The following is a 72,089-nucleotide window of genomic DNA, read 5'->3' as shown; positions in this document are numbered from 1 at the left end:
TCTGTAATGATTCTGTGTTGGGAGTGCTGTTGATATCATAGCTTCCTTTAGTTTAAAAAAAAAAAAAATCCTTGGCCAACTTATGCCATTCAACATAAATTTCCTTTAAAGTTCTGGAAAAAAAAAAAACCCTAAGGTTTGTCAATTATCGTGATAGAACAGTACAATAATTTATTGACTATATTGCAAATTAAAATGATGGTTTATATCTAGGATCAGAGAACACATTATATTCCATCCAGCCACATTTTGTTGTTAACGTCAGTGATGGTAACTAAAAACCCATCTTTTGAGCTGGTGAACATCATGGGGAAACTATCTTACCCAGAAGATCAGTTCTACTAGACAGAAATGAGTACCAAAAATATTTTGTCATCTCTAGTGAGTTTCAACTTAAAAATATTCCCTGTCTGAATTATCTAAAAGCTACTATGATATTTCTGTCAAATACAGAAACTGAGTCATTGCTGCTACCATGTACCCTTCTAACAAATGAGGTTGAGCTAAAAATTGGTCTTTGTTCCTTAGCAAGGAGACTTCTGGTGAATTTTTTTTTTTTTTTTTCCCTGAGAGAGAGCATGTGTGCATGAGTGGGAGGAGAGGGGCAGAGGGAGAGAGAATCCCAACCAGGCTCCACCCTCAGTGTGGAGTCCAGGCTTGGTCTCACGACTCAGAGACCACAACCTGAGCCGAAGTCAAGGGTCAGACACCCAACCAACTGAGCCACCCAGGTGCCCCAAGAAATTACTGAGGGGGAAAAAGTCACGATGGATACTTTGAAAATACTGTTTATTAAGAAAAATAAAGATGTAACTAATCTATTTCATATTACAGTGAAATTTCTGTTGCTCACAAGCCAGTTACATTTTTGTTCCACCAGAGAGTAAATACTTGTTCAAACAAGGGAGCTTAGGAAGGGAGGGGCACTACATTCTCCATGTCCCCCATATCAACCAAAACTGCCCCCCAGCAACAGCCACTGTTAATACTGTGGTGTGTGTCTTTCTAGTCTCTTTTCTGTACAAATGCATCTATGTTAACATGAAGAATCATACTATATAGTTTTTTTTTCTTTTGGCAATATATTGTTAAAGTTTTTCCTTAACAAATAGTCTTCTATAAAATTTTTCATTATTTTAAAGGTTTCCATCATATAAATGTACATTGTCCTTATGTTATATGTAACTGATGAATCACTAAATTACCTCTGAAACTAATAATACAATATACGTTAATTAAATTGAATTTAAATAAAAATAAGTAGTAAGGGATGCCTTGTATATTTCTACTTAGGCTTTTCAACAAGCACCTAATTCTAAGGATATCAATAAAAAGTTCTACCTCAGTTAAAACCCTTTGGAAGACAAGTAGTGATGGATGTTAGGTTGAAGCAGAAAAAGGAGAGACTTCATATGGAGATTGTAGTGAGTCATCTCAGTCGAGAAGACAGCAGGGTAGACTCGTCCATGTAAAATGATACAAGCAGGTGTGGTGGTGTCTGTGATGCTGGCTCCTGGAAGGAGGGAGCTGTGTTCTGACACAGGTCACTACCTCACATGTCACTTGCAGAAAGCATGTCTAGAGTCATTTGTTACTTGCCTTAAAAGATAATCAGGTACTTGGCCTGGTGGACTGTATTCTTGCATTTATAATAAAAAGCCTCAAGGCAGACTTACCATTATGAATGGATTTTGCCTTACCAGAGGTTGTTCCAGAAGAAACATAGTTGCATTCCTGAGTCTTAAAGAATGATGAACAAGATGGCGTTTTTCTAACAAGGGAAGACTGAAATTATTTGGGGAATGGGTATATTGAATTAGATGGGTGATAAGACAGCCTCGCTTATCTTTTATTTAGAGTGTTATGCAAAGTATCCTTGAAACTCCTACAAGCAGTCCAATATAAGGGAACACATGCTGAACATCAGGAGGTGAATTTACCAGACCATTTACTAGGTGACCTAAATTAGGAATGAGACTGATACTGGGGGCAGGGGGGGAAGAGAGTAAATGAACTGTAAAAAAAGATGCGCATACATTTCATTGATTTACCATTCACTTTGTTAAAACTATATAATTCCAGTTTTACCTTAAATCTCATGAATACCCTAATGGAACTCAAAGCTCTTGTGACCTCTGTCTTCTCAAGTACACACACACACACACACACACACACATATTTAAAGCATGGAAGTCTATTACCAGTTTATTAGATTTCGCTATGATATCAACTTCTACATTCAATTCAGTGAACATTTACATCTGACCCACTACGTGCCAAGTACCGTGCTTGGTTCCAGATGGGGAAACTGCTCCATCTGATTGCACTCGAAGACCACTTTATAGTTAGTATTTTTTTTTTTAGCAATAAAGCATTTTTTCATTCAGTTATATGCATTGTATTTCTTTTTTTTTTATTACCTTATGTTAGTCACCATACAGTACATCCCTGGTTTCCGATGTAAAGTTCGATGATTCATTAGTTGCGTATAACACCCAGTGCACCATGCAATACGTGCCCTCCTTACTACCCATCACCGGTCTATCCCATTCCCCCACCCCCCTCCCCTCTGAGGCCCTCAGTTTGTTTCTCAGAGTCCATAGTCTCTCATGCTTCATTCCCCCTTCTGATTACCCCCCCCTTTCTTTATCCCTTTCTTCCCCTACCGATCTTCCTAGTTCTTATGTTCCACAGATGAGAGAAATCATATGATAGTTGTCTTTCTCTGCTTGACTTATTTCACTCAGCATTATCTCCTCCAGCACATTGTATTTCTAGACCTAATGCTATTACAGTTAGCGGTCAACGGTATAGGTAAACAATTTTTTTATGCGCTGAGAAGCTGCGGTCACTTCAGCGCATTCACGGAAATAGTATGCCCAGAGAAGCCAAAAGCTTTGACTTACTTTAGTGTGATATTTTTTTAATTGTGGTGGTCTGGAACCAAATCCATGATACCTCCGAGGTATGCATGTACTCTTATTTTCTCTGCATTGCGTGCATAGGACCCTTAGGCTTTTTCACTTTTTTTTTTTTCCTACTCTTACTGAATAATTAGAAACGCTTTATTCTCCAGGGCACTGAAGCTTTCTTTTGGATGGTCAAATATGCTTCTAAAACTCTAGGGAATTATTCAATTCACTTATAAAATTTTTCAACTCTTGGATTTCTAGTTTTCTTTTTAGTGGTTGCTGTATTTTGGTCAAACTTGTTTCGGTCATGTCTTGTTTTTCTAACTTCGTGTAGTGGTCCATGTGTTTTTCTAGTTGGCTAAACTTTCTTCAGAGGATTATCTTGAATACTTTGTCTGACAGTTCATACCTCTTCATGTCTTTAGAGACAGTTATTGGAGATTTCGTTTGGTGGTGCCATATTTACCTGACTTTCTGTTTTCCTTGCTTCCTCATATTGATATCTGTGCTTTCGATGAATGGGCCTCCTCTTCCAGACTTGACAAGCTTGCTTTGGCTGAGATAGATCTTCACAAGTCCGTTCATTTGGGTGGCTGGGCACGTACGCTGATAATGTCCTGGACAGGTGGGTCTGCTCATGTGGTCTCTTTTTGGATGAGGCACCTGAGCTCTGATGTTGGGGGTGGGAGGGTATGCCACTGGCTGAGAACAGTAGGATGGTACTACTGGTTTGTTCCCCTACCCAAGTGAGGCTGTAGGATGGGGTCTGTGGTTGTCTGAATTCTCTGGTCACCCCTACTAGATGGTCAGGACTGGGTACTACATTGAATTTGCTTCCCCATCCTGACAAGGCAGCAGGACTGGACCCAGGGCTTGTACAGCTCCTTCTTTGAAGGTTCAGATAGGTTGAGTGGGTACTGACTTACCCAGTCTGGAGGCCCCTGGTTTTGCACTGCAGCTAGGGAAAGCCAGGGGCCGTGCTCTCTCGTCAAGTGCCACAGTAAGTAGGGGTGGTGGCTGACTACGCAGCTTCTGTGCACCCTGCCTGGGTTCCCTGGTTGTGTGGGTGGAAGGCTGTGTTCGTCGGTGGGAGGGGCCACAAATTAGTTTCCCTGTCTGGAAGCAGCAGGAGCACCTGTAGAGTCAATAAAGCTATTTGTTGCTTTAATCCATCCTGCACCCCAAACTCTCTAGATAAATAGGGCTTTGCTCTATAGACTATAGGATCTGCCTGCCAGGTTTATGCAGTCTCCTGATGTGCTTGCCAACGCAACCCTCATAAGGAGATGGGAGACTTTCTCCAGAGAGGGTAAAGCTTTGTCTCCATTCTCATGCCTGGAGGGGATGGGGAGGGGCGCTCCAGGTATCTTGCAGTTTTTGCTGAACAGGCTGTTCCATCAGGAGGGGCCAGAACTCCCTCAGCCTTGGCTATGGATTAAGGGCATAGCAGGGGAGCCCTCCCAGCCCTGTACTAGCTTTGCTCTAGGGGCAGTCATCTCATAGTGTCTCCGAAGTGACTTCTCCAGGTGGTGCTGCACGGCCTGGGGGAGGCGCAGGGCTATCAGCATGTAGCCACTTCTCTTAACCTAATGCAGTTGGCCTTGGTCTCTCTGGTACAAGGGCCCGCTTCAGCTTCATCTCCGGTGTTCTAGAATTCTCTCAGTGATGTCTTGTTCTTAAAGAGATGACACTTGTTCTTGTGACTGGGGGTAAAGTCAGGAATGACCTCAGTTGTCATCTTGGTGATGTCATTTAACCTGGATCATATTAACCCAGTCTTTCTTTGATAAGCTCAAAATTGGTGAGAATAATCCAAACACTAGAAGATATCGAGTGATTAAAATGGGGAAAAGGGATAGAGATTAGATTTCATTTAAAGTGACACACATTTCTATGATATGAGTATTAATCTCTACAGTGCTTTTGCTAATTTTATATAATTGTACTGTATTGATCCTTGTACGGTGTACTTCAACTTACAAACCAAGAGGACCATAGAGAACCTAGCCAATGTATGGGAATAGCAGCTTAGCATTCTCCATTTCACTGGGAATTAAATAGCATTTAATAAATGTGGTGTGCTGGTTATAGCTTAATTCTTAAAATGGCTAGATGTCTCATTTATCAGTCAATATTTTTTAAGAATCTACATATCCGACATGGGGTAAAGTTTTGGGGATATTGTGGTGACCAAGATAAAATTCCTCCTTGAATACCTTCATTTTCAAAAGGAGCATAGATAAGTAAACAAACAGGCTATGATTGAAGGTAAAATGTGAGTAGGTACTTGGTACAGAAAAGGATGTTTAATCTTTGTTGCAATCAAGTATTACTTAAAATAAGTTTGAGGGGTGCCTGAGTGGCTCAGTTGGATTACTTAAAATAAGTTTGAGGGGTGCCTGAGTGGCTCAGTTGGGTAAGCGTCTGACTCTTGATTTCAAAATTAGGTCCTGATCTCAGGCTCCTGAGATCGAGTCCTTTGTCGGGCTCCACGCTCAGCACGGAGTCTGTTCGTCCCCCTCCCTTGTTCTCTCTCTCTCTCTCACATACAAATAAAATCTTTTTTAAAAAATGAGGTTGAGGGGTGCCTGGGTGGCACAGCGGTTAAGCGTCTGCCTTCGGCTCAGGGCGTGATCCCGGCGTTATGGGATCGAGCCCCACATCAGGCTCTTCCACTATGAGCCTGCTTCTTCCTCTCCCACTCCCCCTGCTTGTGTTCCCTCTCTTGCTGGCTGTCTCTCTCTGTCGAATAAATAAATAAAATCTTAAAAAAAAAAAAAGAGGTTGAAAGAAAAGTCAAAGGTAGGAAAGAAAGATCAGATGCCTGTAGCTTTTTGTGTAGCTGGAGTGTAACAGCAGAAGATGGGAAGCTGTGTGGGATAGTAAAGAGGCAAAGCTGGGCTGTGTTGAAAGGGTACACGTACGTTACGAGTTACTCAGAAGATATTGGTGGACAAGCTGTCAAGTTACTAAGCAGTGTCCCTCCTCTTTGAAGCCCTATCCAGCTTTTGACCCTATTTTCATCAAAGCCCAAGGCGTAACGCTTCCTGGCTACTGATCATCAAGGTTATCTTTTTCTCACTAAAACTGTTACTCCTTTTCACCTACATAGTTGTGCAAGCTTCCTAACTCTTAGGCCCTCCTACCGTAACTTAGAATATTTTACAATTAAGAAACTTGAAGATTTATGTATTTTAGCAGGAGAGAGAGCATATGCGTGAATGGGGGGAGGGGCAGAGGAAGAGGGCGAGAGAGAATCTCAAGCAGACTCCCCACAGAGCAGAGCCCCAGCTCCCCTTGATCTCTGGATCCTGAGATCAGGACCTGAGCCCAAATCAGGAGCTGGCCACTTAACAGACCGAGCCACCCAGGTGCCCCTTACAATAAAGAAACTTCTGTCATGTCACTGATTAACTGCATCCTGAGTCTTGAGGATTCCTTTTCCTTGTAGCTCCTCAAAGCCATGTCTTTCTTTTTCATTACATACCGTGTCTTTCATTACCAAGAAAAGAAAATCTCATTCTTTTTTTCTTTCCATTGTAACTTCCTACCAGTTAACCTCTTCATTGTGAAAAAAAACCAAAAGAGCCACAAATATCAGGATGCTCTGAGATTCATCCCTTTAGCTGTTGCTCTGTCACATTGATCTTAGCCACGATTGCCTGTCTCTTCCATCACAACCCTATACTGAATTTGTTCTCTTGGTCCTGGTATGAGCAGAACCTACAGGAAAAAGTTGCTAGCTAATGGACAGTCCTGTCTTATTTTTTACTGTAATGCAAGAAATTTTTTAATTTGCTTTAATTATTGATACTTTTGTCCTGGATGTGGGAGTTACCCTCTATTCATGAAGAGTTTGCTCATAAATAAGACTGAATTATACCAAATATTTTCTCCAAATCAATTAAAAAGAACATTCTGATTTTTGTAATCCTAGTATTTTTATTTGCATATTTCCTTTTTCTCAATCTCGTCTTTGTAAAATATAATATGAATCCCTCAGTGTATCCTTCAGTAGTCAACTGCTGAATTCATTCTGAATATGTATTTATAAAATGTCATAGTTGTGTGGATATGGTTTTCACTCTCCTTATTTTACCTAGAATCCATGCTTCATCACTCCAGAAAGATTTTGCCCATACTCTTAAGCTGTACTGCTCTTACCTCTTTTCAATTCATTCAGCTTACCAAATTCTAACCTAAATAGGGTCTTCCATTCACTTTCTCTCACTTAAAAACAGTAGGACAAAGTCCTGCGCAAAAAGTTTAACAGATAGATTGTTATTACCATGAGTAATCTTCAAACTCAACAGAACTCGAAGGGACCATGCCTATCATCATACAAAATAGTACTAGGCAACTCATACTCCCACACATGGCCATGTTTGCTTGAAACTTTCTCTTTTTTGTGTGAGAATAAAACTGTACCAGACACTTGTTAAAATGGCAAGAGAATTTATTCAAGACTATTGCAGTAGGAGTAAGAGACTGAACTCAACTCTGCTGAAACACAAAAGGCATCTATGTTTCCTTTAAATATATATAAGATATATGAGAATATATAATTATATATAAATTATATGAGTATAATTATAAAATATAAATATACAATTATAAATATATTTTATATATGGATATAGTTTTATAATTTATAATTTATATTTTTATGTTTTATAATATATGTTATATGATGTAATATATATTTTTCCACATACATACACACACATACCCCTCCTGTTGGTTTTGTTCCTCTAGAGAATGCACTGATTAATCAATGTTGGTTATGTGAACATATGTATACATGCAAATATAGAAACACAGACACACATTTATCTAGTATACTCATTGCGGCCATTGACATGAATGAGCTTTACGGCCCACAGTTAGAATTAAAAGCAGCCTGCTGACCAAGTGAACAGAACAGTCTTTCAGGAAGATGCCAACAACAGCCCAGTTGTCTCTAGGTTTGAAGTTCAGGATGGGAAGAGCGAAGGCAATCACGTCAGTTAAACTTTGAGATTTTCTTCTTCTCTGTGCTGGACACGAATGGGGAGGGACTCAGTTTGCCTTTGCATGTTCTCTAGGAGACCGTTTACATTTGCCCAAAATACGTGGAGCGTGATGCTTTCAGATGTGTTCTTCTTTCTTGAGATTGCTTTGGACTTTAGTTCATCGAAATTTTGATAGGGATTGTTTTGCATCGGTAGACTTCTTTGTGTGCTATGGACATTTCAACTATATTAATTCTTCTAATCTCTTTCCATTTATTTGTGCTGTATTCAATGTCATCAGTGTCTTACAGCTTTCACTGCACAGGTCTTTCACATCCTTGGTTAAACTTATTCCTATGTATTTTACTGTCTTGGTGATTCTAGCTCAAGTTTTGTCAATTTTGTTATCTTTTTGAAGAACCAGCTTCGTCTCAGTGACCTTTTTGTCTTTTTAGTCATCAGGCGCCAAGTGTCTATTTTATTTATCTCCACTCCGGCCTTTGTTATTTCCTTGTATCTACTAAACTTGGGCTTTGTTTGTTCTTTCTATAGTTCCTTGATGTATAAAGTTAGGTTGTTGGAGGTTTTTCTTGTTCATGGATGTGGGCATTCATTACTGTGCACTTTGCCATTAGAACTGCATTTGCCCAGATCTGTAATTTCTCTTTTGATTTCTTCATTGAGCCACTGGTTGTAGCAGCATGCTGTTGAATGTTCACATGCTTGTCAGTCTTCCAGTTACCTCTTCAAATTAATTTCTAATTTAATACCACTGAGAGCAGAAAAGATGCTTGAGATGATTTCATTCCATTTAAAATTTTTAAGACTTGTTTTGTTGCCTAACATACGATCTATCCTGGAGAGTATTTTGTGTACCGTTAGGAATGTGCACCTGTTGCTTTTGGACGGACTGTTCTCTGTATAACTGTAAAGTCCATCTGGTCTCACATGTCCTTTTAAGGCCAATGATTTCTTACTGATTTTCTGTCTGGATGATCTATCCATTGATGTAAGAGGGGTATTAAAGTCCCCTCCTATTAATTATTATACTGCTGTCCATTTCTCCTCTTCAGTCTGTAAATATTTGCTTTATATATTTCAGTGCTCCTATGTGAGGCACAAAAATACTTAAAACTGTGTGTGGTATATTTAGGAGGAAGCTGGGGAGAGCCTGTCACTCATTACCATCAGGTGCCAAGTATTTCTTGGCATGGAAATTTTATCTTTGGGGGTTGTCCATTCACCTTGGAAAAGGGATATCAACTTCATCAAACTGCCCAAGCCCCGAGCTCAGGCTAGAGCATATTACACATCCGCAAAAAGACTAGATTCTCTGTCTCCAAAACAGAAGTCAAGGAACTCCATCTGATGACCTCAGAGGCTCAGATCAAAATTTATAGGCAAGAAAGTTCATTTTTGGCCTCAAAGGAGGACTCCTAAATTGGGCAGGAAGAGAGTGAGCTGTGGCTTTAGACTCTAGAAAGTAGACTGTGAGTCTAGTTTTCTTGCGGCTCAATATGTGAATGAATCTTCCAAGGTGTTTGGACTTGGACACCCTGATACAGACCCTGGCTTAATACAGAATGGCTGAGCATGTGAGTATAAGCTAAGGAAGTGGGGTGGATCATATTACCTATTCAAGAGCCAAACCAGGAGAGCATCCCTACAACAATTGCCCATCAGGCCTCAGAAAATGTTACAGCTACAGGAGGTGGCAGTGGAGCCTGCACCACGGTAATGAACAGCTGTCTTTTTTGATGTTTGATGTGTTTGAAGTAGGATTCCAAAAGTGACTAAAAGCGCCTTGTGTTTTAGATCATTTTTGAAGCTTCTCCTCAAAGCAGAGTCACTAGATCACATGTCAGTTAGGGACAACTGCAATTAATTACGAGTTTAGTATAAATGAAAAAACTGTATTTTTATTCCCAAGCTTATGAAATTCATCTTCGTGAATATCTATTCTGAATATAGTGGGTCTTTTCTACAGGTCTTGCCCTGTATTAATTTTCATTCCTCTGTATATCAACATAGTTTTGGTTCTGACTTTTGATTATTTGTCCTTCTACAGAATCTGATACCATGTTTTAACTTCTATACATTTTAAAATTAGTCAATTATTTTTTATTTTAGAGAGCACGAGTGGGAGGGGCAGAGGGAGAAAGAATCTCAAGGAGATTCCATGCTGAACATGGAGCTCCACATCGGTCTTGAGCTCAACCCTGAGATCCCAACCGGAGTCAAAAATCAGCAGTCGGATGCTTAACTGTGCCCCGCCCTGTCAAATCTGGTTTTTTTTTAATAATCTTTGTTCTCTTAACATGACCTTGCAGTGGAATCACACAGTGTTTAGCTTCTTCGATCTCACTGGAAATACCGATGAGAATGTTATTAAATGTTCATCCTGATTCTTACTACCACTATGTCAAAGAAGGAAAAATTGTTATTCCTCCAATTCTATTCACTCTATTGTGGATGTTCTGTTTGTGCCCCACCCTTGTAAAATTAATCAGGGGTTTCTCTGTAATTGTGGTTTTAGATGGGTTCTCAAAGACGGTGGTGTCCCTACATAAGTCTTTGAGATACAAACAAATGGAGAACTGTTTAATTTTACTTTTTTTTTGTCTCAGGTGTCAGTAAAGGGGGGGGGGAATTAAAGGGTGAAGGTAGACAGAGCAAGAACCTTTTCTCTGCTGTCAAGAGGCTTCTTTCCTGTAGCAGCTTGAGCGGGTTTCAGTCGGTACCCACTCTGTACCCCGCTTATCTGCCCAGATTTAAAATGAGCTTGGCCGGGACCCACATCCACCGTGAACCGGGGTTTGATAGCTGCGTCCGGGCCTCACCTTCGGACTGTCCACCGTCGGAAATATATCCCAGATGGATGAAGGAGACGGTAACTCCCACATACTCACGAACCCTGGCCTGTGGTCATCCTCCTGCCACAACCGCTCAGTGGAGAACATGTCTGCTGACAGTTTGTATCTTCCACTTTCTAGAAAGGCAGGCTTTTCCTTCATGTGAGGGGAGGCCCATTTCCCATGCCCTCATTTATGCTCCTCACGTACGCCCTCTTACTTAATCTTCTGACAGCATCTTTGAAGTGTCTTAAAAGTAACCTTTCTCCTTCTCAGAAGTGATTCACATTTTCCACTATGTTGATAATTCTTAGGTTATTTCTATAGACAAACTGTGAGATAGCCACCGTGAAATACATATGCTTAAGAAAGTAACTCGATCAATCAACAGAATACCAATAAAAATGAAAAAAACCTGGTTCCTTAATCGGTCTAAGGGTAATATAAACATTTTGGACTTGGGGGAGGGGGATGTTAAAGGATAGTCGCAGCAAAGATACGAAAAGATGTTAAAAAACAAAATATGTACAAACCCCAGATCCATGAATGATGAAAAATTAAAATGTTATGGTCTGTTCTTTAGTAGAATGGGCATACCTTTTCCACTGAGGGCATCTAAACACCGTCTTGTGTGGTACGTAAATATTTACAGCAGGGTTATTATTACTTTGTGGCATTTTTATTAAGAATTTTGTGTTTATGTTTTACATCAGCTATAAATATAAGAAAAAAATCAGTTCAGACAAAGGCCTTTTCCGCCCTCATTTATGTCTCTCCTGGTAGTTGAGCAGCATGGACATAATTGATCAGTTGCCGGGCATATTGAATTAGCCCTCTCACTCACTTATCCTTCCCATTCTCTAGTTATTACTTTTTTTTTTCTTAAAATTTCCAACTCTCTGCTTACATTATGCATCTGTTACTGCATACTGATTTTTCCCTTAGAGTCCGTAGCATATTAATAACAGTGGTTTTAAACTCACACACTGGGGCGCCTGGCTGGCTCAGTTAAGCATCCGACTCTTGGTTTCGGCTCAGGTCATGCTCTCAGGGTCCTGGGATCGAGCCCTGCTTTGGGCTCTGCTCTCAGTGGGGACTGTTGTTTATCTCATGGGCTCATCACCCAGTAAGCCTCGAGAAATCTGTCAGAGTTCAGGTTTTCCTACCCTCTCTACCGGTTGCCACATACATTTATGCTAATGGGTTTATACTTACGTAGGTTGTGATGGTCTGTATTCCTCTTCCTGTCCCACTAATTTTGGCAGAAATGTGCTTGCTTACTCCTTTGACAGAATTAAGAGGAGCTGTTGCTTTTTGAGTTCAAATTTTTACTTGTAAGGACAGTGGAAACCCACTGTCCCTTCTTTGTTTATTACCATAACTACATCCAATTTGTCAAAGTCTCCCCTGATACATCAGTGCTACAGTGAATTGATATGTGAATGTTAGGAAAAGCCTGCCTGGAAATGCTAACTTGAGAGTAAGTAAAAATTTGTAATGTGAATGAAGATATAGACCATGAATTTGGAACACTACATCAAAAACTAATGAAGTACTGAATGGTGAGTAACATAAAAAAAGAACAGGAATTTGGTTAATTATACATGCGAATGACAGTTAAAAAATAGGAACTCCAGCCTGAATAAGGTGTTTATAGAACAGTGTATTTATCTAAATAACTGGAACCAGGGAAACAACGAATGATTTTTTTAGAGTGATTTTCAGGAAAAAATCGATTTGTATATAATTTTCTCACATGTCCTTATTTTTATAATGCAGAGATTAATGCTTTTCTAGATGCTTATGTCAATGTGAGAACTGTTTTAAATCTGACACCTTACCGTAGATAGCTTTCAAAACTGTCTTTAACTTCCATAGAAACCTAAAGCTCATATGATTGAATATTTGTACATACAGAGGAATGACCATAATAATTCTAGTTGACCTGATTCACCGTATAGTTAAAATGCTTTTTCTTCTGATGAAAACTTTTAACATAACTCTCTTAGGAACTTTCAACTATCCAATGTGGTGTTAACTATAATCGCCCTGAGGTACATTACATCTCCATCATTATTTGATAACTCCAAGTCTGTGTATTTTACCCCTTTCATTCCATTTCCCGCACCCCCACCTCTGGCAACTACCCGTCTGTTTTCTGTATGCTTTAGCTTGGGTGTTTTGTTTGAATCTACAAATACGTGACATTATTCAGTATTTGTCTGTCTTTGTCTGACTTACCCTCATTTAGCAAGATGCCCTCAAAGGTGTATATATGTATATACACACACGAAGATACAAAGAAAATGTGAAATATATTTATACCTATTTGTCCAGTGATGGAAATTCAGGCTGTTTCTATATCATGGTTATTATATAGAGTGCTGTGGTGAACATGGCGGTGCATATATGTTTTCTACAGTAATGGGGTGTGTCTACCACCCACTTACCCTTTATTGACCAATTCCTATCTATCAGGCCTATAACTGTAAGACACTGATCCTGCTCACAAAAGCTCTGGGACACATAAACCACCGAATGGGGTGGGCTGTTTTCTGTAGCTGCCAGGGAGAAGAACCAAGGGGTACGGGGGGCAAACCAGGCAATGCCTAAACCAGCTGCAGACATCAAAGGGTAGCAAGAAGACAGGGCGGGCAGACATCTTCGGCAGGGAGGCCCCTGCGGCAGAGGCCCTAATCTGGGGCCAGCACGTGCCCAGGGCACAGAGGGCATGACTGCAAAGCAGGGTGGCCCTGACGCCCGCACTCTGGGCCTCCCCCCCCCAGGCACGCCTCCTGTTTTGCAAGCCTGACATCTCAGCCCGGATGCCTGTGCTCCCACCTAAGGCCACAAGGAGCTGCTGCGAGAGAATCCTCAGCTGTTTCCATTTTCTTAAGGCAAGTACCTGGAAGTGGAATTCCTGGATCATAGCATAGGTTGCGTTTCTAATAGTTTGAGGAACCTCCATGCTCTTTTCCACACTGGCTGCCCCAGTTTGCGTTCCCACCAACAGTGCGCTAGACTTTCCTTTTCTGCCTCGCCTCGGTATTTCTTGTCTTTCTGATAATAGATTTCTCAGCCGGGTGGGGTGATAGCACTGGGATTATGATTTGCAGTCGTTCCCTCGTGAGTAGTGGTGTGGCTCACCCTTTACGTACTGCTGAGCAGCTCTGTCTGCTTGGAAAAAAGGCCAGTTCATATCCTTTGCTCATTTTTCAGTCCATGGCTTCTTGTTGGCTACGGCGTCGTATTGGTTCTTTAAAGAGTTTGGATAGTAACCTCTTACCAGGTACCTATTTCACAGGTATTTTCCCCAGGTAGTAGGCTGCTTTTGTGGTGGTGACTATTCGCTGTGGCGTACAGAGCTTCTTAGTGTGATGTAGTCCTACTTACTTGTCTCCGCCGTCGTTGCCTTGGCTTTTGGTGTCCCAGCCAGACCCTCTGTGCTGACAGCTCTGGGAAGCACTGACCATCAGTGTGTGGGGTTATTTGTAAGCTCTCCGTTCTGGTTCTTTGCTCTGTGTGTCTCTCTTTATGCCAATACCGTACTGATTCGATGAGCGCAGCTTTGCAGTGTAGTTTGGAATCAAGGCATGTGATGCCTCCAGCTTTGTTCTTTTTCAATACTGCCACTTTGATACCTTCGGCAATTCCTTACAATGCGTAGGATTGTTTATTTCTGTGAGAGATGCCACTGGACTTTTGGTAGGGACTTCATTGAGTCTCTGCATTGCCTTGGGTGATACAGACACTTTAAGCATATTACTTCTTCTCATCAATGAGCACAAAACATCTTTCCATTCATTTGTGTCACCTTCAGTTTCTTTTACCAGTGTCTCAAAGCTTTCATTGTATAGGTCTTTTACCTCCTTGATTAAATGTGTTCCTAGATATGTTATTCTTTTGGAGAGAGTAGTAACTGGGATTGTTGATTTCTTTTTCCGATAGTACTTTGTGCACAAATGCGACAGATTTCGTCTGTTATTTCTAACAGTTTTGGGGAGAGAGCTTCAAGCAGACTCCCCACTGAGAGCACAGCCAACATGAGGCTGGATCCCATGACCTGTGCAGAAACCAAGAGTCAGATGCTTAACCCGCTGAGTGGATTATATACCCACTGAGTTTTATGCAAACTTCTTTTATTTAAGTTTGTGTGGAAATGTCTTTATTCCTCCGTTATTTGAGAAAGACAACTTCACTGGGTAGAGATTTCTTGCTTCACGTAGGTTTTCTTTCAATACTTGAATTTGTTGTTCCATTTTCTCCTGGCCTGAAAACTGGAAAGATCCACCGATTCTTATGGGTTGTTACCTTGTTTGTTACTTCTCTCTTTTGGTGCTTTATAAGTCATTTCTTGTTCTTTGATTTTTTTGGCAATGTAATGAAATGGATCTCAGTATGGCCCTGTTGATGGATTGCGACCTTTCAACTACTTCAGACCTCACCGATCTGTGTGTTTATTTCTCCCCCTAAGTATGGAAAGTTTCAGCCATTATTCTTTGTAATGTACCGTCGATCCTTTCCCCTTCTGGATTTTCTTTTCATTGTGCTTCATAGTTCCCTCAGGCTGGCTTCATCTTATTGTTCCTCTGGGTTGGATAATTTCAAATGTCCTGTCTTCTAGTCACTGCTTCTTCTGCATGATTAGGTCTACCTTACAAGGTCTATAATGAACTCTAAGATTTTCTAGTGGTTGTTTACGGTTTCTGTTATCTTCATGGGATCTTCCTAATTTCTAGTTGTCTCTGTGCTCTTGTAGCTAGTCAAGCCCTTTGTATGTCACCCTGACTCAAGCCGACCCACAGCCCAAGTTCTGTGGCAGAACAGGGCCCCTGACTTTGCACTGCAGACTGTCAGCGCTGCCTGCTCAGGCCTGGGCTTGAGTGTCGCTGGGTTCTACAGCTTCCAGCGACACTCAGATGGGGCCATGTTTTAATTCCCTATTTGGACAAGACAGGGAGGGGGAACTCCCACGTTTTCTAAGCAGGCTTACATCAGGAGGACCAGTTGCTACTCTCAGCCTCAAATTAGGCTATGGATTAATCCCCTTTCCTCGACCTAGCATGGAAACACTCCTCTACAGGTAGTGGGAATGATCAGCTCTGCTTGCCCAGCTCTCAACTGCCAGTGCTACAGTGTGCACCCTCCTTGTGTTCTTGCCAATCCTTCTGGACACATGAGGCCGGGAGCTACTTTCCCTAGGAGTAGGGGCTATGATTCACCTCTTGCCTGGGCAAAGTTTGAAAGCCCAAATCAGGTCAACCTACACCTCATCCAGTTCCCTGGTCAGAGTACGCCACCAATTGGTTCTGCAGGTGAACGAAACTGCTGGTGAGGACTGCTACTTTGGTTCTGCAGATAGATGGAAACGCAGTAGGCCGGTGGTGGTGGTTGCGAGCCCTTCTCCTACCGCTGTCACAGTCATATTCCAAGCAGTTGAGCTCTATGAATTCCCTTCTTGCACCTATGAAGTGACCCACAACACTAGGGGAGGGTGCTGGTTGGTTGCCCCCCTCCCCCATGCTTGCTTTCCCCCTGAAAGAAATAGAAGCTCAGGGGAGACCACTAGGTGGGGCTCTACACCAGCCTTGTGGAGGGTCAGTGGTGTCAGTGTCTAGTTGCTTCTCAGACCCTTCTAGTGCACGCTGGCCTTACGACAATGTTGACGAGACAACTTTAAGCTCAAAGGAAAAGGTACTAACGAGGAACAGGAAAGCTTTTGACAGCCTAAGTGTCACTGGAAAAGGTAAGTATATAGTAAAAATCAGAATAATTTAATATAGAGGAGGTGGATCAATCACTGGTGAAAGTTAAAAACCAAAGTTCTCAAAGTGATTGTAACTACAATACTTAGGATAGAAAGATGCAAAATGCGACATAAATCATGCTGGGGGAAGAAGGGTAGGAATGCATTCAGACTTCAGCTGTTACCAATTTATATGTAAGCCTCATGTTAGAGCAAAACATCCACATCCATAGCAGGTGAACAGCAGATAAGGGAAGCATACACCATAGAAAATCACGAAGTACTGAAAGCAAGAGAAGGAAATAGAGAAAAACTACAAACATAACCAGAGCAAACAAATGGCATCAAGAACATCCTTATCAATAGACTACATTGTTCAATCAGATCCATAGGTCAGCTGAAGAGCCATCTGAATGGTGTTCATAAGACATTGACCTCAGATCTAGACAGACACAGACTCAGAGTAAAGGGATGGAAACCAATGTGCCATCCACATGAAAGCCCAAACAAACGTGGGGTAGTTGTGCCAGACCAAATAAACTTTGAGGCAGAGACAAAGAAGGGCCTTACATAAGGATAGAATCTAAGAAGTTGCACCCAAAATAAGAGCAAATGACTACATATTAACAGATCTCAAGGGAAAACCAGAATGAAATACTCCATTTTCATCATTGGAGTGACCATTCAGAAAGAAAATCGGTAATGAAACATCAGTCTTACGGGACACGTTAGACCAGAACGACTTAAGAGATACATACAGCGTTCCACCCAAAAGCAACAGAATACACATCCTTCTCCAGTACCTAGGGACCATTGTCCAGATAGATCATGTTAAGTGCTGATTAAAATCATCAAACATATTTTTCAAGAACAAAAGTCAGAAAACTTTCAAATATATAAAAAGATGAAAAGACATGCTACTATGCCACAAATAAGTCCAAAAGAGAAATTTAAAAAAATACCTTGAAACAAATAGGATCTCAAAAACTACTTCGAAGAGGGAAATGTATAGTGATAAACACCTACCTCAAGACATAATGAAGATCTCACACGACCTAATTTTATGCCTCAGGGAACTACAAAAAGAACAAATGAACCTTAAAGTTAGTTGAAGGAAAGAAAGAACAGAGAGAAAATAAAGAGACAAAAGCTCAGACGAGCTAAGATCCTAAATTGGCAAACATTGAGCTAGACTCCTCAAGACCAAAAGAGGGAAGACTCAAAATGAGGCATGAAAGAGAAAATCTTAGAATCCTTTTATTTCTCTGCTATCATTTTTAATAGCCTACTAGAAACAATTCTATGACAACAAATGGACAGCAAGAAGAAATGAGTAGAAACTAGCGATCTACATAAAGTAAATCATGAAGAGAGAAAATCTGGACAGATTTTGAGTAAGGAGATTCAATCAGTAATCAGAAACCTAGCAATAAAGCAAAGTCCGATGGCTTCACTGGTGAATTTTACAAAATGCTGAAGAAGAATCACGATCCCTCTCAAAGTTTCCCTAAATGCCAAATTCTTTTTATAATGCCAGCATTAGCCCGATACATAACCCAGAGAGAGATGCCACCAGAAAAGAAAATTTCGGTCCAAATTCCTGATTAACATAGATGCAAAAATCACGAATAACAGCAAACCAAGCTCAGGAACACATTAAAAGGCTTATAAACGTGGTCAAAGGGGATTTATTATAGGGACACAAGGATTATTCAACATGTGCTGCTCAATCATCGTGATATACCACATTAACACAATGAAGGATAAAATCATGTGGTTATTCCAAGAGAGGAAGGAAAACGCATTTCACAAAATTCAACAGAAATTTATAATGAAAGCCCTAAACAAAATGGGTATAGAGGAACTATACCTCAACACAATAAAGGCAATGTAGGATGAGCCAATAGCTTAACATGATCCTCGGTGGTGAAAAGCTAAAAACAAGTATGTATATTCTTTTTATTCAACATAGTATTAGAAGTCCTACCCAGAGCCATTAGGCAAGATAAATAAAAGGTATGCAAATTGCAAAAAAAAGTTGGTCACTATTTGCAGATGACATATATTACCCTAAAGAGCTATTAGAATAAACAAATTCAGTGAGGTTGTAGTTATAAAATCAATTCACAAAAACCTGTTACCTTTCTATACATTAATGATATCAGAACATTAATAAAACCACCTCAGTTATAAATGCATCATAAAGGACACAAGGCCTAGGAATAAATCAATGAAAGCTTCAAGATGGAAGAAACTGAGGAAACAAATAATTAGATATTCCATGTTCACGGATAAGAAGATTTAATGTTGTTTAAATGTCCCTACTCCTTGCAGCTTCAACGATCTGCAATCCCCCTCAAAAGATTAATGGCTCCCTCACAGAAATAAAAGAAAAACCCTAAAATTTGTACAGAACCACAAAAGACCCTGATTAGCCAAAGAAATCTTGAGACGGAAGAACCAAGTCGGAGGTAACACACACTCCAATTTTCAACTATACTGGAAAACTACAATAATCAAAACAGACACAACAATGGAACAGAATAGAGAGTCCAGAAATAAAACCCATGAACTTATAGTCCATTTATGACAAAGGAGGTAAGACTATACAGTGGGAAAAAGACCGTCTCAAACTTGACAGGCACATGCAAAAGAATGACACTGGAACGCTGTCTTGGACCCTACAGAAAAATCAACTCAACATGGACCCAAGACTTGAAGCAATCATACTCCTAAAGGACCGTATCTGCAGTCTGCTCTTCGACAGAGGTCTTGGCAATGCTTTGTTGGTCCAACACGAAGTAAATGACTACGATCACATCCAACGACAACAGTTCTGCCACAGGAGTAAACATAGATTAATCTCAAAAAAAGCAGCAGAGGGAGACAGCCAATATATCTATAGAAAAGGTTTTCAAAAAATACATGTAACTCCACCACGTGCTCTTTAGGGGTAAATGCATAAACGTGAAATGTGCTAGGTACAAAAAGCACAGTCATTGGAATATTAGAGTTGTAGGCAAGCCTAGAGGTCAGATTAAGTAGGAGAGAGACTCAGATTTCTAATACCATTGAGGAAGTGACAATTTTCTGATGTTTTCATTTTTAGATCCTACACATATGTTAAAGATCGTCAAGTCTTGTTTTCACTAAATATTTATGTGCCTACTTTAACGTATTCAGAACCTAAGAAACCCATTCAAACTTCCAGGATTCACTGTTTACTTCCTGCTTTCCTAACCCATGTCCATTCTGTGTCCCACTCCATTCCCACCCCACACACATTATTTCACACCTAGGCTGACTTTCTACTTGTTTCAGGAGCACACCATAATTTCTTTTTCATTTGGATTGTTGGAAATGAAATTTCCATCCTGAAAACTCTTTCCAATTCCCAGGTTACCCTCCAGTCTTCTGTTGCTCCCCTTCCTCACGTACCTTCACGAAATGCTGGTAGGTGTGTATTCTTCCCAAGTACTCTGACAGCCTGCTGGACTCATATCATCGCACAATTCACTACTTCCTCACTGCTAGACACACTTGAGTAGCTAAACGAGACAAAAACACTAAGGAAAGAAAACTGCAGGGCACTATCCCTCATGAACACAGCTGCAAATATCCATAACAAACTCTGAGCCAACGACCTTCCACAATACATTAGGCTCATTCACGAAGATCAAGGAGGGTTTTTTTTCCCTAGGGATGCAAAATATCTCATTGTTTGCAAATCAGTAAATGTGAGGCATCACAGTAACAAAAAACAAATTTGAGGACCAAGGCTGTACTGTGCTGTTACTACTTGTGGACAGTGTGCAAGGTTTTTGTATGTATGTGGTTCGCGTAGGTTGTGTAATTAATGTATAGATTATTTTTTCTCAGCTCTTGAAATTTCAATTTTTTCTCCTTTTTTAGTTTGATAGTTTAATTCATCCTTTTGGGGTGTTTTACAAATTCCATTATCTTTCAAGTAGGCGTTTCTCCAGAAATACGTGCAGCTTTGGAAGCTGTATTTTTCGTTTTTAGGTATTACAATTACCAAATGACAAAATTACTCTGAAGCGCCAGCAAATGAATGTAAAAATATCAACTACTATAAGCCTTATATAGTAACAGAGTTTTCATTGATGATTTCTCTGGATTTCTGCTTTTCTAACGAGTCAGGTACTATGGGAATAACACTTCTGCTTGATGGAATCCATAGCCATCTATCATTTCTATCATTTTTCACTCCATCGTTTAGCATTTTAAGCCCCTTTGTGTTCTTTGTGCCTCAGATTCGTGTGGGAAAGCAGTTATCTTGTTCCTCCTTTCGTCCTTAGACAGACTGTACATAATGAACACTTTCATTTAGCCACATAAATCAATTTTCAAGGTTCTTTAATCATTTCTGTCTACAGTCTTCTTTCAACTCTCTCCACTTAGCTCATGAATTTTTGATTACACAGTGTTCAAGTGCAGAATTGAAAACATCACTTTACTAGTTTCTTGGCATGGGTGCACGTGGAGCATTTTCAAAGTTTCCCTAACATATGAGGACCTAGGGAAGACAAATTAACGAAGAAAATGTCCTCTCTAATTTCTCTTTTTATTGGTATAAAATTCATTTTCATTTTTTCCCCAAACGAAATTTCAAGGCATGCTGTGTCACAGAAGTTTTATCTTCAAAAAATGAAACACACGGACAAAGGAATAAAGGAAGACTATCAACCTATCATCAACTCACCACTAAATTATAGTGAATGAGGTACGGTATCTAGAAAGCCCTGCTTAAAAATTCGAGGAAGTATTAAAAAGTAATGCCATAGAGAGCTCCAGGGTCACACACTGCAAGGAATACAGAATTATTCCAGGAAGTATGGTAAACAAAGAGCTAGGCAGCAATTGAAAAAGCAAAACCCACCATAACCGACTTGGGAGTGGACAGATGTAATACCAACTTGTTACAATATCTGAGATTTCCGGTTTTACCCCTCACCAAAAAATACCTGCAAAACAAAACAATGCTAAGTATGCCATACCACACACAGCAAAAGGAATCCTGTATAGATGTTGACGGGAACTAGATTTTGTATTTAGTGAAGTATTAGTAAGTCAGCTATTTTCAAAGAACTACAGAACAAAGTTTACAGTGATGTCTCAAATAGAGACTATTAATAGTGAAATTGCAATTCTTAAAAAAAATTCCGCATATGATACATTAAGCCATTGGAATTCCAAAGTCACTAGAGAGATTCAAATAAATAGATTTGGGCTTGCCAAAGAAACAATCTGTGAATGTGAAAACAAGTCCGTAAAATTAGCCTGTCTGAAAAAACAAAGCAAAAAACATAAACAGGGCTTCAAGGACTAATGGAATACCGTGAGATTTACCAACTAATGTGCAATGGAAGTCCCAGAAGAAGGCAGGAAGGGCAAAAAAAAAAAAAAAAAAAAACCAAAAGCAAACATTTTAGTAGATAATGGCATAAATGTCCCTAGTTTCATGAAAAATATTAGTCTATATGCAAGATCTTAAAGAGATTCCATAGAGTAAGTTGAAGAGCAAGTAAAAAAGATTATATACAAGTGGTCCTTCATCAGATTCACAGCTGACTTCATCAAAAACCAGAAGCCAGATGACAGAGAGAAGACAGCCCTAATGAGTAGATAAAGAAGGCTGTCAACGAAGAACTTTCTATCAACTAAACTGTCCCTTAAGATAATTCTAATAAAAAATATCACTAGCAGAGTTGCCTTATAAAAATACCAAAGGAAATTCTTAAAACTGAAAGAAAAGGATACTGGATTGCAGCGTGAATCCACGTGAAGAAAAAAGGGCACCAATAAACCTAAGTACATAAATAGAGTATAATTATGTTTGTAACACTTCCCCTTCGTATATTTTACAAGGCAACGGCATAGAGCAGTAATTACAAAACGCCGTTGTGTGGCTGTAACAGAGAGAGGTGTAACTCCCGGAGCAGTACTACTACAGAGGACGGGTCAGACAGCGGTGGCATCCTCTCAAGCAATGTTTTTATATAATATTGGCATAAATTAGAGTTAATTTGAATTTAGATTGTTTTAAGATGCTAATTGTCATTTCCAGGAACACCAATAAGAAAACAAGCCAAGCGTGCAGTAGCATTGACATCAGCATGGCGGCAGTGTCAGTCATTCTTTTTTCTCCCTGTTTATTTACGACTAAGTAGCCATTTGTAACCAAACCAAGGTGCCTCTGCACCGTCCCCTGGAGGAGATTTCCTACCTACCTGCGCTATAGATAGTAGGGGGATAGGACCTTGCTGGCACCGCAGATTCAAGGGAGTCACTAAGCCTGCCCCACTCCCCATTACCGCAGTTGGGGAAAAAAAGCCAAACCGTCAAGTGCGAAACAGGGTGAGCATGCAAGTCAAAGGAAGTGGTGGCTGTCCATCTGGCCCGATGGGAGAACCGCGTGTCGCTGGAATGCAATAAAAAGAAAGATCTCAAGGAGTCTGTCCTCCTCCCAAGGCGGCACCGCAACGTGCTGGACGTGCTGGGGATGAGCAAGGTAACCTCTCTCCCGCAGGAGGTAGAAAGCCTCCTGGAGAAGGACTGATTTGAGGGTGGCACAAGCAGCAGCAGGATTTCTAGGGAGGGACCTCGTGGCTGAGAGGGGGAGGAGAGAGAAAGGAAAGGAAAAGACACAGGAGTAACAAAGGGCTGAGAAGGGACATGTTCCCTGCTGCCTGCAGGAGTTCTGCCTGTGGAAATCTGCGAGTACTCCCACTTCAGGGTTCTCATTCCATGCACGGGGCATCCACAAAACTTTACATATTAGATCCATACCTTCCCTGCCGATAACCTTTTTTTTTTTTATTATGTTCACTTAGCCAACATATAGTACATCGTTAGTGTTTGATGCAGTGTTCGACAATCCATTAGTGGTGTATAACACCCACACATGCCCTCCTTAATGCCCATCCCCTCCCATCTGCAACCCTCAGTTTGTTTCCCAGAGTCCAGAATCTCTGATGCTTTGCCTTCCTCTCTGACTCTTCCCATTCTGTTTTCCCTCCCTTCCCCTGTGGTCCTCCGCGCTACTCCTCATGTTCCACCTATGAGTGAAACCATATGATGATAACTGTCTTTCTCTGCTTGTTTCACTAAGCATAATCCCCTCCAGTTCCATCCATGTCAATACAAATGGTGGGTATTCATCCTTTCTGATGGCTGAGTAATACTCCATTGTATATATGGACCACATCTTCTTTATCCATGTAGCTGTTGAAGGGCAGCTGGGCTCCTTCCACAGTTGGGTTACTGTGGACATTGCTGCTATGAACATCGGGGTGCATGTGCCCCTTCATTTCACTACATCTGTCTTTGGGGTAAATACCCATTAGTGCAATTCCTGGGTCATAGGGTAGCTCTATTTTTAACGTTTTGAGGAACATAGACAATTCAGTGGATCCAGTACTTTAATGAACAGAAGTTCTCTACCAAACAGTTTAAAAAGGGAACCAGACAAAAGCTGGAGCTTATGGATTTAATGAATTAGATGAAGAATGCATTACAGAGCTTAAGAAATTGGGCAGATCAGATCAAAGAATCAGCAATCTGGAAGGTAAGAATTCAGAAATGAGAGCACGAACTAACATTTTAAAGAAGTCAAGAATCTCTACAAGAGTTATCAGCATTGATGAGAAAAATATGTATTTAAGAATAAATGTTTTACCAGAAGGAGAAGAGAACAAGAAGGGAGGACAGAGTATATTTAGAGAAATAAAAGCCGGGAACTTCCCAAACCTGGGGATAATAGTAGACATACACGTGTGTGAAACTAACAGAACACCCTATTCTATCACTGCAAAAAGACCTTCTCCAGGCCGTACTATAATCAAACTGTCATCAATGATAAAGACTTTTAATAACAGCCAAGCAAAGAAGAGACTAACTAACTTACATTAGAACCCCCGTTAGAGGATGAGCAGATTTCTCAGCAGAATTGCAGTAAGAGAGGAGAATGACAAAGTGCTACAAGAGAAAAATGGCCAGCCAAGATACTTTATCTGGCAAAGTTATCCATCAGATATGAAAGAGAGGCTTTCCCAGACTAACCAAAAAAAAAAAAAAAAAAAAAAAACTCGCCGTCACTAGACCTGCCTTACAAGAAAAGCTGAGACGACATTACTTGCTTACATGATAGTAAATGAAAGTGCACGTGGTCCCTGAATAACAACGGTGTGAAAGCAATACATATGCAGCAGAAACTACACTGAATTCTGATTTTGAGTCTTTTCCCAGTCTAGTATTTGGCGGTATGATCCTCTCTCATCACGTTGGGAAGCAGCAGTGAGCTGTAAGTCCCCGTCAGCCATGCAGTCATGAGCGTCAACAGCCAACACACTTAAAACTATTTTGTACCCATACGGTCATTCAGTTTTCTACTTTCAGAATAGTATTCAATAAACTGCCTGAGATAGTCAACACTGTATTATAAAACAGGCTTTGTGTTAGATGATTTTGCCCAGCTGCAGGCTGATCTAACTATCCTGAGCATGTGGAAGCTAAGCGATATTAAGCTATGCTGTCTGGTCTGTTAGCTGTATTAAATATATTTTCTATTTAGTATCTTTTCAACTTAAAAGGGGGCTGTGTCCCAATTAGCCTGTTTTGGAGGACGATCTGTACTCCAGCAAAGGTAAAGAATAAGGTAAACTATAATTCTGTAGTGGAATGGAGTGTTAAGCACATTACTAGAATGTCTTCACAGATTCACAATATAAAAAGAGGCAAATTGTGACATCAAAAACATAGAAGTTGAACAGTACAGGAGTGGAAACTGTATAAATGAATGAGGATAAGATCTAGAGTCATACACACTAAGGGAAAGTGAGCAAGACACCATGGAGAACCGCCATTCTACAAGGGCAGACAGAAAGAGTGGGAATAAGAAACCAAGCAGAAAGCAAACAAAAAGAGGGCAATAGTTAAGTCCTTACCTATTAATAATCCCTCTCAATATAAATGAAATGATTTGAATTCACTAATCAAAAGGCACTGTGTGGCTGTAAAGGATAAAAGAGAAAAAAAAGACCCAACTATATATTGCCTTTTAGGAACTCATAAAGCACACATCGACTCAGGGATGGAAGATGTTCTTCCCAAAGAAAGGAGGCATAGCTCTACTTACATCAGACAAACTAGACTTCAAGCCAAATACCTATCAAGACATTATAATAAAAAAAGACATAATAAATAGATCAGTGCATCCAAGAGATACCATAATTGTAAATATATACATACATACACATATTCCCAACACCGGAGCACCTAAAATACACAACAAAATAACAGTAGAGGATTTCAGTACCCCACTGCCCACAATGGATACTGTCCAGTCAGAAAACAAGGGAACACTGGAATTGAACTATGCTGTAGCCCAAATGGACTGAACAGCCGTATATAGAACATAACAGAATCCACATTCCTGTAAAGGGAACACAGAACATTCTTTCAAGACAGCTCATACAATAGGGCAGCAATCACCTGTCAGGAAATTTAAAATTGAAATCCTCCCACCTATCTTTGCAACAGCAAGAACAGCGCTGGATGATATACAAATATGGAGAAACAAAGAATACAGTTCCGAACAACCAAAGAAAAAGTCAAAAGAGAAAGTTACTTCAAAACAAAAATAGAAACACAACCTATCAAATCTTATGGGATGCAGCAAAAGCAGTTGTGAAAGGAAAGTTTATTGTGATAAATGCATGCACTAACATATTAGAGATCTCAAGTACATGACCTCACTTTATATCCCAACTATAAAAAGAGAACAAATTAGGCCCTAAGGTAGCATAAAAAGGGAAATAATAAAGATCAGACCATAAATACAACTAGGAACTAGATTTTTCAAGAAAATTGGCAAACCTTCTGCCGGACTAAGAAGACTCAAACCCGAAATTAAAAAGCAGACATTACAATCGATACTATAGCATATAATTTTTTGCAGGCACCTCTTATGGTCCTAACAAATTAGATAACCTAAAAGACTAAATTTCTAGAAACACAAAAGCTACCAAGAAATAGAAAATCTGAATATACCATTAATGGGCAAGATTGAATCAGTGGTTAAAAATCTCCCCATACAGAACATCCCAAAATCTCCCCATACAGAACATCCCAGGATCAGATGTTTTCATTGGTGAATTCTACCAAATGTTAAAAGAAAAACACACACCAATCCTTCTCAAACTCTTAAGGACAAGGACATACTCTACGAACTCCTTTCATTAAGTCAACATTACCCTGACACAGACCAATGTTCCTAGTGAATATAGATGAAAAATTCTGAACAAAATATTAGCAAATCAAATTCAAAAACATATAAAAAGGATTATATACCAAACCAAGTAAAATTTATCCCTATGATTCAAGGATATTTCAACATACCCAAATTAATATATTAATAAAATGAAAGAAAAATCCTATGATCATTTCAACAGCTACAGAAATAAATGGCTGTATACAGTAATTTTTTATTTATTTATTTTAGAGAAAGAGAGCAAGCAGAGGGAGAGAGAGTATCTACCAAGCACGGAGCCCAATATGGGGCTCAATCCCAGGACCCTAAAATCATGACCTGAGCAGAAATCCAGAGTCAGTGGCTTAGCTGGCTCAGGCACTCCTACATCATCTTTGAAAGATAAAAACTGAATATAGAAGGAATATACATTAATATAATAAAGACCATATTTAAGAAACCCACAGCTAATGGAAAAATAGTGAAAACTTTTCCTCTAAATCAGGAAACAAGACAAGGATGCTCTGTGTCACTACTGTTAGTCAATAGAGTACTGGAAGCTCTAGCTAGAGCCACTGAGCAAGACAAAGAAATAAAATGCAAACAAATCAGGAAGGAGGAATTAAAACTATTTGCAGATGATGTGATTCGGTATATAGAAAATCCAGAAGACTCAACCAAATCAACTACTGGACCTAAGCAGTGATTTCAATTAAGCTCCAAGATAAAAAATTAACATACATAAATCAGTTGTATTTCTATATACTAGGGATGAGACATCTGGAGAAGAAATAAAAACGATTGCATTCACAATAGAATCAAAACAACAAATACTTAGGGGGCGCCTGGGTGGCATAGCGGTTAAGCGTCTGCCTTCGGCTCAGGGCGTGATCCCGGCGTTATGGGATCGAGCCCCACATCAGGCTCCTCCGCTATGAGCCTGCTTCTTCCTCTCCCACTCCCCCTGCTTGTGTTCCCTCTCTCACTGGCTGTCTCTACCTCTGTCGAATAAATAAATAAAATCTAAGAAAAAACAACAACAACAAATACTTAGATCTGTGCAATTTATACTGCTGAGACTTCACTGAAAGAAACTGAGGAAATTTTCAATTTCTTTTTTAAATAATAAATTTACAGCTATATAAAGTTATAGCTATATGCCCACAACCATCTATATAGATTGAACACAGTCTGCATCCAAATACCAAGGACATTCTTTCTATTTCTGTAAAAAGCAATCCTAAAATTTGTACAGAAGCCCAGAAGACCCCAAAAAGAATCTTGAGGAAAAAGAACAAAGCTGGACACCCCACACTTTCTGATTTCAAAGTAGACTTACAAAGCTACCTTTTAAAACTGTATGGTACTGGCACGAAAGTAGACATACAGACCAAAGGAACAGAACAAAGAGGCCATAATTAACCACCTGCTTCTGTGGTCAACTAGTATTTGACAAGGCAACCAAGAGCACGCAATAGAGAGTCAACAAATGGTGTTAGGAAAACTGGATAAGCCCATGCAGAGCAACGTATTTGGACTCCATCTTCTAGCACTCACAAAAATTAACTGGATATTTGTGTAAGATTGAAACATGAGAGCAGGTACGACAAAGCTTCTACAAGAAAATACAGGGAAGGTGTTCCTTGACCTTGGTCTTGGCAATAATTTTTTGGATAGTACGTCAAAAAGCACCAATAATAAAAGCAAAACCTGACAAATGAGACATCAAATGAAAGCTTTTGCACGACATAAATAACCAATAAAATGAAAATGCAACCTACAGGATAGAAAATTTTTGCAAGCTACATATCAGAAACGGGGTTAATACATGAAATATGTACAGATCTTATATAATTCCATAACAAAAAATGTGAGTTAAAAAACTGGCATGACAAGTAAATGGACATTTTCCAAAGACCTCCAAATGGACAACAGACACCTGAAAACAGCCTTAACATCACTGATGGCCAGGGAAATGAAAATTAAAATCACACTGAGCTGTCACCTCACACCTCTTCGTATGGTTATCAAGGAGACAAGAGACAACAAGTGCTGGTGAGGATGTGAAGAGAGGGGAACTGTTGTACACCACTGGTGGCAATGTCAGTTGGCATAGCCACTAGGAGACCAGTATGGAGTTTCTGCAAAAACGTAAAAACTACCATATGATCCAGCAATTTCAGTTCTGGGTACTTCTCTTAAAAAAGAAAATAGTAACTTGAAAAGATAAAAGGACCTCTATGTTTATGGCAGCATTGTTTACAGTAACCAAGATAGGGACAGAACCGAAATGTCCATCAACAGATGAAGGAATAAAGAAAATGTGTGTATGTGTGTGTGTGTGTGTATACACACACACACACACACACAATTGGATTTTTTTCAGCCATGAGAAAGGACAACATCCTGTCATATGCAAGAATACAGGTGGACATTGAACACATTTTGCTAAGTGAAATAAGCACTGTATGATGTCACATGTGGAATTTTTAAAAGTTAAACTTATAAAAGCAGAATAACTGATGGTTACTAGGAGGTGAGGGGTAGGGAGACAGGATAGACATTTAAAGGCACAAACTCGGAGTAAATAAGCCCAAGAGAGCTAATGCACGCTATAATGCATGTAGGCAACAATATTGTACTCTAATAAACTTTGGAAGAAATTAGAACTTATTTATTCCTAGTACTAAAAGAAATAATTATATGATAGAGCTACTAATTATCTTTACAATGGCAATCATTATAATACATAAATGTATCAAATTAACATATACCTTAAATACACACAATGTTATATGTCAAATATGTTTCAATTAGAAACACAATGTGGTAAAAGAAACAAAGGTATTTAAAAGATGCACTGGAAAATGTTTACTGATTCAAACTTGGAGTTAAAGACATATCAAATAAATAGTAAAATAGCAGATGTAAATCCTTTATTATCAATAACACACACCAAAGTCTGAGACTGGCAGCACTGATTAAACAAAAGCTATCTACAAGGTAAACAAATTCTAAGAATCAAACTCACAAAAAGGTTTCAAGTAGAGGGGGAACAAAAGGTGCTACGGTATGATGGCAGTAACCAAAATAGGGCTAGAGTGTATTTAATAATATTAAACAATTATATCTCAACTCAAACATTGTTACTAGAAACAAAGAAGGACATTTTATAATAGGAGGGTCAAATCAGCAGTAAAAGCAATGCAGTATTTTATATTTGGAAGTTGCTAAGAGAGGCATCTTACAAAGTTATCACACACACAAAGCATTTACATGTATAGTGATGAAGGTTAACTAGACTTACTGAGGTGATCATTATGTTCCACACCTGAAACTAAAGTCATGCTAATTATATCTCGGGATAGACATTTCTAAAATAATAATTTGGGACTTAAATACCTCACATTCAATAATTTATAGAACAGATAGAACAGCAGGGAAGTTAAACTCTTGAAAACACTATAAACCAAGGTGATGTAACATCAATTGAATACTACACACAACAGCGGAATAGTCTTTTCAAGTGCACATGAAACATTGCTTAGATCATACATTTTGTTATAACAAAATCCTCAATAAATTCCAAAGGAATGACAGCATAAGGGATATTCTCTAGCCACAATGGAACAAAATTAGAAATAACAGTAAAAAAATTGAAAAGCTATAAATGTATGAAAACGAAATAACATTTATAAGTAATCAATGAATCAAAGGGAAATTAGGAAAAAAATGAGATGAAAAGAAAAACACAATGTACTGAAACTCACCAGATGCAGTGAAATCATTTTTTAGAGGAAAATTTATAGCTATAAATTTATTTGAAAAAAGAAATTGAAAATCAATAATTTTCACTTCTACCTTCAGAAACCATAAGGTAAATTAATAAAATAGGGAAGCAGTAATAGAAAAATCAGTATAATGGTTATTTGATCAACAAACTTGACAAAACCTAGATATTCCAAGGAAAACAAGACTCAGATTACTAAAATCAGGAATCAAAGAAAGCGTAAACAACTTTATGCCAACAAATTGGATAGCTCAGGTAAAATGGATAATTCCAAATGACAAAAATTACCCACTGTACTCAAAAAGAACTAAATAGACATAAAGGAAGCTAAGAGATTGAATTACTAATAAATAACACAAGATCAGAATTAGATGGCTGCGATGGTGATTCTACCAAGTATTTAGTGAACAATCTATACCAGTTTTTAAAAAGGGTTTCCAAAAATTCAAAAAGAAGAGGATACCTCCCAACCTATTTTATCAGGTCACTCTCACTCTGGTGCCAAAACCAGACAAAGATATCCCAAGTACAGAAAAACATAAATATCCCTTATGAATTTAGATGCAGAAATGTTCATAAAAACTAGCAAATTAAAATCAACCACTGATAAAGAGTTATACATAGTGACCAGGTGGGATTTAGCCCCATAACATGGGTTTGCTTTAACATCGGTAAAACACTTGAAGGATTATAGTGCCAATACCATGATCACAGCTTTGTAATATAGCTTGAGGGGGCACATACACCCTAATGTTCATAGCAGTAGTGTCCACAATAGCCAAACTGTGCAAGTTGCTGAGATGCCCTTCAACCGATGAATGGATAAAGAAGATGTGGACATGGATGGAACTGGAGGGGATTATGCTAAGTCAGGCAGAAAAAGACAATTATCATATGGTTTCACTCATAGGTGGAATGTAAGGAGTAGCACGAGGACCATAGGAGAAGGGAAAGAAAACTGAATGGGAAGAAATCAGAAGACAGACCATCAGAGATTCTGGACTCTGGGAAACAAACTGAGGGTTGCAGAAGGGAGGGGGATGGGGTAACCGGATGATGGGTATTAAGGAGGGCATGTGTGGTGATGAGCCCTGGGTGTTATACACCACTAATGAATTGTTGAACACTACGTCAAACGCTAATCATGTACTATATGTTGGCTAATTGAACATAATAAAAAAAGGATTATAGTGTAGCAATAAAGAATAATCATCACATCATCAGATGCATGATAAAAACCTCAACCAACAGAACTTTCTCAACTCAATAAAAAACATCAGTAAATAACCCTCAGCTAACATCATACTTAGGATGAAAGAGGTTTTCCTTCTATAAGGAAGAAGATAAGGAACAAGCCCATTCTTACCAATTCTATTCAACATTTTACTAGTCAGGACAGAGAAGCAATGTAAATAAATAAATGACATTCAGATTAGATAGGAAGAAGTAAAATTGTCTCTGTTTCTACATCACGTGATCCTATATATAAAACATCCCAAGAAATCAACCAAAATACTGATTAGAATAAACTAGTATAACAATGTGGCAGGATAAGAGATTGATATATAAACATCAAGTGTTCTTCTATACACTAGCTCTGGACAATCCAAAAAATGAAATTAAAAGACAATCTCATTTGCAATAGCAACAAAAAAAATAGTTTGAAATGATTTTAGCAAAAGAAGTGCCCAATTTGTACGCTGCACACTATAAAATGTTGAATAATATGAAATGAGATCTAAACAAATTAGGAGACATCTCATGTTCATGGACTGGAACATTTGAAAATGATACTACTTCCCAAAAGGGTCTATCGATTCAATGTTTTGATTCTAAAATTGATGTGGAAATAACCAAAGAGCCTTGGAAAAGAAAGTTGAAAAACACGCTTTCTAATTGCACATCTTATTACAAAGCTACAGCAATCAAGACAGGGTGGTAGTGACAGAAAGACTGTGTTACATATCAGTGCGATGAAAGTAAGAATTCAGAAATAATTTCACATTTCCCAAAGATTTTCAACCCATCTGCCTAGAAAGTTCAATGGAGAGGGAATAATCTTTTCAACAAACAGTGCTGAGGCAACCGGAGAGCCACATGCATAGAATGCATTTGGGCCTCTACCTCAAAGGGCCACTCAAAATAGATCATGTGCTTTAATGTAAGAACTGAAACTATCAAGCTCCTTGAAGGAAAAATATTACTAAATCTTAATGACCTTGTATTAAGCCATAACGTACCAAAAGTACACCCAGTGGAAGGAAAAAAAAAGATGTTCACCAAAATTTAAAACTTTTGTGTTTCAAAGGATACCATCAGGAAAATGAAAACAACTCTTATAATGGGAGAAAATATTTTCAAATCACTTATTTGATAAGGGACTGGGGTCCAGAATATATACAATCTTTTAAAGTCAGCCATAAAAAGACAAATACTCCAATTATAAAATGAACAATGGATTTCAGCAGCCACTCCTCCAACGCATGTGTACAAATGGACAGTAAACACATGAAATGATGCTCATCACTACTGGTCATCAAGAAAACGCAAACCAAATCTACACTGAGATTCCACTTCGCACCCACTAGGATATGTAAAATCAAAAGATGTAGTAACAAGTGGTGATGAGGGTGTTCAGAATTCGGACACCTCATATACTGCATTGCTAGTGAGAATGTAAATGGTATACGTTGTAAAGCCCTTTGGCAGTTTCTCAAAGTGTGACACAATTATCTTATGACCCAGCAATTCCATTCTAAAAAGGTATATATGCAAGAAAAATGAAAAATGCCCACTTGTACATGAATCTTCACAGAAACATTATTCGTACTACCCCGAACGTAGAAATAGCCTAAATGTTCATCACCTGATGAATGCATAGATAGAAAGTGATTAGTGCCTGCCGGGGGCTGGTGCAGGTTCAGAAGGGGGTGGGACGAGAGGTCAGCGGTGTAGGACTGTGGAATGACCGCTAATGGGTACGGTGATTTTTTTCCGTGGGATGATGAACATGTTCTAAAGTTACATTGTACTGAGGGTTGTGTAAATCTTTAAATGTAAACCTGAATAGAAGAATGAATGAAAGGGGCTTTCCTTCTCAGTTCAGTAATGAGATTCATCCTTCCAATCTTCAGGCTAGGGATGCGCTCTATGCTTTGTAGTTACCTTATTACTGCACCTCCGTAACTAATCATCTTGTAAATACATATTCCTTAAATTAGCCAGTTTTTATAGTACCCTTGATTGTTCTGTTGAATCCCAAATGATACATAATACGGTGATCTATGAGGGGGCGGGGGGAGGAACAGCACAAGATTGTATTCACAGGGTTAGGACCAAGCAGGCAAGGCCTTTCTGAGAACTGAAACACAAAAGGGTATTTTCCTGAGTTTGTTTAAACTACATAAAGCAAAACGCATTTATCAGTTTGTAGACTTAATTGTACCACTTCGTTATGATTTATATTGTCTCACATCTGTTACCTGGAAGAAGTTCTAATTTGCCTTTTTCCCCCCAAGGAGGTATATTTTGGTACCACGGAAGAATTAGAAAATGCTTTTGTTATGTGATCAGAACTTGATCCTGAACATTATTGCTAGTGTAGCCAATATAAAGAATATAAAGGAATGTTACCTTACCAGTATGATACACGGTATGGACAATAAATAAATATAGGAAAACCCACACTCCCCAAAAGAGACATAGTGATTTATTGGGATTTAACAATTACCATTTGTCAACAACACCCAGAGACATTGGCTACGTATCGTATAAAACTGAACATCTCTCTTGCGTGGCTATTAGATTTTCCCTCTATGGGAATCAAGCTTTTAAACGCCAGATCAGGGCCAAGATTAATTGTTCATGGAGCTATTGACCATTCAAAATATATGACCCTCCCAGTACCCGTAAAAACTTGTCTCTTTACAAATCATCGGAAGAGATAAAAACTTTCCTGGTGCATTAAATGATAATTCATAAGACATATTCCTGAGCATAATAATCCCATCCATTCTAGCTGGAAAACTCAAAGGGATAATAAAAAATTTGCTCCCCATTTGGGCCAGCAATGTTAATACTAAATTCCATTCCCTCAAAGCATAACAAAAACGTTTATTAGCCAAAGCCATTATATTATAGAATAGCACTGGTTTCCTTTGGCCCACCAGTGGGGACATGTATGCTACTGCTCAGACCCTCCATGATGTGTCTGGACTAACATCGCAGGTGTGGTGGAATAACCGATATCTAAGTTAAAAGAAAATTCAACCTGGCTAGGTCCAGCAACATATGTGTTGCCTGCATTGGGAAAATGTCAGACCATGGTTCTGGAAAGCCTTCAATATCCTTCTTATCATCATTTTAGTTATACTTTTTGTTTTACAGTTGTCCAGATATTTTGTCCAGAGTACTAAGTCCTTCTTTCCATCCATTGTCCTGACAGGTGATTCAGACTGCAGGTCAATCAACATTGAAACTGAAACTGAGACCTACCCAAGTGAAACTTTACCTTCGAGCAATTTGGCAAGCTCAGTGGACACGTGACAGCCCTTGAAGGGCTCTCCAGGAGACTTGGCACTGCAAATAAAAAAAGTCCCCACACTTTCCGGAAGTGGTTGATTGATTGTTTTATAACCATGGTAAAAAGCAGCCATCAGACCCAGTTTTAACCTCATTAAACAATAAATGAGAACAAGCATTATGAGACCTGGATTTTACCAGCTACCCTTATTCCAGTGCATAAACCATTGGAAGTTCCTTGCAGCGATAGCTCCTTCTAATTTTAGCCAATCAAAAAAGAATTCACTCCAGTGCACAGCCACCTTCATGAGCACGTGACCATGATGGACTCTGCTCTCAGAAAAAGTCCCGTGCTTGGGGTTTAATGATCTACGGTTATTACCTTAAGATCATTATTCCTAACTTTTAATGTGTGTTGTATAAATGAAGTCCAATGGATCAATAAGCCTAAATTAGCTTGGTTCCTTGGTTCATGTGCAATCCCTCTAATCAACACCATTCTGCATTCTTAGGGGAAAGGGTTGCTGAGAATGTTCCTAATCCCACTCAGCCACCATTGCCAACCTCTGCTTCCCTAATGGAGGCCTGGGAACTGTTATGAGGTGGGTCCAAATAATAGGCCTAATCCTGCTAGGGTCTGTATTTACTCTCTCCAAGAAAATGTGGCATTATATGGCAAAACAAAAATGCCATGACGGGTCACTAGACAGACCATGGAAGAAAGGAAAATGGGGTTCTCCCCCTGCTTTTTGAAAAAAAGGATCTTGCATTTTTATTTTGTATTGGGACTTACTTACAAGTTATGGAACTGGCTCTGTTCTGGTGAATGCATTTCTCAATGCCAACCAATCAACAGCCCTATGTTTCTACAAGTGACATCAACTCACTCATGTCCGTGAAAGCCAGCCAATCCCAACCACTATACATCCTAAAATCCCTGTATAAAATCCGCAGTCTGCTCATCTGGGAGTGACTGTACCTGATGAACCTTACTTCTTCTTTACGTTTCCAAAAAAATTCAATTTGGTGTGCTTGCTGTTGGCTGTTATTTATTTCCAATACTGTGTGATGGTCTCCTAATTTCACAGAACTAACGTGTGGTTATGTAAGGAAATCAGAGATCTGGTATGTTTCCAGTTCTCTGGATACTGAAAAGAATGTTTTGAAAGAGAGCGCTGTATTTAGAATTGATAAGATATGCTAAGAAATAGCATCGATCCTCTTCTCAAAAAAAAGTTTTCCCTATATTCCAGGAAAGAACTTCATTGCTGACTAAGATTCTGGCTTTCATAACTTACCCCAGGCTCAAAAGGGAAACTAAGAAAAACTTTTCAACCTGATTATACCTATGTAATGGCCAAAGAGCAACAGTTTAAGAAATATTCAATTGAATACATTTATTCATCAAGGATACATTAATGAATAATTGAACGTTCCTCTCAACTTTTAGGGGAAATCACATTCAAAAGGGAAGCAAATGAAATGCAAAGTCTAGAAAACTGAACGTTTTAAATCCTAGCACTGTGGTACAAGCAAAATGAAAATGTACTGGAAGTTCCTAAATACATATGTCATAAAGCCTCTAGACCAAATAGGAAATATCATAGAAACGCGTACATACAAGAAAGCTCAGCAAGAGGGCTTACTAGAAATTTAAGACAAAGTCAAAAGGCAAACATGACTGTGGCCCAAATCTATGCCTACCTTGTTTTATCTGCTTGAGATTACTGATTCAGGTGACCAAAAAGTGTCTGGAAATGTATTTTCACATGTATGCTATGCAGTGAAAATGCTTTATATATTATGGTTTTGGGGAAAATAATAAAGCAAACTTCTACATGATTTTGTATAGAAAGTCAACTCCTACTTACCTATTGACTCTTCCCATACTATGAAGTCACGTGAATTGGTAATGCGTGTGCAAATTTATTTTCCCCTACCTTTAATATATAAAACATTGTAATATTTATTACACCCAAATTATGACAAGAATTCAATAGTCTTATTTTATTATTTCCTAAATTCTCAGTTTGATATAAAATTCAAGAGTCTATCTCCAATCAAACTAGTCAGAATGGTATTAACAACTCTGGGTTGGTGGTATTTTATTGCTATTTCTCATCTAATATTTCCCATAATGAACTTGATTGACTATAAGACATTATGGCTGTTGTAAATGCACAGTCTGTTAGTTTAACAGGTTTATAGTCATCGGCATTTATTTTTCCTAGCAGGGGGAGTGTTTTAGCACATCATAAAGTACAAACAAATGAAATGATAGAAATGATAGATTCTTCTGTTGTGTTGCAACACTTTTGTTTGGCTGTGCTTTGATTTCTTTTATAGTTTGGTGAAATAAACAGAAAAGAAGAAAGCTGAGGAAGGGGATTATCAGATAACAAAAGGTAGAAGAACATGTCTTCATCTAGTGCTACATGTAGTCAAGTTGTGCATTACGTGGTTGTTCTAGAACTTTATCACCCTCCTCATTGAATCCAGGCTTCTAATCACTGATCATGTATTAGTATGATTTTATCCTACGTATGCATATAAGTAAATGTTCTAGCGTTAGAGGTACATTTTAATCTAGTCTCCCAAAAATTAACATTAAAAAATAGAAGAAAATAAACGAACAGGAAAATAACTGACAAGTGATAATGGAAAGGGAACTTTGTACTAAAAAAATAAACAATAATATGAATGCAGGGCAAACAATCTTTTAATCACATAAAATAGAAGTACTGGGATGCCAGGGTGGCTCAGCTGCCTTTGGCTCAAGTCATGATCCCAGGATCCGAGGATTGAGTCCTGCATCAGGCTCCTTGCCCAGCAGAGAGCCTGCTTTTCCCTCTGCCTGCCACCAACCCTGCTTTGATTCTCTGACAAATAAATACAATCTTTAAAAATAATTTTAAAAAATGGAAGTATTTCTAAAGTAAGAAATGCGTTGTTTACAACATAATCTTTTATATTCTCTATGTTTCTTTCATTCCAAGGTATAATGATGATTTGTGCGAAATAAACACCGAACACTTTTATTCTTCCTCCATGAAATCAAATGAAATATGCACCTGAGCAATTATGTTTGGTGAAGGAGAATACTTGCCAAGATACTTATGTACATCAAGAATGGTGAAAATATACATATCATAGACTTTAGGACAATTAAAATTTCTCGACATGAGTTTTTAAAAATTTATACTTTACATGCAAAGACAGAAAATACAGGGAACCTTCCCATGAATTTCCATATGCTTGAAAATAAGAAATACGGTTATTAATAAACCTTGGGCGAAATAAAGTATCACAAGGGAAAGTATAAAATAATTAGTATAAAATAATTTAAGTTCAATGAAAAATACATTAAAAAATGTGTAGGATTAAGTACTTAAGAAAAATGAACATATTAGAAGAAAAAAAGGCTAAAAATAAAGAATAGAAAGTATCAGAAAGGCCTGAAATTGATTCTTTGTTAAAACTATTTGTGCTCTTTGTTTCTTTCGATTAATCAAAAACAACAGTTAGAAAGGGGAGATGACTACAGATCCTACAGGCATTGAAAGATCATAAGAAGATATTGTAGTATTTATGGCAATGCTTCTAAAAATATAGATGATATGACAAAATATAAATTACCCATACCCACAGAAGAAATAGAAACCCTGCATAGCTTTGCAGTGATCAAAGAAATTAAATTGATAATTGCTTTACTTCACACGAAGAAAACACCGTGTCACCAGTGAACTTTACCAAACTTATAACAAGTACATCACAAAATTATAGGACAAATCTCACAGTCAATGAATGCCTAAAACACCACACATTATTATCTTTACCCTGGTAAATTCCACTTCTATTGAGTTCTCTTATCAGTATCCCATACATATCTGAGAAAAGATGGACCAGTTTCAGGATACCGTATTACCTACGCTGTACATGATGTTCTGTGAGACAGCATTTTTCACCTCCACAGAACTAGTTTGCGGGAAAAGTGTAAGGGAATAACCAGCATGGGAGCAGGACAGCAGGAAATGATGTTGATGAGTATGGAATTCTTTCAGGTTAGTAATCTATTTCCATGTTTTCCAGTCAATAGGGACTGCCAGAGGCCATGACGAGAGAGCAAAGCCTGGAGGCTAACCTACTTAAAATCCCAGAAACTTAAATAATCCAGAGAAAGAAATCCAAGTATAACACTAATGAAAGTCATTATTACAATGAAAGAGAAAAAAAGAAGAAAAATCAATAAAAGAACTGGTTCTTTGAAAATACAAAATTGATAAACCTATAGCAAGACTCACCAAAAAAACAGATAGAACTTAAATAAATTCAGAAACTGAAGTTACAGAATCATTGAACTTTACATCAAAAACCAGGGATGGAAGATGGCGGAGGAGTAGGAGACCCCGAGTCGAGCTGGATAGGTACCAGACCAGCCTAAACAACCACGGAACCAGCCTGAGACGCAGGAAGATGCATCTAGATCTCTACAAATGAACATCTCCAGCGCTGAGTATTGAGGGGGCGCACATCCCAGGACGCTGCAGGGTTGAGCAGCACCAACAGAAACAGAGTTAAAGTGGCCAGAACATTAGTAGAGAACGGGCCGCAATCCCTCTGTTCTGAGACAGAGGCTGAAATTCGGCCGCTGCTGCTCTGACTCTCAGAAGAGGCACAGCAAACCGCCAGGGAAAGCCGCCAGAGAACAAAAGCCTGGAAATACCGGCTCAGAGAGTGCCCATCCCCATCCCCCCTCGCAGGGGACACGGAGACTCTAACCAAACAGGGTTGCCTGAGTATCGGCGCGGCAGGCCCCTCCCCCAGAAGGCAGGCTGAAAAATCAAGAAGCCCACAACCCGGGCGCCTGGGTGGCGCAGTCATTGAGCGCCTGTCTCCGGCTTAGGGCGTGATCCCAGCGTTCCAGAAGGGAGTCCCTCATCCGATCCGGCTCCTCCGCTGGGAGCCTGCTTCTTCCTCTCCCACTCCCCTGCTTCTGTTCCCTCTCTCGCTGCCACATAAATAAATAAATAAAATCTTTAAAGAAGAAGCCCACATCCCTAAGATCCCTAAAAAACAAGGGGCACAGCCTGGGACCCAGTCAATAATTTGGGCTCTGGACAACCCCGCAACCTCTCCTCATCAGAATGACAAGAAGGAGAAGCCCCCCCAGCAAAGAAAAGACAGTGAGTCTGTGGCCTCTGCCACAGAAATAATGGATATGGATGTTACCAAAGTATCAGAAATGGAATTCAGAGTAACGATGGTCAAAATGATGAGTAGATTTGAAAAAACTATTAACGAAAAGGTTACTGAGAATATAGAATCCCTAAGGGCGGAAATGAGAGCGAATTTGACAGAAATTAAAAATTCTATGAGCCAAATGCAGGCAAAACTAGAGGCTCTGACGGCCAGGGTCGCAGAAGCAGAGGAACGGGTTAGTGAATTGGAGGATGGGTTAATAGAGGAAAAAATGAAAATAGAAGATGGTCTTAAAAAAATCCAAGCCCACGAATGTAGGTTACGGGAGATTACTGACTCAATGAAATGATCCAATGTTAGAATCATCGGCATCCCCGAGGGGGTGGAGAAAAACGGAGGTCTAGAAGAGATATTTGAACAAATTGTAGCTGAAAACGTCCCTAATCTAGCGAGGGAAACAAACATTCATGTCCAAGAGGCAGAGAGGACCCCTCCCAAGCTCAACCACGACAAACCTACGCCACGTCACGTCATAGTGCATTTCGCAAATATTAGATGCAAGGATACAGTATTGAAAGCGGCCAGGGCAAAGAAATTTCTCACGTACCAAGGCAAAAGCATCAGAATTACGTCAGACCTGTCTACACAGACCTGGAATGAGAGAAAGGGTTGGGGGAGCATATTTAAAGCTCTTTCAGAGAAAAACATGCAGCCAAGGATCCTTTATCCAGCAAGGCTGTCATTCAGAATTGATGGAGAAATAAAGACATTTCAGAATCGCCAGTCACTAACCAATTTTGTAACCACGAAACCAGCCCTACAGGAGATATTACGGGGGGTTCTATAAAAGTAAAAAGGCCCCAAGAGTGATACAGAACAGAAAGTCACAGCCAATACAAACAAAGACTTTACTGGCAACATGGCAACATTAAAATCATATCTCTCAGTAATCAGTCTTAATGTAAATGGTTTGAACCATCCCATAAAACGCCACAGGGTTGCAGATTGGATAAAAAGAAATGACCCATCCATTTGCTGTCTACAAGAGACTCATTTCGAACCCAAAGATGCATTCAGACTGAGAGTAAGGGGATGGAGTACCATCTTTCACGCAAATGGACCTCAAAAGAAAGCTGGGGTAGCAATTCTCATATCAGATAAATTGGATTTTAAACTACAGACTATAGTTAGAGATGCAGAAGGGCACTATATTATTCTTAAGGGAAGTATTCAACAAGTGGATATGACAATTATAAATATATATGCCCCCAACAGGGGAGCAGCAAGATACACAAGCCAACTCTTAACCAGAATAAAGAGACATATAAATAAAAATACATTAATAGTAGGGGACCTCAACACTCCACTCTCAGAAATAGACAGAACACCCTGGCAAAAACTAAGCAAAGAATCAAAGGCTTTGAATGCCATACTCGACGAGTTGGACCTCATAGATATATATAGAACACTACACCCCAGAACCAAAGAATACTCATTCTATTCTAATGCCCATGGAACATTCTCAAGAATAGACCATGTTCTGGGACACAAAACAGGTCTCAACCGATACCAAAAGATTGAAATTATCCCCTGCATATTCTCAGACCACAACGCTCTGAAATTGGAACTCAACCACAAGGAAAAATTTGGAAGAAACTCAAACACTTGGAGACTAAGAACCATCCTGCTCAGGAATGACTCGATAAACCAGGAAATCAAAAATCAAATTAAACAATTTATGGAGACCAATGAGAATGAAAATACAACAGTCCAAAACCTATGGGATACTGCAAAGGCAGTCCTAAGGGGGAAATACATAGCCATCCAAGCCTCACTCAAAAGAATAGAAAAATCTAAAATGCAGTTTTTATATTCTCACCTCAAGAAGCTGGAACAGCAACAGAGGGACAGGCCTAATCCACGCACGAGGAAGCAGTTGACCAAAATTAGAGCTGAAATCAATCAAGCAGAAACCAGAAGTACAGTAGAGCAGATCAACAGGACTAGAAGCTGGTTCTTTGAGAGAATCAATAAAATTGACAGACCACTGGCAAGACTTATCCAAAAGAAAAGAGAAAGGACCCAGATTATTAAAATTATGAATGAAAAAGGAGAGGTCACGACGAACACCATTGAAATTGGAAGGATTATTAGAAATTTTTATCAACAGCTATATGCCAATAAACTAAGCAATCTGGAAGAGATGGAATCCTTCCTGGAAACCTATAAACTACCAAGATTGAAACCGGAAGAAATTGATTCCTTAAACAGGCCAATTAATTATGAAGAAATTGAGTCAGTGATAAACAACCTTCCAAATAACAAAACTCCAGGCCCGGACGGTTTTCCTGGGGAATTCTACCAAACATTCAAAGAAGAAATAATACCTATTCTCCTAAAGCTATTTCAAAAAATAGAAACAGAAGGAAAGCTACCAAACTCATTCTATGAGGCCAATATTACCTTGATCCCCAAACCAGGCAAAGACCCCCTCAAAAAGGAGAATTACAGACCGATTTCCCTAATGAATATGGACGCCAAAATCCTCAACAAGATACTTGCTAATAGAATCCAACAGTACATTAAAAGGATTATCCATCACGATCAAGTGGGATTCATACCTGGGATGCAAGCGTGGTTCAATATTCGCAAATCAATCAGCGTGATACATCATATCAACAAGAAAAGACTCAGGAACCATATGATCCTCTCAATCGATGCCGAAAAAGCATTTGACAAAATACAGCATCCTTTCCTGATTAAAACCCTTCAGAGTGTAGGAATAGAAGGTACATTTCTCAATCTCATAAAAGCCATCTATGAAAAGCCTACTGCAAATATTATTCTCAATGGGGAAAAGCTGGAAGCCTTTCCCTTAAGATCAGGAACTCGACAAGGATGCCCACTCTCGCCACTATTATTCAACATAGTACTAGAAGTCCTTGCAACAGCAATCAGACGACAAAAAGGGATCAAAGGTATTCAAATTGGCAAAGAAGAAGTCAAAATGTCTCTCTTTGCAGATGACATGATACTCTATATGGAAAACCCAAAAGAAGCCACTCCCAAACTATTAGAAGTTATAGAGCAATTCAGTAACGTGGCGGGATACAAAATCAATGCTCAGAAATCAGTTGCATTTCTATACACGAATAACGAGACCGAAGAAAGAGAAATTAGGGAATCCATCCCATTTACAATAGCACCAAAAACCATACGTTACCTTGGAATTAACTTAACCAGAGACGTAAAGGACCTATATTCTAGAAACTATAAATCACTCTTGAAAGACATTGAGGAAGACATAAAAAGATGGAAAGATATTCCATGCTCATGGATTGGAAGAATTAACATAGTTAAAATGTCCATGCTACCCAGAGCAATCTACACTTTCAATGCTATCCCGATCAAAATACCGAGGACATTTTTCAAAGAACTGGAACAAATAGTCCTTAAATTTGTACGGAAACAGAAAAGGCCCCGAATCTCCAAGGAACTGTTGAAAAGGAAAAACAAAGCTGGGGGCATCACAATGCCGGATTTCGAGCTGTACTACAAAGCTGTGATCACAAAGACAGCATGGTACTGGCACAAAAACAGACACATAGACCAATGGAACAGAATAGAGAGCCCAGAAATGGACCCTCGGCTCTTTGGGCAACTAATATTTGATAAAGCAGGAAAAAACATCCGGTGGGAAAAAGACAGTCTCTTCAATAAATGGTGCTGGGAAAATTGGACAGCTACATGCAAAAGAGTGAAACTTGACCACTCTCTCACACCATACACAAAAATAAACTCCAAATGGATGAAAGACCTCGATGTGAGACAGGAATCCATCAAAATTCTAGAGGAGAACATAGGCAGCAACCTCTACGACATCGGCCAAAGCAACCTTTTTCATGACACATCCCCAAAGGCAAGAGAAACAAAAGATAAAATGAATTTATGGGACTTCATCAAGATTAAAAGTTTCTGCACAGCCAAGGAAACAGTCAGAAAAACTAAGAGGCAGCCCACGGAATGGGAGAATATATTTGCAAATGACACCACAGATAAAGGACTGGTATCCAAGATCTACAAAGAACTTCTCAAACTCAATACACGAGAAACAAATAAACAAATCAAAAAATGGGCAGAAGATATGAACAGACACTTTTCCAATGAAGACATACAAATGGCTAACAGACACATGAAAAAATGTTCAAAATCATTAGCCATCAAGGAAATTCAAATCAAAACCACACTGAGATACCACCTTACGCCAGTTAGAATGGCAAACATAGACAAGGCAAGAAACAACAATTGTTGGAGAGGATGTGGAGAAAGGGGATCCCTCCTACATTGTTCGTGGGAATGCAAGTTGGTACAGCCACTCTGGAAAACAGTGTGGAAGTCCCTTAAAAAGTTAAAAATTGAGCTACCCTATGACCCAGCCATTGCACTACTGGGTGTTTACCCCAAAGATACAGACGTAGTGAAGAGAAGGGCCATATGCACCCCAATGTTCATAGCAGCAATGTCCACAATAGCTAAATCGTGGAAGGAGCCGAGATGCCCTGCAACAGATGACTGGATTAAGAAGTTGTGGTCCATATATACAATGGAATATTACTCAGCTATCAGAAAGAACGAGTTCTCAACATTTGCTGCAACATGGACGGCACTGGAGGAGATAATGCTAAGTGAAATAAGTCAAGAAGAGAAAGACAACTATCATATGATTTCTCTCATCTATGGAACATAAGGACTAGGATGATCGGTAGGGGAAGAAAGGGATAAAGAAAGGGGGGGTAATCAGAAGGGGGAATGAAACATGAGAGACTATGGACTCTGAGAAACAAACTGAGGGCCTCAGAGGGGAGGGGCGCGGGGGAATGGGATAGACTGGTGATGGGTAGTAAGGAGGGCACATATTGCATGGTGCACTGGGTGTTATACACAACTAATGAATCATCAAGCCTTACATCAGAAACCAGGGATGTACTGTATGGTGACTAACATAATATAATAAAAAATCATTAAAAAAAAAAAACAGGGATGTACTGTATGGTGACTAACATAATAAAAAAATATAATAAAAAAAAGAAATTGAAGTTACAACCAACACTACAGAAATCAAAGAATTATAAGAGAGTACTATGAAAAATTAAATGCCAACAGATTGGACAACCTAGAAGAGAGAAATAAATACCTAGCAGGATACCTTCTGAGGAAGGCTCAGAAAATCCAAATAGACTACTTATAAGCAATAAAGAGAATCAGTAATAAAAAACCTCCCAGCAAACAAACTTCCTGGATGATATGGTTTCTCAGGTAAATTCTATTGGACACTTCCGGAAGAGTTAATACCAGTTTTGCTCAACGATTCCAAAAAACTATAAAAGAAGAAATGCTTATAAATTTAATCTATGAGGCCAGCATTACCCTGACACCAAAACCATACAAACACATTACAAGAAAAAAAAAAAAGAAAGCAAAAAAGAAAATAAAATGACCGTTCAATATCCTTGATGAACCTAAATGAAAATGTACACAAAATACTAGGAAATCAAATTCAACCAAATAAATAAGGATCATATCACCAATATCAAGTGGGATTTATTCTAGAGATTTAAGTATGTTTCAGTTTTTACAAATCAACATGAGAGACCACATTAATAAGATACAGATAAAAATCAATAAATCACCTCGATAAAGAATAGCATCTGACATAATTCAACATCTGTTTATGATAAAAACTCTCAGCAAAGTGGGTGTAGATGGAACATACCTCAACATAATAAAGACCATATAAGGCGAACCCACAGCAAATATCATACTACATGGCAAAAAGGTCAAAGCTTTTTCTTTATGATAAGGAGTAAGACAAGGATGTCCAGTCTCACAACTTTTATTCACCACAGTGCTGGAAGTGCTAGCCATAGCAATCAGATAAGACAAAAAAGTAAAAGACATTCATACTGGTAAGGAAAAAATAAAACTGTCACTCTTTTCAAATGACATAATACTATATACAGAAAACCCTGAAGATGTCACCAAAAAAAATAAATAAATAATTTCAGTAAAGTTGCAGGATACAAATATATAAAAATCTGTTGAATTTCTATACTAATAACAAACCAGCACAAAGAGTAATTACGAAAATCCCATTTACATTAATATCAAAAATAATACTTAGGAATAAATTTAACAAGGAGGTGAAAGACTATACTCTGAAAACTATAGCCATTGATGAGAGAAACTTAAGATGACACTAGTAAGTAGGTGATCCCTATCAAAAGGCCAATGGTATTTTTTACAGAGCTAGAACAAATAATCCTAACATTTGTAGGCAACCACCAATGACCTCTAATGTCAAAGCAATCTAGACAAAGAACAAAACTGTGGTATCACAATCCCAAAATTAAAACTATACTACAAACCTAGGGTAATCAAAACAGTTGTGTTACTGGCACAAAAAACAGGCCAAAAAAAAAAAAAAAATCAGTGAAAAAGAGAGAGCCCCAAAATAAGCCCATGCTTATATGGTCTATCTACAACACCATGAAACAAGAATATATAATGGGGAAAAAAGGTCTCTTCCATAAAAGCTGTCGGGAACACTAAACACCCACATGCAAGAGAATGCAACTGGACTGCTTTCTCATACCATACATAGAAATAATCAAAATGGATTAAAGACCTAAATGTGAGAACTGTAACCACAGAAATCCTAGAAGGTAACATAGGCAGTAAAAGCTTGGACATCAATCTTATGAATATTTTTTTTTGGATTTGTCCCCTCAGGCGAAAGCAACAAGAGCAAAAATAAACTTGGGACTACATCAAACTAAAAAGCTTTTGCACAGCTAAAGAAGATCGTCAACAAAGATGCAACCTTCTGAATGGGAGAAAATAATGTAACTGATAAGGGATTAATATCCAAAATATATGAAATAATTCACGCAACCTGACAGCCAAGAAAGCAATCTGATTAAAAATGACAGAGAACCTGAATAGACTTTTCCCCAAAACACACAGACATGAAAAGATGCTAAGCACCACTAATCATCACGGAAACGCAAACCAAAACTACAATGAGATACCACCTCACACCAGACTGACTAGTATCATAAAGACGAGAAAAAACAACTATAAGTGAAGATGAAGAATAAAGGTAACTGTCATGGACTGTTGATGGGAATGTAGATTGGTGCAGCCACTATAGAGAAAGTAGGATGTTTCTCAAAAATTATAAAATAGCACTACTATACAATCCATGGGTTCCAGTTCTGAATATTTCAACAAAGAAAATGAAAACGCTACCTCAAAAAGGTATGTTGATTGCAGCATTATTTACAATAGCCTAGATATAGAAACAACCTAAGTGCCCATCAGGAGAGGAACGGATACAGAAGATGTCACGTATTTATGCATGCCCATGAAATACTACTTGGCCATAAAGAAGAAGATCTTGCCATTTGTGACAACATGAATGGAGCTAAAGGGAATAATGCTAAGTGAAAGAAGTCAAAAAAGACAAACACCACATAATTTCATTTATATGCAGTATCTAAAAAAAAAACCGAAATGAACAACAACAACAAAAAGAAAGACACTCACAGAGAACTGGTGGTTGCTGGGGGGAGGGGAGGGGAGGGTTAGGGGATCGGTGAACTAGATTAATGGGAATGAGAATACTTCTACTTCTAAGTTACAGTAAGAGGGGCACCTGGGTGGCTCAGTCATGTAAACGTCTGCCTTTGGCTCAGGTCATGATCCCAGGGTCCTGGGATCGAGCCGCACATGGGGCTCCCTGCTCAGTGGGAATCTGCTTCTCCCTCTGCCCCTCTGCCCTCCTCGTGCTCGCTCTCTCTAGCACGTGCATGCTCTCGTGCTCTCTCTCTCTCATGACATAAAAAAAAAAAAAAAAATCTAAAAAAAATAGTAAGTTACAATAAGATTGTAATAACTTTTTATGGTGACTGGCGGTAACTACACATCATAGTGAGCATTTCCTGAGGTATAAAAATATGTAGGATCACTGTTCTATACTTGAAACTAATACTATCTGTCAGCTATAACTGAATTAAAAATAAATCCATAAAAGCCTAAAAGGAATTCAATAAAAGTAACAAGACGACTTTCTGGATCTAAAAGGCTTATTATTTTTCAGTTAGCAATGTATTATATAGAATGGAGTAAAGCCTGGTGACTGTTACAAGCTGGTTTAATGGTCTGAAAAAACAAACATAAAAACTGTTTCAAAGTCAGATTAAAAATATAAAGAAGTGGAACTCACAAGGAAAAACAATAAAAGGAGGAATACTGATCATGATAACGTGATCATATTATAATGCACTGAAGCACTAAGCACAGACTTGGCCTGAACACTGGGTAATTTATCACTTGGATATGAACTGGGCGTCTCATCCCTCGGTTTGTATAAGTCATTCATTTTCCTAAGTTAATCTGAATGTTCCACTCTTCATTTGTCCTCTATTAGACATTAGGTATCCTCCTTGGGACAATATTACATTGATGAAGTGATTCATTCATAGATGATGACATCTATCCACAATACAGTAACACACAGATGGAGTAGTCCTGACTTTGGATCATGAATGAAATCACAGTGCTTCGGCCACAGGTGAAGACTTTTATTTAAAAGTAGTTAGTGATGTTTCAGCATGGAGAATTCTGCAGGCACTGTCGATCTGTGCCTCATTCACCAACACGAGCACACACGGCGCAAAGATTCGGGCTTCAATTTACCACTTCAGTGTGGCTTCCCTTAGTCACAAAGGCAGCCACTGTTACACAGGCAGAATCCTCAGGCCTGGGTGACAGAAAATCACATTCTTGAGCTTTTAACAACGATAGCTTTTGTCCCATTGATTTTCCTCCTCCCTTCTGCCACCAAGAAGGACTGAGCACTCCTAAAGACATTAGGATTTGCAAAGGCCTGATGAGGATGAGGATGAAAGTCGTCATAATTGCAAGAACCACAAGAACTTTTTAGTAATGGCACTGAATACTTCACATGAATTGTTTCATGGAGCCTTCGAAACAAGTACGATATCCATACATTTTCCCCTCTGGAAAACAGATAAGCCAAGGCTCTAAAATATTACAAAACCATAGCCTAAATCACACAGCTAGCCACTAGTGGAGGTTTAAAAGTAACCGTAATCAAAATTTATGAATATCACATATTTAAGTAGTAATAACAAAAGGAGTCTTTATTTCATCATGGGAGACAGAGGGACACTTTCCTTGTAACGCTCAATACACAACCATGCAAGTCGCTCTATTTTCTGTCTAAATACCTTCTTGGTTTTAGCTAAACCTGCACTGAAGCTACTACAGCAGACAAAGGTAACTGAGCGGGGAAAATGTCTCTATACAAACTAGAAGATAACGCCTGGGTTTCTTGTAAATAATCCACGAAGTCTGGATCGACGTTTGCAATCGTCTCCTATTTGCACATCCCGAGCTGTGCGCTCACAGCACAGACATGGCCTCAGGCTTGCAACAGCTTCCCAGGGCTGAAAAGTCCTCGGTGTCTCCTAGAGTGTATTTGTACATGTTTTGGTTCGTGTACACAAATACTCACTTGCCCATCTGTTTGGTTTATCGTTTATTATTCCCTGCACAAGAACTGTTGGAAGTTGGACCAATATAAGCTAAGAATCATGTAGCGTCACCGTGGACCTTTTTGAGCTCTACCCTCAATACAAAATCAGTAAGGGAGAAAATGAGAATTTGGCTTACAAGCAACAATATATTTGGCGACTTTGATCAGTGTGCTAGAGAAATGAATTATCGCCACAGGAAAATGCAGCATTTTAAAAAGCATGCTTCTTAGAATTTGCTCGAATTTAATGAGACTCACGTTTACTCTACTGGATAATTCCACAGTTAGAGCTTATCATTTTAGGAATACTTCTGGCAGTATTCTGGGACATCTACCAAAGGAGTTCAATTATACAGGGATTAAACGAAACCACAAAGCAAGACATTTTGCTTGTTCTTAAAATTTGTGTTTTTTTCTTCTCAGTTTCCAGCTATATAGTGCCTAGAAAATATCCTTGACTTGGTTCAGTTTAAAAATCACAGTATCTGAGAAAAGAGCTCAGAATGTATTTAAATATTGGCTTTTTCTTTACTATTACTGGTATCTTCTTTCTTAAAGAAATACATTTCAATAAAATTGTTTTTTTTTATTTTTATTTTTTTAATGTTTTTTTTATTATATTATGTTAGTCACCATACAGTACATCCCTGGTTTCTGATGCACAGTTCGAGGATTCATTAGTTGCGTATAACACCCAGTGCACCATGCAATACGTGCCCTCCTTACTACCCATCACCGGTCTATGCCATTCCCCCACCCCCCTCCCCTCTGAGGCCCTCAGGTTGTTTCCCATAGTCCATAGTCTCTCATGCTTCATTCCCCCTTCTGATTACCCCCCCTTCCTTTATCCCTTTCTTCCTGTTTTAAAGGAGTCACTTTTCTGAAGGACAAAAATCGGTAAGAAAAAAAGCGTGTATTTAAACATATTAAGAGTATACTTCCCTTGATGAGCACCAAGAAATGTAGATAAATTGTTGAATCATTATATTGTATGCTTGAAACTACTGTAATACTGTATGTTAACTAAACTTCAATAATAAAGACAGAAATCAAGAAATAAGAATCCTTAGATGGCCCCAAACTCCGGGAGACAGGGAAAGTTGTCTTTTCGTTTTAAGATAAATATGAAAGCACTGTTGCATCAATGACAAGAAAGAACAGTATCTGCCTACATTATCTTGTTTCTTTTAATGATTCTGGGAGAATTAGAGTAGAAATAACCATTTCAAATGAAGCCATGTGTCCAACTAGGTCATCAACCCCATGTCTGTAAAAGCACAATGGGGTCCTAGAGTCATTGTGGACAGAGTACTTGACCAAAGAGGAGCTTTGAGGAAGAGATGAAAAAGGGCTCAAGAGGAAGCAGAATTTAATAAAAATCGAAGTGAGTAGCATCAGAAAATGGAGCCAAATATACACTATGAAAATAAAGATTTCTCCCACAGACAGGAGTCTATTTCAGTCACTTAACTCAATGGTATATAACTGGGCTCACGTGTCAAAAAAAACAGGTAAGAGAAAGGGAGAAAAGGTGAACGAGAAAGGAAGCAGACTAGCAACATTTGGAACAGAAAACCTTAAGTAGTAGAATTTTCCATCTTTGTATATGAAGAGAGATTTAAAAAGCCCTGCTGCTATTATCTGCCCCACAGCCGTGGTCTCCAACAGAACCAGACAAGGCCGCCGGAAAGCCAGGTCTGCATGAGGAGGAAAAGTGAAGAAACGAGCCACATGTGGATGTGTCGGATGCACTGCAGTTTCAGATTTGCGCACTCATTTTTCGCCTAATCAAGACATGCATGGTCAACCATTACTACATCCTTTGTTTCATGATTACGAATTAAAGCAATTCACACCAGTGTTGCTTAAGTAAAAAACACCAATACCAACTATCTCATCGTGGTCATGCTTTCTGGGTAGCAAACATGAGTATCTTTAGTGGGCCATGAATTAAAAACATTCTGAAGAACTGTTCCTGGTTTGGACCCACTTACAGTCTACATGCATCAGAGACATAATTTCCACTGGACCGTTACACTGTCAACAATACTTTCGGTAGTAAGTGGAAAGAGGGTTGGAAGCAGAGCCTAACAATGAATTCTAGGTTCTTTAGTAAATCTTCATGAGTTTCTAAGAAATTAAATCAATGTTTTATTATTTAGTTTCATGTAATTACAATACTCCTCTAAAATGTACTTGAGAAATCTTCCCAAAAGAAATAAAATAAAAATAGAAATGTTAAAAATAGGAGCTATTTAAGATCTTTTTTCCCCCACTAGCTAGATTCATCTTATCTACCCTCTCAGACCTGCCACTGAAAGACATACAGAAGCTGCAAAGTTAACAATGGCACTGGAAACTATATTTATTATACTACGTCCAACCATATGCTAAATTCTGAGAATTTTAACATAAGTGCTCATAGGCTATTTTGAAAAAATAATTAGCAACTCTCTCAGGACCTGACCTTTTTAAAAGAGAAGCATGGTCCAAAGGCAAGGAAGTACTACAAACTTTATATATGCCCAGATATTTTACACTTATCTCAGTTTGCCAAAACAAACGGACAATAAAAAACAACAACCTATTCCTACTTGTTTTCATGACATATGCCTTTTGAAGGAATATCAACAAGTCTCTCCCTTCGCACTCCTCTAGCATAACCTGTCTTCCTGTGCACATTTGCAGCAAGTTTTAGGAATCTCACCTCGCCAGGAGAAAAGAAGATGAGTAATAATAATTTTTATCCTGAGAGGTGATGAATGTAAATTAGGATGGACTAAGAAGGAATAACAACGAGAAGAAGTATATTCTGGGCATTACACATTTGAGCAAAGTATGACAGGTTCTTTCAAATTATGAAAAAAAAAAAAACCCACTAATCTTACAGACACTGTAGTTGATAATGAAAAAGGGAGAACACTATTCAGACCAGCAGATTCACTGAAAATATCTGCTAGATTTGTACATTAAGCTAGATGCTCTACAAGTGAAATTATCTTAGGTGTAAGATCTAAAAGGCAATCGAAGATTGATTTCTTCACCCATCCCCTTCCCCAGCTAAAAGAGCCATAACACTACAACCAATTTTTTTAAACTTCAAAACAAATATAAAGATCAAAGCCTCCCCACTCATTTAATAAATCTTGAATCATCCCAACACCAGCATGGCAAAGATAGCACTAATATAAAAATGACACCTAAGATATCTCTTTTTTAAAAGGTAGTGAGTGAGAAAGTATATGGTATTCATGAAAAGACACATAATTAAAGGCCCAAATAACTATATAAATAAAAAACAAAGTTAATATACACTTAATTATAAATTGATGGTTTCACATCTTTACATGGTTTTGGCACTGCTCTAAAGATATTCTTAAATTACTTATTATCAAGTAGAAACATTTGCTTGGATTCTATTTTCACTGAAAAATAGAACCTCAGAGATCATGTTGGCAAACTTCTAGAAAAATTACACACCTGAATATGTGAATGTGAATATGTATTTCTCTATATGAATATTTAAATACATATGAAAAATTATGCATTGTTTTTTAGAAAGAATACAAACGGGCTTTGCAGTTATTACATAATAGTCTATGCCCTGAGCTCACCTCTTTTTCTTGTGTTCTTTCTAACGATGGCATCTTTGTATGGACTTCCATGTATCTCTCAATGCCTACAGGTAACATAGGTGGCATTATTGTCGAATAATTTTCATCTTACTTTTCAAAGTATCCAGATTTCCTTAAAATTCTTGCCAAAAGACTTTCCCACTCTGATCCCCTATTTATTCCATGTTTAATTAATCTCTTGAATCTCATTCTGCCTCATGCTTTTATCACTCAGACAATTGTACTTCTACACCCACTTCTGTCAACAAAAACCTGCAGAACTTCAAGGACAAATAAACAAATACACAAATATAATCAAAGCTTTCAACCGCTCCTCTGTTGACAGATGAAAATTAAACATAAAATCAGTTAAAATATAGTACACTTGAACAACAATATCAACCAAGTAGATCCAACTAGCATTTATTTTTTTTAATGTTTTTTTATTTTATTATGTTAGTCACCATACAGTACATCCCTGGTTTCCGATGTAAAGTTCGATGATTCATTAGTTGCGTATAACACCCAGTGCACCATGCAATACGTGCCCTCCTTACTACCCATCACTGGTCTATCCCATTCCCCCACCCCCCTCCCCTCTGAGGCCCTCAGTTTGTTTCTCAGATCATTCTAGTTCTTATGTTCCATAGATGAGAGAAATCATATGATAGTTGTCTTTCTCTGCTTGACTTATTTCACTTAGCATTATCTCCTCCAGTGCTGTCCATGTTGTAGCAAATGTTGAGAACTCATTCTTTCTGATAGCTGAGTAATATTCCATTGTATATATGGACCACAACTTCTTAATCCAGTCATCTGTTGAAGGGCATCTCGGCTCCTTCCACGATTTAGCTATTGTGGACAATGCTGCTATGAACATTGGGGTGCATATGGCCCTTCTCTTCACTACGTCTGTATCTTTGGGGTAAACACCCAGTAGTGCAATGGCTGGATCATAGGGTAGTTCGATTTTTAACTTTTTAAGGGACCTCCACACTGTTTTCCAGAGTGGCTGTACCAACTTGCATCCCCACGAACAATGTAGGAGGGATCCCCTTTCTCCACATCCTCTCCAACAATTGTTGTTTCTTGCCTTGTCTATTTTTGCCATTCTAACTGGCGTAAGGTGGTAGCTCAGTGTGGTTTTGATTTGAATTTCCTTGATGGCTAATGATTTTGAACATTTTTTCATGTGTCTGTTAGCCATTTGTATGTCTTTATTGGAAAAGTGTCTGTTCATATCTTCTGCCCATTTTTTGATTTGTTTATTTGTTTCTCGTGTATTGAGTTTGAGAAGTTCTTTGTAGATCTTGGATACCAGTCCTTTATCTGTAGTGTCATTTGCAAATATCTTCTCCCATTCCGTGGGCTGCCTCTTAGTTTTTCTGACTGTTTCCTTGGATGTGCAGAAACTTTTAATCTTGATGAAGTCCCATAAATTCATTTTATCTTTTGTTTCTCTTGCCTTTGGGGATGTGTCATGAAAAAGGTTGCTTTGGCCGATGTCGTAGAGGTTGCTGCCTATGTTCTCCTCTAGAATTTTGATGGATTCCTGTCTCACATCGAGGTCTTTCATCCATTTGGAGTTTATTTTTGTGTATGGTGTGAGAGAGTGGTCAAGTTTCATTCTTTTGCATGTAGCTGTCCAATTTTCCCAGCACCATTTATTGAAGAGACTGTCTTTTTCCCACCGGATGTTTTTTCCTGCTTTATCAAATATTAGTTGCCCAAAGAGCCGAGGGTCCATTTCTGGGTTCTCTATTCTGTTCCATTGGTCTATGTGTCTGTTTTTGTGCCAGTACCATGCTGTCTTTGTGATCACAGCTTTGTAGTACAGCTCGAAATCCGGCATTGTGATGCCCCCAGCTTTGTTTTTCCTTTTCAACAGTTCCTTGGAGATTCGGGGCCTTTTCTGTTTCCATACAAATTTAAGGACTGTTTGTTCCAGTTCTTTGAAAAATGTCCTTGGTATTTTGATCGGGATAGCATTGAAAGTGTAGATTGCTCTGGGTAGCATGGACATTTTAACTATGTTAATTCTTCCGATCCATGAGCATGGAATATCTTTCCATCTTTTTATGTCTTCCTCAATGTCTTTCAAGAGTGATTTATAGTTTCTAGAATATAGGTCCTTTACGTCTCTGGTTAAGTTAATTCCAAGGTAACGTATGGTTTTTGGTGCTATTGTAAATGGGATGGATTCCCTAATTTCTCTTTCTTCGGTCTCGTTATTCGTGTATAGAAATGCAACTGATTTCTGAGCATTGATTTTGTATCCCGCCACGTTACTGAATTGCTCTATAACTTCTAATAGTTTGGGAGTGGCTTCTTTTGGGTTTTCCATATAGAGTATCATGTCATCTGCAAAGAGAGACATTTTGACTTCTTCTTTGCCAATTTGAATACCTTTGATCCCTTTTTGTCGTCTGATTGCTGTTGCAAGGACTTCTAGTACTATGTTGAATAATAGTGGCGAGAGTGGGCATCCTTGTCGAGTTCCTGATCTTAAGGGAAAGGCTTCCAGCTTTTCCCCATTGAGAATAATATTTGCAGTAGGCTTTTCATAGATGGCTTTTATGAGATTGAGAAATGTACCTTCTATTCCTACACTCTGAAGGGTTTTAATCAGGAAAGGATGCTGTATTTTGTCAAATGCTTTTTCGGCATCGATTGAGAGGATCATATGGTTCCTGAGTCTTTTCTTGTTGATATGATGTATCACGCTGATTGATTTGCGAATATTGAACCACGCTTGCATCCCAGGTATGAATCCCACTTGATCGTGATGGATAATCCTTTTAATGTACTGTTGGATTCTATTAGCAAGTATCTTGTTGAGGATTTTGGCGTCCATATTCATTAGGGAAATCGGTCTGTAATTCTCCTTTTTGATGGGGTCTTTGCCTGGTTTGGGGATCAAGGTAATATTGGCCTCATAGAATGAGTTTGGTAGCTTTCCTTCTGTTTCTATTTTTTGAAATAGCTTTAGGAGAATAGGTATTATTTCTTCTTTGAATGTTTGGTAGAATTCCCCAGGAAAACCGTCCGGGCCTGGAGTTTTGTTATTTGGAAGGTTGTTTATCACTGACTCAATTTCTTCATAATTAATTGGCCTGTTTAAGGAATCAATTTCTTCCGGTTTCAATCTTGGTAGTTTATAGGTTTCCAGGAAGGATTCCATCTCTTCCAGATTGCTTAGTTTATTGGCATATAGCTGTTGATAAAAATTTCTAATAATCCTTCCAATTTCAATGGTGTTCGTCGTGACCTCTCCTTTTTCATTCATAATTTTAATAATCTGGGTCCTTTCTCTTTTCTTTTGGATAAGTCTTGCCAGTGGTCTGTCAATTTTATTGATTCTCTCAAAGAACCAGCTTCTAGTCCTGTTGATCTGCTCTACTGTACTTCTGGTTTCTGCTTGATTGATTTCAGCTCTAATTTTGGTCAACTGCTTCCTCGTGTGTGGATTAGGCCTGTCCCTCTGTTGCTGTTCCAGCTTCTTGAGGTGAGAATATAAAAACTGCATTTTAGATTTTTCTATTCTTTTGAGTGAGGCTTGGATGGCTATGTATTTCCCCCTTAGGACTGCCTTTGCAGTATCCCATAGGTTTTGGACTGTTGTATTTTCATTCTCATTGGTCTCCATAAATTGTTTAAATTGATTTTTGATTTCCTGGTTTATCAAATCATTCCTGAGCAGGATGGTTCTTGGTCTCCAAGTGTTTGAGTTTCTTCCAAATTTTTCCTTGTGGTTGAGTTCCAATTTCAGAGCGCTGTGGTCCGAGAATATGCAGGGAATAATTTCAGTGTTTTGGTATTGGTTAAGTCCTGTTTTGTGTCCCAGAACATGGTCTATTCTTGAGAATGTTCCATGGGCATTAGAATAGAATGAGTATTCTTTGGTTCTGGGGTGTAGTGTTCTATATATATCTATGAGATCCAACTCGTCGAGTATGGCATTCAAAGCCCTTGTTTCTTTGTCAATTTTTTGCATGGGTGTTCTGTCTCTTTCTGATAGTGGAGTGTTGAGGTCCCCTACTATTAACGTATTTTTATCTATAGGTCTCTTTATTCTGGTTAAGAGTTGGCTTGTGTATCTTGCTGCTCCCCTGTTGGGGGCATATATATTTATAATTGTCATATCCACTTGTTGAATACTTCCCTTAAGAATAATATAGTGCCCTTCTGCATCTCTAACTATAGTCTGTAGTTTAAAATCCAATTTATCTGATATGAGAATTGCTACCCCAGCTTTCTTTTGAGGTCCATTTGCGTGAAAGATGGTACTCCATCCCCTTACTCTCAGTCTGAATGCATCTTTGGGTTAGAAATGAGTCTCTTGTAGACAGCAAATGGATGGGTCATTTCTTTTTATCCAATCTGCAACCCTGTGGCGTTTTATGGGATGGTTCAAACCATTTACATTAAGACTGATTACTGAGAGATATGATTTTAATGTTGCCATGTTGCCAGTAAAGTCTTTGTTTGTATTGGCTGTGACTTTCTGTTCTGTATCACTCTTGGGGCCTTTTTACTTTTATAGAACCCCCCGTAATATCTCCTGTAGGGCTGGTTTCGTGGTTACAAAATTGGTTAGTGACTGGCGATTCTGAAATGTCTTTATTTCTCCATCAATTCTGAATGACAGCCTTGCTGGATAAAGGATCCTTGGCTGCATGTTTTTCTCTGAAAGAGCTTTAAATATGCTCCCCCAACCCTTTCTCTCATTCCAGGTCTGTGTAGACAGGTCTGACGTAATTCTGATGCTTTTGCCTTGGTACGTGAGAAATTTCTTTGCCCTGGCCGCTTTCAATACTGTATCCTTGCATCTAATATTTGCGAATTTCACTATGACGTGACGTGGCGTAGGTTTGTCATGGTTGAGCTTGGGAGGGGTCCTCTCTGCCTCTTGGACACGAATGTTTGTTTCCCTTGCTAGATTAGGGAAGTTTTCAGCTACAATTTGTTCAAATATCTCTTCTAGACCTCTGTTTTTCTCCACCCCCTCGGGGATGCCGATGATTCTAACATTGGATCGTTTCATTGAGTCAGTAATCTCCCGTAACCTACATTCGTGGGCGTGGATTTTTTTAAGACCATCTTCTATTTTCATTTTTTCCTCTATTAACCCATCCTCCAATTCACTAACCCGTTCCTCTGCTTCTGCGACCCTGGCCGTCAGAGCCTCTAGTTTTGCCTGCATTTGGCTCATAGAATTTTTAATTTCTGCCAGATTCGCTCTCATTTCCATCCTGAGAGATTCTATATTCTCATTAACATTTTCGTTAATACTCTTTTCAAGTCTGCACATCATCTTGACCATTGTTACTCTGCATTCCATTTCTGATAATTTGGTTATATCCATATATAATTTGATATATATCCATATATCCATATCCATATCCATATCCACTCATTGTCTTTTCTTTGCTGGGGGGGACTTCTCCTTCTCGTCATCCTGATGAGGAGAGGTTGTGGGGTTGTCCAGAGCCCAAATTATTGACCAGGACCCAGGCCGTGCACCCTTGTTTTATAGGGATCTTAGGGATGTGGGCTTCTTCTTTAAAGATTTTATTTATTTATTTATGTGGCAGCCAACCAGCGAGAGAGGGAACACAAGCAGGGGAGTGGGAGAGGAAGAAGCAGGCTCCCAGCGGAGGAGCCCGATGAGGGACTCCTTTCCGGAACGCCGGGATCACGCCCTAAGCCGAAGACAGGCGCTCAATGACTGCGCCACCCAGGCGCCCGGGTTGTGGGCTTCTTGATTTTTCAGCCTGCCTTCTGTGTTCTGGGGGAGGTTTGGGAGTGGATTCTTTTGGGTTTTCCATATGAGTATCATGTCATCTGAGAACAGAGACAGTTTGACTTCTTCTTTGCCGATTTGGATACTTTGATCCCTTTTTGTTGTCTGATTGCTGTTGCAAGGACTTCTAGTACTATGTTGAATAAAAATGGCTAGAGTAGGCATCCTTGTCCTGTTCCTGATCTTAAGGGGAAGGCTTCCAGCTTTTCCCCATTGAGAATGATATTTGCTATAGGCTTTTCATAAATGGTTTTTATGAGATTGAGGAATGTACCCTCTATCCCTACACTCTGAAGGGTTTTAATCAGGAAAGGATGCTGTATTTTGTCAAATGCTTTTTCTGCATCTATTGAGAGAATCATATGATTTTTGTATTTTTCTTTCTGGATAAAATCTAAGACACTGATCGATTTGCAAATGTTGAACCACCCTTGCATACCAGAGATGAATCCCACTTGGTCATGATGGATAATCCTTTTAATGTACTGTTGGATTCTATTAGCCAGGATCTTGTTGAGGATTTTGGCATCCATATTCATTAGGGAGATCGGTCTGTAATTCTCCTTTTTGATGGGTTCTTTGGTTTGGGGATCAAGGAAATATGGCCTCATAGAGCGAGTTTGGTTAGCTTTCCTTCTGTTTCTATTTTTGAAATAGCTTTAGGAGAATAGGTATTATTTCTTCTTTGAATGTTTGGTAGAATTCCCCAGGAAAACTATCCGGGCCTGGAGTTTTGTTATTTGGAAGGTTGTTTATCACTGACTCTATCTCTTCATAATTAATTGGCCTGTTTAAGAAATCAATTTCTTCCTGTTTCAGTCTTGGTAGTTTATAGGTTTCCAGGAAGGCCTCCATCTCTTCCAGATTGCTTAATTTTTTGGCATAAGCTGTTGATAAAACTTTCTAATAATCCTTCCAATTTCATTGGTGTTAGTTGTGACCTCTCTTTTTTCATTTATAATTTTATTAATTTGGGTCCTTTCTCTATTCTTTTGGGCAAGTCTTGCCAGTGGTCTGTCAATTTTATTGATTCTCTCAAAGAACCAGCTTCTAGTCCTGTTGATCTGCTCTACTGTACTCCTGGTTTCTAATTCATTGATCTGCTCTAATCTTGGTCAACTGCTTCCTCGTGAGTGGATTATGTCTGTCCCTCTGTTGCTGTTCCAGCTTCTGGAGGTGAGAATATAAAAACTGCATTTTAGATTTTTCTATTGTTTTGAGTGAGGCTTGGATGGCTATGTATTTCCCCCTTAGGACTGCCTTTGCAGTATCCCATAGGTTTTGGACCATTGTGTTTTCATTCTTGTTGGTCTCCATAAATTTTTAAATTGATTTTGATTTCCTGGTTTATCAATCATTCCTAGGCAGGATGGTTCTTGGTCTCCAAGTGTTTGAGTTTCTTCCAAATTTTTCCTTGTGGTTGAGTTCCAATTTCAGAGCGCTGTGGTCGAGAATATGCAGGAATAATTTCGTGTTTTTGTATTGGTTAAGTCCTGTTTTGTGTCCCAGAACATGGTCTATTCTTGAGAATGTTCCATGGGCATTAGAATAGAATGAGTATTCTTTGGTTCTGGGGTGTAGTGTTCTATATATATCTATGAGATCCAACTAAGTCAGTATGGCATTCAAAGCCCTTGTTTCTTTGTCAATTTTTTGCATGGGTGTTCTGTCTCTTTCTGATAGTGGAGTGTTGAGGTCCCCTACTATTAACGTATTTTTATCTATAGGTCTCTTTATTCTGGTTAAGAGTTGGCCTGTGTATCTTGCTGCTCCCCTGTTGGGGACATATATATTTATAATTGTCATATCCACTTGTTGGAAACATCCTTTAAGAATAATATAGTGCCCTTCTGTGTCTCTAACTATAGTCTTTAGTTTAAAATCCAATCTGTCTGATATGAGAATTGCTACCCCAGCTTTCTTTTGAGGTCCATTGGTGTCAAAGATGGTATTCCATCCCTTTACTTTCAGTCTGAATGCATCTTTAGGTTAAAAATGAGTCTCTTGTAGACAGCAAATGTATGGGTCATGTCTTTTTATCCAATCTGCAGCCCTGTGGCATTTATGGGAAGGTTCAAACCATTCACATTAAGACTGAGTACTGAGAGATATGATTTTAATGACTTTCTTTGAGTAAAGTCTTTGTTTCTATTGATTGTGACTTTCTGTTCTGTATCACTCTTGGGGCCTTTTACTTTTATAGAACCCCCCTTAATATCTCCTGTAGGGCTGGTTTCGTTGTTCCAGAAATTGGTCAATGACTGGCGATTCTGGAAGTCTTTATTTCTCCATCCATTCTGAATGACAGCCTTGCTGGATAAGGATTCTTGGCTGCATGTTTTCTCTGAAAGAGCTTTAAAAATGCCCCCCAGCCCTTCTCTTTCAGGTCATGGAGACAGGTCTCGCGTAATTCTGATACCTTTGCTGCATCGTGAGAAATTTCTTTGCCCTGGCCACCTTCAATACTGTATCCTTGGATCTAATATTTGCGAAATGCACTATGACGTGACATGGCGTAGGTTTGTCATGGTTGAGCTTGGGAGGGGTCATCTCTGCCTCTTGGACACGAATGTTTGTTTCCCTTGTTAGATTAGGGAAGTTTTCAGCTACAATTTGTTCAAATATCTCTTCTAGACCTCTGTTTTTCTCCAACCCCTCAGGGATGCCGATAATTCTGACATTGGATCGTTTCATTGAGTCAGTGATCTCCCGTAACCTACATTCGTGGGCGTGGATTCTTTTAAGTCCAGATTCTATTTTCGCTTTTTCTTCTACTAACCCATCCTCCGATTTGCTAATACGTTCTTCTGCCTCAGTGACCCTGGCCGTCAGAGCCTCTAGTTTTGCCTGCATTTGGCTCATAGAATTTTTAATTTCTGCCAGATTCGCTCTCATTTCCATCCTGAGAGATTCTATATTCTCATTAACATTTTCGTTAATACTCTTTTCAAGTCTGCACATCATCTTGACCATTGTTACTCTGCATTCCATTTCTGATAATTTGGTTATATCCATATATAATTTGATATATATCCATATATCCATATCCATATCCATATCCACTCATTGTCTTTTCTTTGCTGGGGGGGACTTCTCCTTCTCGTCATCCTGATGAGGAGAGGTTGTGGGGTTGTCCAGAGCCCAAATTATTGACCAGGACCCAGGCCGTGCACCCTTGTTTTATAGGGATCTTAGGGATGTGGGCTTCTTGATTTTAGCTGCCTTCTGGGGAGAGGGCCTGCCACGCCGATACACAGGCAACCCTGTTTGGGTAGAGTCTCCGTGTCCCCTGTGAGGGGGGATGGGGATGCGCACACTCTGAGCAGGTATTTCCAGGCTTTTGTTCTCTGGCGGCTTTCCCTGGCGGTTTGCTGTGCCTCCTCTGAGAGTCAGAGCAGCAGCGGCCGAATCTCAGCCTCTGTCTCAGAGCAGAGGGATCACGGCCCGTTCTCCACTGATGTTCTGGCCACTTTAACTCTGTTTCTGTTGGTGCTGCTCAACCCTGCAGCGTCCCGGGATGTGCGCCCCACACCCGGCGTCCCAGCCCTCACTTCCAGGGCCGGCGGTCTCTGTCCTTTGTGTTTCTAATGCCGCCAGCCGCCCCCGCGCGCGCTCCCGGATCTCCCGGTCTCAGTCTGGATCCGGTGAGCGCACCGGGATTCCGGTGTTCCGTGAGATGCCTGGTGGCGCGCGCACCCGGCTCACGGTCTCAGTCTGCTCTCTCGTGGGTGCCGACCACGAGCCCCGCCCGCTCTCCCGTGCAGGTGGCTACCGCTTCCCGGCGCCCGAACGCGGCGGCTCCCTCCCCCTTCCGTTTATCTTCCGATATCTGTGCGCGGTTTCACGGCTCCCCGCCTCATACCTCAATACTCAGCGCTGGAGATGTTCATTTGTAGAGATCCAGATGCGTCTTCCTGCGTCTCCGGCTGGTTCCGTGGTTGTTCAGTCTGGTCTGGTACCTATCCAGCTCGACTCGGAGGACCGGCTGAAAAAGGGGTCCCCTACTCCTCCGCCATCTTAACTCCTCTCTCCCAACTAGCATTTGTAGAACACTTAGCTGAATACATTTGTTTCATGTGCAAAAAGATGGAATAATAGCACACACGTCAATATATATGAAGAACTGATGTCATTTGAAATACATTTCTGACAAAAATGGAGTAAGAAAGAAATTACAGAAAGATATCCGGAGAACTCTAAGAGATATAATATCAAAAAAATCATACCCATAAACCACTCATCTCAAATTTTTTTTTAAGATTATTTATTTATTTATTTATTTGACAGAGAGAGATAGCCAGCGAGAGAGGGAACACAAGCGTGTGGGGGGAGAAGAGGAAGAAGCAGGCTTCCAGCAGAGGAGCCTGATGTGGGGCTCGATCCCAGATCGCCGGGATCACGCCCTGAGCCGAAGGCAGACGCTTAATGACTGAGCCACCCAGGCGCCCCCTATCTCAAATATTTTGATCAGAATAAAAATAGTACCACAGTATATTAAATTTGGGGTACTGTAACTGATTTAGTATTTGTAAAGTAATTCACGGCCCTAAATATATATAACAGAAAAGAAGAAAGGTCTAAAATCCATTGTCTTAGCTTGTATAATACTAAAAAAAAAATCAAACCTAAAGTAAATAAAATGAAAATTTTAATGGAATGGAAAAATAATACGATAGGAGAGGAAAATTAACACACTCAAAAGCTGGTTCTTTTAGAAGATCCACAAAACTGACAAACTTCTAACCAGACTCAGAGAAAAAGGATAATATTACTAACATCAGGAATGAGAGAGGTGATATCAGTGAAGATATTACAGATATTAGGAAGAGTAACATTGGACATATTATGAGCAAATTTATGCTAATAAATTTGACAATTTAGATAAAATGGATTAATTTCTTAAGTGGTCTAAATTAGTAAAGCTTACTTGAGTCAGTAGACGACCTGTATAATCCTCTATCTATTAACATAGTTAAATTTTTAATTAAAACGTTCTGCTCTCTAGCACCCCAAATAAATCCTGGTCCAGATGACTTTAGTGTTGAGTCCTGCCAAATATTTAAGGGAGAAATAATATGACTGCTAAACAAACTCTTAGAGTTAATTGAAGAGAAGGCACTACTTCTGAGTTCATTTTGTGAGGACCACTTTTCCATGCCATTAAAACCAGACAATAATATAAAGCTTGAACACAGAACTTGAAAACACAAATGGAAAAATTGTTAATAAAAATTCATCAAATCAAGTATTCAGTGTATTAAAAAGGTCTTACTTCATGACTACAAGAGGTATATTCCAGGAATAAAAATCTTATTTAACATTAAAAACTAATGTAAGTGATCTATCATATTAACAAACTAAAAAAGAAAACCATACGATCTCTCAATAGATGCAGAACAACACTTGACAAAATCCAACATTCATTTCTGATAAAAATCACAGCAAAGGGAACAAGAAGTCAATTTCCTCAAATCGTTGAAGAGTACCTATGAAAAATCTACAGCTAGCATCCTTTTTAATAGTCAAGTCCAAATGTTTAATGCTCAAAAGCAAGAGACAACAATGTCTGCCTTTATCACATTGATTAAATATCGTACTAGAGGAACCAGCCAGAGTTCAGACAAGTTAAGAAATAAAATGTGTCTAGACTGGAAAAGAAGAAACAACACTGCTATCATCCCGAGGTGACATAATCATCATATACAAAATCCTACAGAACTACAAAAATGCTACTATAATTTAGGAAGTGTTTTCAGCAACATTACAGGTAGCAAGGTTAATACACAGAAAAAGAACTGTATTTCTAGATAAAGACACCATATTGTCAACATGTCAGCTCTTCCCAGCTGATTTATAGATTGAACATAAGCCCAATTAAAATCTTAGCAGGCATTTTTACAGAAATTAATGAAATGGTTCTAAAATTCATATGGAAATTTTAAGGATCTAAAATAGCCAAAGTAATTTTGAGAAACAATTCTGAAAAGACAAATGCTTTGTCTTTGAAGGCAAAAGCTACCTGACTTCAAGACTCATTTTAAAGCTGTAATAATCATGACAATGTAATATTACAGTCAAAATGGCCACATATTTTGATGAAAGACAATAGAGAGTTCAGAAAAGATCCACACAGGAGCAGACAACTAATATTTGACAAAGATCCAAAGGCAATTCAGTAATGAACAGATACTTTTTGCAACAAATTGTGCTCGAACAACTGGATATCCATTAGCAGAAAGCCTGACTTTAAAGCACACTCCACAACATATTCAAAAGTTAATTCAAAACAAATCTTGGGACTAGAGGTAAAACTGAAAACTAACTTTTAGAAGACAACTTTATGTTATACAAGGATTTCTTGGCTAGGACACCAATATTACAGGCCATGAAAGTAAGACTGTGTGAGGTGTTTAAGCAATTTGACATGCCACGTGACCCACCCTACACTCCCACACTATTGTCCTTATACTTCACGCTCAGTAGCCAAAACTGGCCACAACCTATTTGTCCTTCAACAAGTGAATGGATAAACAATTGTAGAATATTCGTATGATGGATGAGTGGTAAGCAATAAAAGCACAGGAAATGTTGATAGGACAGACAAATCTCACATTACATCAAGAGGTCAGAAAAAAGTGCAATTTCATTTATATTAAATTCTAGAAAATAAAACTAATATATACAATAGATCGCAGGTAAGTGGCTGGCTGGAGACACAAGGATTCAGATAGAGATGAACAGGAGGGAAGGGCCACAAAGGGGAACAGAACTCTTGGGGGCGATGGACAGGTTAAATGTTCAATCACAGGGATGGCTTCATGGTTGGAGAACTATGCCACAACTTTTCAAATAGTGCATCACATTTTAAATATGAAAAGTTTGTTCATTATATGTTGATTTACCTCAATTAAGTTGTCGAAAATATATACAAAATATATTATGTAAATGTCTTGACGCTAGATCCCATGGCCACATCTGTGCCTTCATTTTAATTGACAAATCAGGAGCATTTGTCAGACCTGACCCTTCCTTCCTTCTAGAAAGGCTGACTTCCATTTAAACTCTCCTACATTTTCTCCTTCCTCTCTGACCTCTTTTTACCATTCTCTTTTTTCAAGTTGTACCATTTCTGCTCCGAGTATCTCTACTCAACCTTTCTATATTGGAACACTCTTTGTACTTAATCTTATATACCCCAATGACTTAAAATGCCCTCACAGCGCCTACTACCCCCAAATGCACACCTTCATGCTCAATTCCTTCGAAATACTGTAGATGCATTTCTAAATAGATATTTGAACTAGACTTCTTAAACATATCACGTTCAAAATGAAACTATTGACTTTAACCCGATTTTTCCCTGTTTTTCACCATTTCGGTAATGGTACCACTGCTCATCCCTTCTCCTTTAAGCTAAAATCTTATTCTCCTTTCTGTGGTCTTCCCTCCCAGCTTATCCAATCCAACAGGAAGTCTTAATGGTTCTCTCCTAAACATATGAATGAATCCGATCATTTCTGCCGATTATTACCATAAACTTTTGGATAAACTATTATCTCCTACTTGGGCTATTGCAACAGTTGTCTTACTCTCATATAATCCTTTTGCCACACATCAGAATGATACTTAAAAATCATTAAGATTTCTCTTACTAAATCACTTAAAACCCACCTGTAGTTTCTTTTTTTGTTTATTTATTTATTTATTTGAGAGAGAGAGAGAGAGCCAAGCATGTGAGAGAGAACATGAGTGGGGGGCAGGGGCAGAGGGAGAAGGAGGCTCCCCACTGAGCCAGGAGCCCAATGTGGGGCTTGATCCCAGGACCCCAGGAACATGAGCCAAAGGCAGATGCTCAACCAACTGAACCACCCAGGCGCCCCAAAACCCACCTGTAGTTTTTTTATTGCTCTTTTAATATAATCTCAACTTTGTATGGCCTAAGTGGCTCTTCATGGTTCCCACTTCATCTCCCATCCTCCTCTCTCTTATCTCCTGGGACCCACGCACACTGGCCTACTTTCAATGCCTTAATCACACTGTATTTGGTAAGGGCTAGAATTAGGATTAGCTGGTCAAGGTAAGGAAACAGAAACCAGAATACTTGGCTTCATTTCTTAGTTTTGCCACTTATTTCTTGTGGGATCATGGTCAGAACTGAGACAGCTGTAAGTAACTGAAAGACAAATTTAGAAATATGGTCTCTATGACCAAAAAAAAAAACAGAGAAGAAAGATACTGATAAGAATTAGCAATGTTTGTCCCATCTTTTCGCCTTGCCCAGATTTTTCCTAAGTGACTAAATTTTTAAGTGGCATAACCCCTTTAGTGTTAATTTTACTAAAATTACACAAGGCATAATATCTTTAACTAAATTTTCAAAAGAACTATAGTCTTCATATTAACTTGTCCTTGAGTGTCCGTCCTGATTTATTCAGGTTCACAGAAGAACTGCTTTGACAAACTCAGTGCCTGAGTGTGATATATGTCACATTTTAGGTCTGAATGATTGTGAGTACAGCACTGCCAACTTAACAACAGCCCAGAAACATAAGATAAGCTTGAGGAAATGCTTGTAAGCAAAACCCTTCATGCTATGCTGACTAGAATTGCCTTGCTGAGGCAGCAGTATGTTCAGCATTCGAGAGTTTCCAAGAAGTCATTAGCTCTGAACCATCCAAACAGAATTAGCCCATGTTTCATCTAGGTTTCCATAGAAATTTGTAATTCACGTCTTGAGACCAATCACCCATTAGAAAAATAAAATGTCTTTTTTGGCTACCTAGACTGTGAGTTACTCAAGAATAGGAACCCTGATTCTGTAGAATGAAGGACATCCTCTCTTCAAGTCACTTCACTTGTGTTATTGACTGTAAGTAGCATGCCTCCTGCTTTCTTTGACCAACTTATTTTTTTTTTTAGAGAGAGCATGCATATGCATGAGCAGGGAGAGGAGCAGAGAGAGAGAAAGTCTGAAGCAGGCTCCACACTCAGTGTAGAGTCAGTCGAGGAGCTCGATTTCATAACCCTGAGATCATGACCTGAGCTGAAATGAAGAGTCAGATGCTCAACGAACTGAGCCACCCAGGTGCCCCTCAACCGAGTTATTCTTAATCACTGTTTAATAATCTTCTAAGAATGATGCTTGATATATACAAAGCATTTGCTATATTTGCTTATTATTTACATTAAAATATTGGTGGTAATTTCTTTCAGTGTCAGAGTTAGGGTTTAAAAGCCCAGGAGATGGAAATTCTCTCTCTCTCTCTCTCTCTCTCTCTCTCACACACACACACACACACACACACAGTCTCTGCTAGCTCCAGGTGCCTTTAGCAGCAAGAGCCCAAAGAAAAGTATGATTTTCAAGAATGGGTAACCGATAAAATTATCTTCAGAATATGTTCTCTAATCAGAGGAGTTTATCTTATTTTCCAACTCATGTGCACTTAATGCTGAGGCACACTGCTCAGTGTTCCTACGACGGAGGAGGATATGACAAAACACAAATCCTCTCTGAAGAAAAAGAAGTAGAAATCCCATTCTTTTGGCTTGAAGCCATGTAGGAAGAAGAGGGGACAGACTGGAGAAGAACAGGTCAGGAAGGGAATTACAAGGGTAAAGGAAGAACATCAGGGCAAGTGACGCAATTCCTAAGGTGTATCGTGGGTGAAACTTTAAGATCTTGAGAGGAGTTTGATTTTGATTTATTCTGTAATCCAATGTGAGCTATGAGTACTAGGATGACCCACACAGAAGAAGGTGTCAAGATGGTTGAGAACGAGACAAATTCCATGGCTTCCGATAGGCTGCATTTAGTGCTAGGTCATCCAGAAGGTTCTACATGCCCCAGTGAATTGACAGAGAAGTGTTAAGAGATCCAGTATGACGGCGAAGTTTTGAGACTGAGAAGAAACGTATCACGAGGAAGGTATTTTGAACAGGACACAAGCGGTGTGGACTACAAACTTCAACCTGCAAGATGCCCAGGAAGAGTAGGGTGGCTTTTGGGGCAGCAGTATAGTGTAGAGGCCAGACCAACCAGCTTGTGTCAGAGGACATTAAAAACCAGAAAAGAGCTTGCCCACCCAAAGGCCCAACTCCATCCCGTGGCAGTCAAGTAAACTCTTTCCAGCAGAAGAAAGAAACAGAGTGAGGAAATCTGCAACAGACAGCATTTGCCCCCGAAAAACTGCATCTAACAACAGGTACTAATAAAATGGAGAATAAGTGCCCTTTTACTTTCATGCATATTTTCTAGCAACCATATTGGGTATTAAATCAGTTCTAGAAAATGAAATACATGTAAAGAGCTTCTCTGGCATTCTTTAAAATCCCTGTGTAGAATTTACTCCTACCTTGGATTAAAGTAACAGAGCAAAGCATCCTAAGGCTCCGGATGTGACCCTATTACACCAAATGTTCAGAGGCAAAGAGAAAATAAGCAAGAGGAAAGTAAGAGACAGAGAGACAGAGACAGAGGGAGTAAGGGAGAGAAAGAGAGACAGAGAGGAAGAAAGAAAGAGAGATAAATAGGAACCTTTATTGTCAAGGCCCCTTTAGAGACTCTGAATTTGAAAGTCCTCAATTCAATTCCAGTTGCAAAAGCTCAGTCCATTGAAGGGGTTCTTTATGCTGCATTAAAGTGTACTTGCGCTTTGTAGGAGAAGACAAAATTCCACAAGCAGGCCAGAAAGAGAACCCAGAGCCAAAAACGCAAACACTAAGATGGACTGAGAACTTTCTGTCAAACCAGAAAACAGACCATGTGAGTTGTGCAAAATTAACCCAGCTCATACTCATTGCCTCTGAAACCAGAAATTAAGACCAGAGACTGGACAAGAACTTTTATATGTTCATATACAAGAGAATCACCGGTGAGTGGAAAAAAAAAAAAAAAAAGTCAACCCCCAGACATTATGATTCAACAGGTCTGGTACCTGAAAAACTTCCTAGGTGATTTTAATGTGTAGCCCATGTTGAGAGGCCCAGATCTTAATTCTAGGGGAAACAGGTTATGGTAAAATTTGGGTTTGGGGTGCCAGCCCACACTTCTATCTTTGAGCAATGACAGCTGTTCACTATAACATAATGCTAGAACCTGAGACTTCTTTTCATGCAGTAAATGTTTTATCTACTTCTCTGGCTGTGCAAAGTGTTTTTGACCCAGTCCGGAAAAGTCAATTTTCCCAGAGATTGATTTAGTGCCCCCTGGTGGTAAGAGGTGATAATTGCACCTATTATTTCCAGGCTTAAGCAAGATACCTCTTTAAAGCTAGAGATTTGGAACAGAGACAAAGAAACCTGTAGAAGTTACAGTTTCTTTCTTAGAAGTAAGACAATACCTAGATGACAATAAATAATCTCCAAAATCACAAGAGATTTCTCTAGGTAAATATATCTATATCTATATATCTATCTATCTCAATCATACTAGAGATAGAAATATCATTTTAAAAAGTACTTCTTTGCTCAGTGCCCTCTTATTAGCTGACAAATATTTTCTTCCTGTTCTGGTAAGGCATTAAGGTAAAGCTAAGAAACTGTGTCATTGGAAAGAAAGAGGGTATGACATAGAGGAAGTTCTTGCAGAGAAAAAGAATCCTAATTCATGACCTTACGCGTATGGAAAAGTAATGAGATGTGAAAGAAAAATTCAAGTATTTCATTGCCACAGTTTTTTCTATGCTTCTGTGCTATCTGCCTGAAGGCTAAACCTTGAAGTGTGGGCTCTAGAAGCAAGAAGGTAAGAAGTTACTTTGGTCTCAAGCCTACTTCCCTAAGGATAATAAGGGTAAAGGTGAGGCTTCTCAAAGAAGCATCACATTTATCTTGAAACCACTTCCCATGATGTACAAGATATAGGACTTGGCATTATCAGAGGGAAGTGACTATATAAATTTGAGAAACGGTTTTTACCCCATGTCCTGGATATAGTGTAAAGATTATCTAAAATTTCCCCCTTTCTTTTTGTTGGGGAAAATACATGCAGTTATTGAAAGCATGTAAGCCCGAGTGAGACTGAGATCAGGGCAAAGAAGGTCCAAGGTCCAAGGACTTCCTGAGTGGAAGTACATGGGTGGCTATAGACTTCAGCACGCAGTCCTGGTAAAATGTCCCCAAAGGTTAGATAAGACCAGACACCACATAATGGAAATCAATTGACATCAGCCACACAAGTCAGAGGCAGCAATGACCAAAGGTTAGTGTGTCAATCTAATAGCCTTCTCCCTTTACCTTAAAAAGATGTCCATATCCTCTCATTCCAGACGCCCTCTTAGGCATGAATAAATAGAGGAATAGAAGGACATCTGAAAGATAAGCTTTTTCCTTAAATAGATGGAGTTATCTAAAAAAGGCCATATGATGGGAGAGACTGAAGTACCATTAATCGGTCATTATAAAGCTGTTTCTGTTATTATGTCCTTTATCCCAGACACTGAAAGCTTATGAGGAAGATTACACAAATAAAAAACTAAAAGCTATAATTTCTATATCTAAGACATAGTTTTAGTCAATTTTGACTTACCTACATAATTAAAAGTCTAATCTCAAATAAAGCTTACCAACTTAAAAGCATCTCCTCATGTGACAGGCTTCTCTCTGCTTTTAAACATAGCTGCTGCCCACTCAGATTCTGTAGGTCTGGGACAATGCTGTATCTTTGTCAGCATAAATGCCACATAACAAAAATAAGCAAGGGATGGAATCAATTTACATGTAACTATGTAAATACACCATGAAGGAAAGTTTCACAGTCTTATATACACAGATA

This window comes from Ursus maritimus, unplaced genomic scaffold, assembly GCF_017311325.1.
Source record: "Ursus maritimus isolate PB19 unplaced genomic scaffold, ASM1731132v1 scaffold_5, whole genome shotgun sequence".
Taxonomy (NCBI): Eukaryota; Metazoa; Chordata; class Mammalia; order Carnivora; family Ursidae; genus Ursus; species Ursus maritimus.
The sequence above is the reverse complement of the archived record's forward strand: the minus strand, read 5'-3'. Positions refer to the sequence as shown.